The following is a 72,089-nucleotide window of genomic DNA, read 5'->3' on the forward strand; positions in this document are numbered from 1 at the left end:
ATTCCAGTTGTGAGTGTGCTCGGCGTAGGTATTCAGTCGGAAATAAATAATCCTTACGGGGTAGAAGTCCGTGTAATACAATACTCCACACGATAAATTATACAACAAATATACACACAACGCACACAGAAAGAAGGAGAACAGTAACGGAAAGATAGGCAAAGCGTAGCACGAACACTAGAGAACAGCACAGAAGATACAGCAAAAATTAACAACGTAGCGAGAACAAAGGAAATTTTAAGGCTCAAGCAGCGTGCGCTTCGCGTCGAGATAGGTATCTGACTGGCGCCACGCAGTCTGCGCTGGCGCCGCGAATCGACCGGCCTGACGTCACACAGCTACGCCCGAGGTGAGAACAAAGAAACTAGTTTCGCCTCGAAGTTTCCACTGATGTACGGCAACAGGTGCGGCCGGACGATCAGCTGATGTTAGGATGAATATCGTATGTAAACGCTATTCTACTTGTATTACGATACTATATTATAAATATATTATACATTATATTATCCATACTAATATTATAAATGCGAAAGTAACTCTGTCTGTCTGTCTGTCTGTCTGTTACTCTTTCACGCCTAAACGGCTCAACGGATTTTGATGAAATTTGGTATGGTGATAGATGATAACCTAGAAATGGTCATAGGCTATAAATAATCACGCCATCGTTCTTAGGGGGTAGGCAGTTGGCAGATAACTAAATTGATTTAGTGATTTGTAGTCGTTTTTGTTGGGACTTTTGCTCTTTCACGTCTAAACGGCTGAACGGATTTTAATGAAATTTAGTAAGGTAATAGTTGGTTATCTACAAACGGTTGTACGATCAAATTGATCACGTCATCGTACTTAGGGGGTAGGAAGTAGGCAGAAAACTGAATTGAGTTAGTGATTTTTTTATGGTTTTTGCTGGGAGTTTTGTCTATCATGCCTAAACGGCTCAACGGATTTTGATGAAATTTAGTTAGCTGATAGATAGTCGCTGGTAGTAGTGGCCATTAGCCGTAAAAACACCTCCACCAACCCGCAGTGGAGCAGCGTGGTGGAGTATGCTCCATACCCCCTCCGGTTGATTGAGGGGAGGCCTGTGCCCAGCAGTGGGACGTATATAGGCTGTTTATGTTATGTATGTTATGATAGATAGTAATCTAGAAAAGGATATGGCCTATTAATATTTATGCTATCGTACTTAAGGCGTAGGCAGTAGACAGAAAACTAGGTTAGTGATTTTTAATTGTTTGTTTTAAAAGTTTGCCTCATTCACGCCTTAACGTCTGAACGGAATTTTATAAGACTTGGTTAATTTAAAGATAGGATCTTAGGCACGGACACAGGCTACTTTTTATGGCGGGAAAATACCTCATTCCCGCGGAAATCTAGATTTCGTGATCGTGTCAAGAAGCGCATGACGCCATAGCTACTGGAATGATTTCGATGTTTTTTTTTAAACTGAGTGACTTCAAGTTAGTATTTGATCACTTTTCTAACTTAGAGGGTAGGTAGGCGCCATAATTTAGGGAATTTATGATAAAATTTTGATGCAACTGTCTTTATTAAACAGTTATATCTCATTCCTACAGGAACCTACACATAGCTATAGCTAGCTATCTATTAACATTAAAACTCTTTCTAGAATCACGTTACGCCAATTAATTGATCTGATTTGTATAAGTTTTTTTTATTCAACTGACTGTTACATTACATACAGATAAAATCTAATTACTTACACCACATAATTAATATAGTACTACATGACTAGCTACGCTTTAAACTTGAGGAGGTAATTCGATAGACATTTATACGAACTTTAAGCCCAGTAATCAATCATAGTAATAAGGTAATACTCATTTTAGACAAAGAAACGGATAGGTAATCAGTTCGTCAACGAAATTATAACACCTACACTTAGTTTGTTTACTATTCAACTGTTGTAAAATATTATAAATGCGAAAGTAACTCTGTCTGTCTGTCTGTCTGTTACGCTTTCCCGCTTAAACCTCTCAACCGATTTTGATTAAATTTGGCACAGACAATCTTTAGACCCTGAGAAAGAAAATAGGATACCTTTTATTGCGAAAAGAAGGGACGAAGAGATTGAAATAGGGGTTGAAAGTTTATATGGGATATTTTAATTTTAAAATATAAATCCATGAAACTTTATATTTAAGCACTTGATAAAAAATAATTAAACATTTGTTCTAGCGTTGCTGAAATTTCGACCAGTGAGGGGGTGAAATGAGGGTTGAAAGTTTGTATGGGAGTTCGTCATTTTTGGGGATAAAACCACGAAACTTTATATTTAGGAACTTGATAAGAAATAAAAAAACAATTTGTTAAAGCGTTTTTGAAAATTCGATCTTTGAGGGGATGAAATAGGTGTTGAAATTTTTTATGAGGTTCGTCATTTTTCAAGATAAAAATATTAAATTTTGTGTTTAGGCACTAAATAACAAACAAAAAATCGTTTGTTCAAGCATTTTGAAATTTTTACCAGTATGGGGGTGAAATACGGGTTGAATGTTTGTAAGGGTATTCGTCATTTTTGAAGATAAAACCATGAAACTTGGTACGTAGGTCTCTTAGGATGTGCAGAGTTTTTCAACAAACGGATTTTCCGAAATTCGAACGGAATGGAACGGATTCGGAACGGGAACTACAAAGCCAAACTTTTTGTATACAAAATATTAACCACTGAACCTAGGAACATGATATTTAGTAGTTTTGGGTGTATCAAGTTAAAAAAATTTGGCTTTTGTAGATAAAGTTCCTTTTAACGAATACTCTGCATCGCCGCCACTGCCGTCGGTCGTCGTTCGTCGTCGCACACATTCGCCGAAGTGTGGCGGCAGTCAACGGCGCTGTCTTGTGGTGGGGGAGCGCACGTGGTGTATACGTGGCCTGCTCGCGAGTGTCGAGTCCAAACAATTTCTACATTTTAACAAATAATAACAAAATAGCAAACGTTGTGTACAAAAAAGTTTTAAATTAGGTCATTTTAAAATATTTTTGTACACAACGTGACGCTGACCCCTGTAAGTGTCTTGGACATAAGGGACCGATAAATATTCCTAGGTAATTTCTGTCACTCAATGGAATACATAGGTACTTTATAACGACTGTAAACAGATATTTTTTATTTTTTTTAAATATACCTACTTACTCTCTTTTAATCACATGCTATACCGTTCCTTTTATATAATCCTTAATATTCAAATTAAAAGTACGCAGACGAAGTCGCGGGTACCAGCTAGTCGTATATATTTGTGTTGTTGTAACTGTTTATTGTATTGTGTATTTTATGTATATTTATATATAAATAATAATATTATTATAAGTAAGATAATGTTTTATAAAATAGGTAATATATTATAATTATTATAGAATTTATGTATTGTACATAAAATGTAAATATATTATTATGAAGTAGGTGAGTAGCCTACACCACCCCCTTCCAGAGACCGTCAAGGGCGGTAAAAATCTGGGAATCTAACATGACGTCCAGAACGAGTGGTACGCTCTGTGATCGGATTCGGTGGCGGTGGTTCTTCACGATAAGTGTCATCGTCGGTGGAAGTCGACAGTATGTAAGCCGGCTTAAGGCGGTCTAACGATACTGTGACTTCTTTACCCTTGATGAGAAGTTTATAAATTTTGTCACCCCTACTCAGCACCTTATGTGGGCCAGTGTACGCTGGTTGTAGCGAACCACGTACTGCGTCTTCACGCAGGAAGACGTGTTCACTAGTCGGCAGTTCTTTGAAGATAAACACCTTGTCTCTTCTATGGCGTGAAGCAGGTGCTGGTCGCAGTGCCTCAGCGAATGAGCGGAGACGGGCGGAAAATTCCGATATGTCGGTGGTTCCACCGACACCGCTCTCAAAAAATTCACCAGGGAGGCGTAAAGGTTCGCCATACACCAGTTCTGCAGAGGAACATTGCAGGTCATCCTTAAAGGAACTGCGGACTCCGAGCAAAACCCAAGGCAGGGACTCGGTCCACCGGTCATTTGCATGGCACATAATGGATGCCTTTAATTGCCTGTGGAAGTGTTCCACCAGGCCATTGCACGCTGGATGGTAAGCGGTCGTCCTTTTGTGCTCAAATCCAGCTAGCTTAGACAAGCACTGGAATAGGGCAGACTCGAACTGTCGACCGCGGTCTGTGGCAATGTCCGTGGGACAACCAAATCGGGCTATCCACGTGGAGAGCAAAGCCTTTGCCACTGTTTCAGCCGTGATGTCCTCTATCGGCACGACTTCCGGCCACCGAGTAAACCGATCAACGGCTGTTAAACAGTACCTAAAACCTTGCGATAGTGGCAGTGGACCCACGAGGTCTATGTAGACTTGCTTGAAGCGAGCACGGGGCAAGTTGAACGTGCCGAGTGGAGCAGTCACATGACGGCTAACCTTGGCGCGTTGGCAAGGCAAACAAGTTTGTGCCCAGGTCCTGCAGTCTTTCCTTACTCCTGGCCATATAAATCGCTCTGTAACTAATTTGGCTGATGCGTTAGGGCCAGGGTGGCTGAGGGAATGTAGGCTGTCAAAAACTAGCTTGCGGTAAAATTTCGGTACATAAGGCCTGGAAGTCGGTGTACTGACGTCGCAGTACATTGGTACGTGGCTTCCAGGTACGATACGTTTTTCTAACAGCAACGATGAACCGCCCTCCAGCAGTTTCGCTAGTTCCGGATCGGAAGACTGGCTGTTCGCTAGTGTCGCTAGGCTAACAGGCACTTCCAGTTCCTCAATACGGGACAAGGCATCGGCCACGACATTGTCTTTGCCGGAAATGTGCCTGATGTCCGTAGTGAACTGAGAGATAAAATCTAAATGTCGGTACTGCCTAGGCGAACAGTTGGTCTTCCTTTCGTGGAATGCGAAACTGATCGGCTTGTGGTCAGTGTAGACAATAAAGTGCCTCGCTTCGAGCATGTGCCTAAAGTATTTAATAGCCTCGTAGATGGCTAGTAATTCCCGATCGTAAGGAGAGTATTTTTCTTGCGATGGGCTCAGTTTACGGGAAAAGAACGCCAGTGGCTGCCATGTGTCATCCTTCAGCTGCTGTAAGACTGCGCCTATCGCCTTGTCTGAGGCATCCGTCACTAAAGCTAATTTTGCCCCACAGTCCGGGTGTGACAACATTGCAGCGTCAGAGAGGCAGTCCTTAGTGGCGTTGAAGGCTACCATGGCTTCACCTATCAAGTTGATTGGCTGAGATCCCTTGACTGCCCCTGCCAACAGGGAGTTTAGTGGACCTTGGATTTCGGCTGCTCGTGGGAGGAACCTACGGTAAAAATTTACCATCCCCAAGAATCGCCTGAGCTGCCGAACGTTGGTGGGAGGGGGAAAATCACGGATGGCTTGAATTTTGGAGTCCAGTGGTCTGGTGCCGCTTGCTGAGATACGGTATCCCAAAAAGGTTACCTCAGGGACACCGAAGACGCACTTGGAAGTGTTTATAAGCATGCCGTAATCCCTCAACCTACTAAAAATTATCCGAAGATGTTCCTCGTGTTGCGCGTCGTCCTTGGAAAATATAAGGAAATCGTCCAGATAACAGTAGACGAAATCCAGCCCTCTGGTCATTTCATCCACGAACCTCTGAAAGGTTTGTCCCGCATTCCTTAGCCCGTACGTCATAAACGGGAACTCAAACAACCCGAATGGAGTCGTTATGGCCGTTTTGGGAATGTCTTCTGGGCTGACAGGTATCTGATTGTACGCCTTCACTAAGTCCAATGTACTGAATATCTTGCAATCCGTTATACTGTGAGCAAAATGGTGGATGTGCTTAATCGGATACATGTCAGGCACAGTGCGGGCATTCAACATACGGTAATCACCGCAGGGACGCCATCCGTTGTCCTTTTTCGGGGCTAAGTGCAAGGGCGATGACCAAGGGCTTTCAGAAGGTCTAGCTGTACCACTAGACAGCATTGACCGAAATTCCTCTTGGGCGATTTTCAATTTATCCGGCGCTAAACGTCGAGGAGAGCATGCAACTGGGGGACCTGGTGTCGTGCGGATGTGATGTACCGTGTTGTGACGTGTAGTGCGGTGTATACCAGCTGGTCGAGTGATTTCAGGATAGACGTCGAGGATCCGATGAAACCTCGTGTCGCCAGTCAGCACCTTAACCGAAGATATTTTATTTATTTATTTATTTGTTGTTACTTGCATACTTTACAGCTAACATAATTTATATCATTACAATAGCTTAAATTCTTGTTGGCCAATTAAAAAGTATGACAAATCAAATTTTACATTATAATAAGAGCGAATACATAAGACTTACACTTAATTAAAAACAGCTGATAAGATGAGATGAAATGGAATAAAAAAAATTAAAAATTAAAAAGAAAAAAAAAATACAGGAATACACAACACATGTTGCACAAAGAGATCGGTGTGTGAGATTGTTAGGGTGTGTATGCGTGTGAAGTAGGTGAAGAAAGGTGTATTGTAGGTATGTATGTATAATTTATGTCTGCATGTTGTTACAAATTTTAAAGAAAATAAATTACGTCAGCTATGATGTGTGATCCGGTTCGTTATCAAATATAGGAAACTGTCTGACGATGAATTCTATAAATTCATTTCGTTTTAAAAAGAAGATATCTGCGGAACCAAAACTCTCCTCGTAGGTTGAAACTATTCTGTGTATGACAGAGTATTTGGCATAATTAGTCCGAGACATACCAGAGCACAAGGAACGTTTACGTCTGGTACGAGCAGTCCAGGTACAGAGGCCAACCCGCTCCGTCAGCGCGGGGCAATCCAGCAGGGCGTTAACAACGTCGTATAGAAACTTCATGTCCGCAATTACTCTCCTATTTTCGAGGGACCACATACGAAAACGTATGAGCCTATCGTCGTAGTCCAATTTTCTCCTAATACGATAGCTTAATCTTTTTGTGAACCTTCGTTGGACAGATTCTAACTGAGCCTTATGTGTAACGTAAGACGGAGACCAGATCGGCGACGCATACTCCATGATGCTTCTGACATACGCGAAGTAAAGGGTCTGAAGTGATTTAATTTTCCGAAAAGGTTTAGAACATCGGTGAATGAAGCCCAGCATTCTATTAGCTTTTTGTGTGATGTAATCAAAATGTTCAGTGAAAAGAAGCTTCATATCCAACATGACACCAAGATCGCGAACAAGGTTGACCCTTGGAATAGCGACGCCACCCAGTACATAATTGTATGTAGTATAATTACGTTTTCTTGTGAACGTGATTGTCTGGCACTTTTTGACATTAAGATCAAGCCGATTCCTGCGGCAATATTCGAAAAGTCTATTTAGATCTTGCTGTAACATTTCACAATCTACCGTCGAATGAATTGGCATATATATTTTTTTATCGTCGGCGTACATCAAAACATTAGAGTATTTAAAACATGTTGTTATGTCATGCAAATAAATATTAAATAGAAGAGGTCCCAGATGGGACCCTTGCGGGACCCCCGATGAAGTGGGCGCAAAATCGGATTTATAGGCACCAATTTTAACTGCCTGCATCCGATTACGAAGGTAAGAGATTAGCCACCTCAAGAGATCACCGTGCACTCCGATGTTATGTAACTTAGAAATTAAAATATTATGGTTAATGCGATCAAAACATTTAGAATAATCGGTGTACACGACGTCGACCTGATAACCCATGTCCATATGTCGTGCAACATAGTCCGTGAACACTGCGAGATTAGTGACGGTCGATCTTCTGCGCATAAAACCATGTTGACTGTCAGGTATGTGTGCAGCAGCTACTGGGTATATTTGATCATGAACAATTGACTCGAAAACCTTACCATACACAGACAATATTGAAACCGGTCTATAATTATGAATATCTTGCCTTGAGCCATTCTTGAGAACAGGTGTAATATGGGCCTCCTTCCATTTTTCGGGAAAGACGCCCTCGGTAAGAGATCTTTGAAAGATTATTGACAATGGAAGGGCTAGTTCCTTAGAACACATATTTACAAATACCGAAGGAATGCCGTCACTGCCAGCCCCCTTGTTGCGATCCAGTTTCTGCAAATATTTTTGTATCAATGACCGTGAGATTTCAATAGAGTCAATTGAGTTTATAGAATTAGGCGAAGTAGTCTCTGCAATATTACAAGGAACAAGTGGCGCATCTGTATATACCGATAAAAAATATTCCAAAAATGCTTTACAAATGTTGGAGCCACCGCACGCTACACTATCCCCAGAAGTCATACGTACGGGCACTCCTCGGTCCTTACGCAAAGAATTAGTATACGACCAGAATTGTTTAGGACATTTTGTAATAGCATTTTCACAGCCCTCAATGTACCGATTCCAGCATTCCGATTGTACTTCTTTTTGTCTCTGTCTAAGCAAAGAAAAGCTATCATAATCTAATTGATTTTTAAATTGTTTCCACAATTTATGATATCTTGATTTTTCTTTTATTATTTTTATTAAAGGCTTTGAATACCATATTGGAAAGCCATTTCCATTGCTAAAAAAGCAAGGAACCTCCTCATCAATAATAACCTGCAACTCGTTATTAAAGCAAATAACCGCGTCATCAACACTCCCCTGGTTTAGTTTTGTGTCCCAGTCAATGCCGTCTATCTTCAATTTTATATCATTGTAATTACCTTTTTTAAAATTATATACTTTATTTTTAGGGTCTTTTAACATTTTACATAAACTTAAATTAGGAATCTCAGAGTCTAATGCAGGGTGATCAGGTAAATCTTCGCGTGTGAGAGGAAGTGAACTACGAGTAACGGTCACATCCATAGTGCAAAAAATAAGGTCCAGGTACCGATAATTGCCATTTATTACAGTATTATATTGCAAAAGTCCAAAACTAAAAACAGTTTCCAAAAAACCTTTCTGTGGTTCATTACTTACATTAAATGATAAATAATTTCTATGGTCTGGATTCAGTTCCCATTTAATATCTGGGAAATTAAAATCACCTATTAAAAGATAGTCATCACTCGGATGTATAGCCATAAAGTCGAAAAGGTAGGTCGTCAGATGCAACACCTGCGCATCGTGGGAATCACCTCCTGGTAAGTAAACACATATGATATTAAGGTTCCGCATAGCGCAGAGCGGCCGGGCCTGTATAGTGACATGAACGAGTTGGTAAGGTGCGTCCGCAGGCGCGAGCAGGCGGCGCGCCCCCAGCTATGCCGACGCGTCAGCAGCATCACGCCGCCGCCCACCGAGCGCGCGCCGCCGCCGCGCCGCCACACGCTCCCGCTCACCGGCCGATCGCGCCGGTGTACATCATAACGACCATCGCTAACCTCAGAGTCACTTATGCTATCTAACAACCAAGTCTCGCATATACCTATTACATCATAATCGTGCAACAGAAGTCCTTGCGTAAAATCTATTAATTTACCGCGAATGCTACGGGAATTTTGAAAGTAAAATTTAAAATTCATAAAGTAAACAATTAGCTAAAACGATAAAGAAACTTGATTTTCCCGTAACGGCGATAAATGTTACCTATTACTAACCAGAGGACAGCAGTCATAGCAGTCTGTACGTATATCAAATAAACATGCAACGCAGTGTATGACAATGTGTGAGTGTGGTGTGTGTGCAACAGCGATGTGATCAGAATATGCCTATAATCCATACTAATATTATAAATGCGAAAGTAACTCTGTCTGTCTGTCTGTCTGTCTGTCTGTCTGTCTGTTACTCTTTCACGCCTAAACGGCTCAACGGATTTTGATGAAATTTGGTATGGTGATAGATGATAACCTAGAAATGGTCATGGGCTATAAATAATCACGCCATCGTTCTTAGGGGGTAGGCAGTTGGCAGATAACTAAATTGATTTAGTGATTTGTAGTCGTTTTTGTTGGGACTTTTGCTCTTTCACGTCTAAACGGCTGAACGGATTTTAATGAAATTTATTAAGGTAATAGTTGGTTATCTACAAACGGTTGTACGATCAAATTGATCACGTCATCGTACTTAGGGGGTAGGAAGTAGGCAGAAAACTGAATTGAGTTAGTGATTTTTTTATGGTTTTTGCTGGGAGTTTTGTCTATCATGCCTAAACGGCTCAACGGATTTTGATGAAATTTAGTTAGCTGATAGATAGTAATCTAGAAAAGGATATGGCCTATTAATATTTATGCTATCGTACTTAAGGCGTAGGCAGTAGACAGAAAACTAGGTTAGTGATTTTTAATTGTTTGTTTTAAAAGTTTGCCTCATTCACGCCTTAACGTCTGAACGGAATTTTATAAGACTTGGTTAATTTAAAGATAGGATCTTAGACACGGACACAGGCTACTTTTTATGGCGGGAAAATACCTCATTCCCGCGGAAATCTAGATTTCGTGATCGTGTCAAGAAGCGCATGACGCCATAGCTACTGGAATGATTTCGATGTTTTTTTTTAAACTGAGTGACTTCAAGTTAGTATTTGATCACTTTTCTAACTTAGAGGGTAGGTAGGCGCCATAATTTAGGGAATTTATGATAAAATTTTGATGCAACTGTCTTTATTAAACAGTTATATCTCATTCCTACAGGAACCTACACATAGCTATAGCTAGCTATCTATTAACATTAAAACTCTTTCTAGAATCACATTACGCCAATTAATTGATCTGATTTGTATAAGTTTTTTTATTCAACTGACTGTTACATTACATACAGATAAAATCTAATTACTTACACCACATAATTAATATAGTACTACATGACTAGCTACGCTTTAAACTTGAGGAGGTAATTCGATAGACATTTATACGAACTTTAAGCCCAGTAATCAATCATAGTAATAAGGTAATACTCATTTTAGACAAAGAAACGGATAGGTAATCAGTTCGTCAACGAAATTATAACACCTACACTTAGTTTGTTTACTATTTAACGAGGGAAAATAATCCTTACTAATATTATAAATGCGAAAGTAACTCTGTCTGTCTGTCTGTCTGTTACGCTTTCCCGCTTAAACCTCTCAACCGATTTTGATTAAATTTGGCACAGACAATCTTTAGACCCTGAGAAAGAAAATAGGATACCTTTTATTGCGAAAAGAAGGGACGAAGAGATTGAAATAGGGGTTGAAAGTTTGTATGGGATATTTTAATTTTAAAATATAAATCCATGAAACTTTATATTTAAGCACTTGATAAAAAATAATTAAACATTTGTTCTAGCGTTGCTGAAATTTCGACCAGTGAGGGGGTGAAATGAGGGTTGAAAGTTTGTATGGGAGTTCGTCATTTTTGGGGATAAAACCACGAAACTTTATATTTAGGAACTTGATAAGAAATAAAAAAACAATTTGTTAAAGCGTTTTTGAAAATTCGATCTTTGAGGGGATGAAATAGGTGTTGAAATTTTTTATGAGGTTCGTCATTTTTCAAGATAAAAATATTAAATTTTGTGTTTAGGCACTAAATAACAAACAAAAAATCGTTTGTTCAAGCATTTTGAAATTTTTACCAGTATGGGGGTGAAATACGGGTTGAATGTTTGTATGGGTATTCGTCATTTTTGAAGATAAAACCATGAAACTTGGTACGTAGGTCTCTTAGGATGTGCAGAGTTTTTCAACAAACGGATTTTCCGAAATTCGAACGGAATGGAACGGATTCGGAACGGGAACTACAAAGCCAAACTTTTTGTATACAAAATATTAACCACTGAACCTAGGAACATGATATTTAGTAGTTTTGGGTGTATCAAGTTAAAAAAATTTGGCTTTTGTAGATAAAGTTCCTTTTAACGAATACTCTGCATCGCCGCCACTGCCGTCGGTCGTCGTTCGTCGTCGCGCACATTCGCCGAAGTGTGGCGGCAGTCAACGGCGCTGTCTTGTGGTGGGGGAGCGCACGTGGTGTATACGTGTCCTGCTCGCGAGTGTCGAGTCCAAACAATTTCTACATTTTAACAAATAATAACAAAATAGCAAACGTTGTGTACAAAAAAGTTTTAAATTAGGTCATTTTAAAATATTTTTGTACACAACGTGACGCTGACCCCTGTAAGTGTCTTGGACATAAGGGACCGATAAATATTCCTAGGTAATTTCTGCCACTCAATGGAATACATAGGTACTTTATAACGACTGTAAACAGATATTTTTTATTTTTTTAAATATACCTACTTACTCTCTTTTAATCACATGCTATACCGTTCCTTTTATATAATCCTTAATATTCAAATTAAAAGTACGCAGACGAAGTCGCGGGTACCAGCTAGTTATCTAATAATTTCACAATTTTCTGTTAAAACTAAAATGATTTTTGTTATAAAATAATTTATTTATTGAATATAAACAGGTCACAATCACAGGTTTTTGTTAAAATTATATTTTTCACAATGTTATGTAAATTTATGTTTTTGTTAAAACTACAAATAGTTTTTCATAACTATTTACAATTTTTCTGCAAAAATGTTATGTTTTTTTTTTTTTTAAATTTTAAATTATATTTTTCTAAATGATTTCACAATTTTTTTGTTTATACTAAAATTATATTTTGTTAAAAACTATATTTTTCAAAATGTTGTTAACATTATGATTTTCTTAAAATTTAAAAACATTGATATACATATATGTGGGATAATTAGTTAAATAAAATAATACAATAAAAAAAAATTAAAAAAAAATAAAATAATATTATTTGTTAAAATTCAAAATCACAACACACATTACAGGCTGATCACCTGATTGTCCAAAAAGTAAGATGATCCGTGCTTCGGAAGGCACGTTAAGCCGTTGGTCCCGGTTACTACTTAATGATTTAAGTAAGTAGTCGTTACATGAGCCATATCAGGGGTCTTTGGCGGCTCAATAATAACCCTGACACCAGGGTTGATGAGGTTGGTAATGTACCTCTCAATCCACACGATAGAAGAAGAAAATTCAAAATTATATTTTTCAAAATGTTATGTTCATTTCATGTTTATGTTAAAAATACATTAATTATTCAAAACGTTTTAACAAGTTTTTGTTATAATTTTACATATTATTTTTCTGAATGATTTCACATGTTTTCTGATAAAACTAAAATGCAACTGGTTATCATGATAATAATTATTTTGTTATTAACCAAGTAAAGTTTTGTTTAATTACAATTTGTTTATTACTTATCTACTAGACATAGTTGGCGAGGAATGGGGTTATACACCTTTGCCTACCCCTTCGGGGATACAGATGTGATGCTACGTTATGTTTTTAACTACTACGAGCCTACTCGAATGCAGGGACAAATGCATCTCTCCCTTTCGATATCGATAAAACATCATCCGAGAAATGATTTTTCTATTATTAGTACTTTCGGTAAAGCGAGCAAAAATTAACTGTAACTTCGATTAAACAATTTTCGGTAAAACGAACTATCAGGAAAATGAGCGTTGGAGAAAGAAACATTCGCTAATTTAATCTATCGGTGAACTGTCATCGAGGAAACGTCTTTCTATAAATAGGGTTTCGAAATGGAGTAGAAAACCCTACAATTTAACGTATTATTTTGCGGTAGATTATAATTTATCGAAGTGAAACCGTCAAATTGTGATACGAAACGCACCTCGCGTGCTATACCATAGAGTTACAAAACTATTAGAGTGAGCATAATGTTAATTTGGGATTCTCTTAAAATGCATAAATGTTTTTGTCATAATTTTAATTATCATAATCCCTTTTGCATAACGTTTTTTAGCATAATAGTTTTACTTTCCCATAATAACATCTGGGAATACTGGTTTGTTAGGTATAACTTATTTTTGGGATTAATAAATAGATATCCATAATTCTTTTTTAGAATAATAGTGTTTTGTCATAATTTTTACAAGGCATAACAGTAGGTTAGGGTGCGGCAGGGGTGGCCCTTGGGCCACCCCTATGCCGCCAGCATGTTTATCTTACACACGAAAAGTATACTGAATGATACGTTTCAGATTTTTTAATTTTGATACATTTTTTCTTACCATGTGATGTCAGAATTATTGATTACTTACTAAATCCATACTAATATTATAAATGCGAAAGTAACTCTGTCTGTCTGTCTGTCTGTCTGTTACTCTTTCACGCCTAAACGGCTCAACGGATTTTGATGAAATTTGGTATGGTGATAGATGATAACCTAGAAATGGTCATAGGCTATAAATAATCACGCCATCGTTCTTAGGGGGTAGGCAGTTGGCAGATAACTAAATTGATTTAGTGATTTGTAGTCGTTTTTGTTGGGACTTTTGCTCTTTCACGTCTAAACGGCTGAACGGATTTTAATGAAATTTATTAAGGTAATAGTTGGTTATCTACAAACGGTTGTACGATCAAATTGATCACGTCATCGTACTTAGGGGGTAGGAAGTAGGCAGAAAACTGAATTGAGTTAGTGATTTTTTTATGGTTTTTGCTGGGAGTTTTGTCTATCATGCCTAAACGGCTCAACGGATTTTGATGAAATTTAGTTAGCTGATAGATAGTAATCTAGAAAAGGATATGGCCTATTAATATTTATGCTATCGTACTTAAGGCGTAGGCAGTAGACAGAAAACTAGGTTAGTGATTTTTAATTGTTTGTTTTAAAAGTTTGCCTCATTCACGCCTTAACGTCTGAACGGAATTTTATAAGACTTGGTTAATTTAAAGATAGGATCTTAGACACGGACACAGGCTACTTTTTATGGCGGGAAAATACCTCATTCCCGCGGAAATCTAGATTTCGTGATCGTGTCAAGAAGCGCATGACGCCATAGCTACTGGAATGATTTCGATGTTTTTTTTTAAACTGAGTGACTTCAAGTTAGTATTTGATCACTTTTCTAACTTAGAGGGTAGGTAGGCGCCATAATTTAGGGAATTTATGATAAAATTTTGATGCAACTGTCTTTATTAAACAGTTATATCTCATTCCTACAGGAACCTACACATAGCTATAGCTAGCTATCTATTAACATTAAAACTCTTTCTAGAATCACATTACGCCAATTAATTGATCTGATTTGTATAAGTTTTTTTATTCAACTGACTGTTACATTACATACAGATAAAATCTAATTACTTACACCACATAATTAATATAGTACTACATGACTAGCTACGCTTTAAACTTGAGGAGGTAATTCGATAGACATTTATACGAACTTTAAGCCCAGTAATCAATCATAGTAATAAGGTAATACTCATTTTAGACAAAGAAACGGATAGGTAATCAGTTCGTCAACGAAATTATAACACCTACACTTAGTTTGTTTACTATTCAACTGTTGTAAAATATTATAAATGCGAAAGTAACTCTGTCTGTCTGTCTGTCTGTTACGCTTTCCCGCTTAAACCTCTCAACCGATTTTGATTAAATTTGGCACAGACAATCTTTAGACCCTGAGAAAGAAAATAGGATACCTTTTATTGCGAAAAGAAGGGACGAAGAGATTGAAATAGGGGTTGAAAGTTTGTATGGGATATTTTAATTTTAAAATATAAATCCATGAAACTTTATATTTAAGCACTTGATAAAAAAAAAATTAAACATTTGTTCTAGCGTTGCTGAAATTTCGACCAGTGAGGGGGTGAAATGAGGGTTGAAAGTTTGTATGGGAGTTCGTCATTTTTGGGGATAAAACCACGAAACTTTATATTTAGGAACTTGATAAGAAATAAAAAAACAATTTGTTAAAGCGTTTTTGAAAATTCGATCTTTGAGGGGATGAAATAGGTGTTGAAATTTTTTATGAGGTTCGTCATTTTTCAAGATAAAAATATTAAATTTTGTGTTTAGGCACTAAATAACAAACAAAAAATCGTTTGTTCAAGCATTTTGAAATTTTTACCAGTATGGGGGTGAAATACGGGTTGAATGTTTGTATGGGTATTCGTCATTTTTGAAGATAAAACCATGAAACTTGGTACGTAGGTCTCTTAGGATGTGCAGAGTTTTTCAACAAACGGATTTTCCGAAATTCGAACGGAATGGAACGGATTCGGAACGGGAACTACAAAGCCAAACTTTTTGTATACAAAATATTAACCACTGAACCTAGGAACATGATATTTAGTAGTTTTGGGTGTATCAAGTTAAAAAAATTTGGCTTTTGTAGATAAAGTTCCTTTTAACGAATACTCTGCATCGCCGCCACTGCCGTCGGTCGTCGTTCGTCGTCGCGCACATTCGCCGAAGTGTGGCGGCAGTCAACGGCGCTGTCTTGTGGTGGGGGAGCGCACGTGGTGTATACGTGGCCTGCTCGCGAGTGTCGAGTCCAAACAATTTCTACATTTTAACAAATAATAACAAAATAGCAAACGTTGTGTACAAAAAAGTTTTAAATTAGGTCATTTTAAAATATTTTTGTACACAACGTGACGCTGACCCCTGTAAGTGTCTTGGACATAAGGGACCGATAAATATTCCTAGGTAATTTCTGCCACTCAATGGAATACATAGGTACTTTATAACGACTGTAAACAGATATTTTTTATTTTTTTTAAATATACCTACTTACTCTCTTTTATTCACATGCTATACCGTTCCTTTTATATAATCCTTAATATTCAAATTAAAAGTACGCAGACGAAGTCGCGGGTACCAGCTAGTCTATACTTATAATAAATCTGTAGAGAGGTCAATTCTGTACATTAAATATTTTTTCAAAATAACTATCAGGGGGTGATAAGTGGTCGATACTGATGCCAAAAATGCAATCAGTAAAATTTTTGTCTGTCTGTCTGTCTGTCTGTCTGTCTGTCTGTCTGTCTGTCTGTCTGTATGTTCCTTATAGAAACAAAAACTACTGGACGGATTTTAATGAAACTTGGTACAATTATTCTTCACACTCCTGGACAGGTTATAGTATACTTTTCATCACGCTACAATCAATAGGAGCAGAGTAGTGAAGGGAAATTCTTTTGTATGAAAAATCTAAACCACTCAAGTTAGACGTTTGAAATTTGGCATGCAGGTACCTTAGATACCGTAGAGGTGCACTAAGAAAGGAATTCCCGAAAATCCTACGGGAACGGGAATTAGCGGGAAAATCCTTTTGTATGAAAAATCTAAACCACTCAAGTTAGACGTTTGAAATTTGGCAAGCAGGTACCTTAGATACCGTAGAGGTGTACTAAGAAAGGAATTTCCGAAATTCCTACGGGAACGGGAATTAGCGGGAAAATCCTTTTGTATGAAAAATCTAAACCACTCAAGTTAGACGTTTGAAATTTGGCATGCAGATACCTTAAGTACCGTAGAGGTGCACTAAGAAAGGAATTCCCGAAATTCCTACGAGAACGGGAATTAGCAAGAAAATCCTTTTGTATGAAAAATCTAAACCACTCAAGTTAGACGTTTGAAATTTGTCATGCAGGTACCTTAGGTACCGTAGAGGTGCATTAAGAAAGGAATTCCCGAAATTCCCACGAGAACGGGAATTAGCGGGAAAATCCTTTTGTATGAAAAATCTAAACCATTCAAGTTAGATGTTTGAAATTTGTCATGCAGGTACCTTAGATACCATAGAGGTGTACTAAGAAAGGAATTCCCGAAATTCCCACGGGAACGGGAATTAGCGGGAAAATCCTTTTGTATGAAAAATCTAAACCACTCAAGTTAGACGTTTGAAATTTGGCATGCAGGTACCTTAGATACCGTAGAGGTGTACTAAGAAAGGAATTTCCGAAATTCTTACGAGAACGGGAATTAGGCGGAAAATCCTTTTGTATGAAAAATCTAAACCACTCAAGTTAGACGTTTGAAATTTGGCATGCAGATACCTTAAGTACCGTAGAGGTGCACTAAGAAAGGAATTCCCGAAATTCCCACGAGAACGGGAATTAGCAAGAAAATCCTTTTGTATGAAAAATCTAAACCACTCAAGTTAGACGTTTGAAATTTGGCATGCAGATACCTTAAGTACCGTAGAGGTGCACTAAGAAAGGATTTCCCGAAATTCCCACGAGAACGGGAATTAGCAAGAAAATCCTTTTGTATGAAAAATCTAAACCACTCAAGTTAGACGTTTGAAATTTGGCATGCAGGTACCTTAGGTACCGTAGAGGTACACTAAGAAAGGAATTTCCGAAATTCCTACGGGAACGGGAATTAGCGGGAAAATCCTTTTGTATGAAAAATCTAAACCACTCAAGTTAGACGTTTGAAATTTGGCATGCAGATACCTTAAGTACCGTAGAGGTGCACTAAGAAAGGATTTCCCGAAATTCCCACGAGAACGGGAATTAGCAAGAAAATCCTTTTGTATGAAAAATCTAAACCACTCAAGTTAGACGTTTGAAATTTGTCATGCAGGTACCTTAGATACCGTAGAGGTGTACTAAGAAAGGAATTCCCGAAATTCCCACGGGAACGGGAATTAGCGGGAAAATCCTTTTGTATGAAAAATCTAAACCACTCAAGTTAGACGTTTGAAATTTGGCATGCAGATACCTTAAGTACCGTAGAGGTGCACTAAGAAAGGAATTTCCGAAATTCTCACGAGAACGGGAATTAGCAAGAAAATCCTTTTGTATGAAAAATCTAAACCACTCAAGTTAGACGTTTGAAATTTGTCACGCAGGTACCTTAGGTACCGTAGAGGTGCATTAAGAAAGGAATTCCCGAAATTCCCACGGGAACGGGAATTAGCGGGAAAATCCTTTTGTATGAAAAATCTAAACCATTCAAGTTAGATGTTTGAAATTTGTCATGCAGGTACCTTAGATACCGTAGAGGTGTACTAAGAAAGGAATTCCCAAAAATCCTACGGGAACGGGAATTAGCGGGAAAATCCTTTTGTATGAAAAATCTAAACCACTCAAGTTAGACGTTTGAAATTTAGCATGCAGGTACCTTAGATACCGTAGAGGTGTACTAAGAAAGGAATTTCCGAAATTCTTACGGGAACGGGAATTAGCGGGAAAATCCTTTTGGAAGAAAAATCTAAACCACTCAAGTTAGACGTTTGAAATTTGGCATGCAGATACCTTAAGTACCGTAGAGGTGCACTAAGAAAGGAATTCCCGAAATTCCCACGAGAACGGGAATTAGCAAGAAAATCCTTTTGTATGAAAAATCTAAACCACTCAAGTTAGACGTTTGAAATTTGTCATGCAGGTACCTTAGGTACCGTAGAGGTGCATTAAGAAAGGAATTCCCGAAATTCCCACGAGAACGGGAATTAGCGGGAAAATCCTTTTGTATGAAAAATCAAAACCACTCAAGTTAAACGTTTGAAATTTGGCATGCAGGTACCATAGGTACCGTAGAGGTGCACTAAGAAAGGAATTCCCAAAATTCTCACGGGAACGGGAATTAGCGGGGAAATCCTTTTGTATGAAAAATCTAAACCATTCAAGTTAGATGTTTGAAATTTGTCATGCAGGTACCATAGGTACCGTAGAGGTGTACTAAGAAAGGAATTCCCGAAATTCCCACGGGAACGGGAATTAGCGGGAAAATCCTTTTGTATGAAAAATCTAAACCACTCAAGTTAGACAATTGAAATTTGGCATGCAGGTACCTTAGATACCGTAGAGGTGCACTAAGAAAGGAATTCCCGAAAATCCTTTTGTATGAAAAATCTAAACCACTCAAGTTAGACGTTTGAAATTTGGCATGCAGGTACTTTAGTAAACTTAAAGCTTAGTTGCAACAGGATATTACAAAATTCCCACGGGAACGGTAGTTAGCGGAAAAAAACATTTGTATGAAAAAATCAAATCTTAATAAAAGGAGAAACTGACTGACTCAGTGACTGACATATCAACGCATAGCCTGAACGGCTAAACGTAGGCATTTGAAATTTGGAAGGGACATAGCTTAGGTACCGTAGAGGTGCACTAAGAAAGGAATTCCCGGAATTCCCACGGGAACGGAAATTACCAACAACCAACCAGAGACAACCATATCGACTGCCTTTCTCAAAGCTGTGGCAACCGCTATTCTGGCCCCACGGGGTACACGCTTCAACACAGGACAACTTCACTTTAAATCTCCCAACAACTTCCATAACGGCTCGGCTCGACCAGGGCTGGGAGCAATACTACCTTCGGCATGACTAGAAGAAACATGAGCAACAAAGCCAACTGGCTGAGATATAAATAAAGATGATTTGTGCATCCGCCCCTTATGTATTTTTAAACCCCTGATGCTATTGAAAAACCGTGGCTCATTGCATTGATTACATCTCGCACGACCGCCCAAAGACAGGGCACCAGAATTACTTCCTGAAGTGGATGGTACCGGGACTGGCTGGGAAGAAGACATTGTAAGCTGTCACATACAAATAAAATACACCAGTTGTAGTCGAAACTAAACCATACTCATTAACAAAAAACAATAATTATGAGTAGTACTATATTTTAAAAAACGAAACGATACAAGTCACTGTATTATAAATACAATATAATCATTCATATTTAAAATTTCACTAAATACTTAATCAAACTCAAAAATCAAAGATGTATATGGTCAATGTATTTTATTTAAAAAGTAGTCTGATTTAAAATAAAATAATATAATCCAAGAAATAAAAATATAAAACTAACAACTTTAGATACCAACATTACTACAAAAACAAACTCAAAACACTAACTATAAATCATTCCAACTAATGTACATAAGGAGAAAACTAGATAAGTACCATAAACAAAGTACATCAAGAAATAATAAATATAAGGTAACCACACAACAGTAAGCAACTATAATTATTCTTAAAAGTAATATTATAAAGCTGAAGAGTTTGTTTGTTTGTTTGTTTGTTTGAACGCGCTAATCTCCGAAACTACTGGTGCGATTTGAATAATTCTTTTTTTGTTGGATAGTCCATTTATCGAGGAAGGCTATAGGCTAAATAACATTACGCTATGACCAAAAGGAACAAAGACAGAGCGGTAAATGTGTAAAAAACGGGGAAAATTATTCATTTTTGAAGGCTTTCTTTGCGTGCGCTGCGAAAACGGTTCAAGATACACAAAAAATATGTATGAAAGAATTATTCCTCTATACATGATCTAAAAAAAAGTCCGCGACGGCATATGTCTATCTTTTAAGGTTTAGTCACAATGACCGTTTTTATGGTACCAAATTTGGTCGAAATAATTTGTATAAGTTGTATCAACATAATAATATTAATCTTTATTCAAATATAAATATAAATAATTATGTTGTTGGTTAAGAGTACTTCATCTATCTATACTAATCTATACTAATATTATAAAGCTGAAGAGTTTGTTTGTTTGTTTGTTTGTTTGAACGCGCTAATCTCCGAAACTACTGGTGCGATTTGAATAATTCTTTTTTTGTTGGATAGTCCATTTATCGACGAAGGCTATAGGCTAAATAACATTACGCTATGACCAATAGGAGCAAAGACAGAGCGGTAAATGTGTAAAAAACGGGGAAAATTATTCATTTTTGAAGGCTTTCTTTGCGTGCGCTGCGAAAACGGTTCAAGATACACAAAAAATATGTATGAAAGAATTATTCCTCTATACATGATCTAAAAAAAAGTCCGCGACGGCATATGTCTATCTTTTAAGGTTTAGTCACAATGACCGTTTTTATGGTACCAAATTTGGTCGAAATAATTTGTATAAGTTGTATCAACATAATAATATTAATCTTTATTCAAATATAAATATAAATAATTATGTTGTTGGTTAAGAGTACTTCATCTATACTTATAATAAATCTGTAGAGAGGTCAATTCTGTACATTAAATATTTTTTCAAAATAACTATCAGGGGGTGATAAGTGGTCGATACTGATGCCAAAAATGCAATCAGTAAAATTTTTGTCTGTCTGTCTGTCTGTCTGTATGTTCCTTATAGAAACAAAAACTACTGGACGGATTTTAATGAAACTTGGTACAATTATTCTTCACACTCCTGGACAGGTTATAGTATACTTTTCATCACGCTACAATCAATAGGAGCAGAGTAGTGAAGGGAAATCCTTTTGTATGAAAAATCTAAACCACTCAAGTTAGACGTTTGACATTTGGCATGCAGGTACCTTAGATACCGTAGAGGTGCACTAAGAAAGGAATTCCCGAAATTCCTACGAGAACGGGAATTAGCAAGAAAATCCTTTTGTATGAAAAATCTAAACCACTCAAGTTAGACGTTTGAAATTTGTCATGCAGGTACCTTAGGTACCGTAGAGGTGCATTAAGAAAGGAATTCCCGAAATTCCCACGAGAACGGGAATTAGCGGGAAAATCCTTTTGTATGAAAAATCTAAACCATTCAAGTTAGATGTTTGAAATTTGTCATGCAGGTACCTTAGATACCGTAGAGGTGTACTAAGAAAGGAATTCCCGAAATTCCCACGGGAACGGCAATTAGCGGGAAAATCCTTTTGTATGAAAAATCTAAACCACTCAAGTTAGACGTTTGAAATTTGGCATGCAGGTACCATAGGTACCGTAGAGGTGCACTAAGAAAGGAATTCCCAAAATTCTCACGGGAACGGGAATTAACGGGAAAATCCTTTTGTTTGAAAAATCTAAACCATTCAAGTTAGATGTTTGAAATTTGGCTCGCAGGTACCTTAGATACCGTAGAGGTGCACTAAGAAAGGAATTCCCAAAATTCTCACGGGAACGGGAATTAGCGGGAAAATCCTTTTGTATGAAAAATCTAAACCATTCAAGTTAGACGTTTGAAATTTGTCATGCAGGTACCTTAAATACCGTAGAGGTACACTAACAAAAGAAATTCCCGAAATTCCCACGGGAACGGGAATTAGCGGGAAAATCCTTTTGTATGAAAAATCTAAACCACTCAAGTTAGACGTTTGAAATTTGGCATGCAGGTACCTTAGATGCCGTAGAGGTGTACTAAGAAAGGAATTCCCGGAATTCCCACGGAAACGGGAATTAGCGGGAAAATCCTTTTGTATGAAAAATCTAAACCACTCAAGTTAGACGTTTGAAATTTGGCATGCAGGTACCATAGGTACCGTAGAGGTGCAATAAGAAAGGAATTCCCGAAATTCCCACGGGAACGGGAATTAGCGGGAAAATCCTTTTGTATGAAAAATCTAAACCACTCAAGTTAGACGTTTGAAATTTGGCATGCAGGTACTTTAGTAAACTTAAAGCTTAGTTGCAACAGGATATTACAAAATTCCCACGGGAACGGTAGTTTGCGGGAAAAACATTTGTATGAAAAAATCAAATCTAAATAAAAGGAGAAACTGACTGACTCAGTGACTGACATATCAACGCATAGCCTGAACGGCTAAACGTAGGCATTTGAAATTTGGAAGGGACATAGCTTAGGTACCGTAGAGGTGCACTAAGAAAGGAATTCCCGGAATTCCCACGGAAACGGAAATTTGCGGGAAAATCCTTTTGTATGAAAAATCTAAACCGCTTAAGTTAGACGCTTGAAATTTGGCATGCAGGTACCTTAGTTAACTTAGACCTTAGTTGCAACAGGATATTGCAAAATTCCCACGGAAACGGGAGTTAGCGGGAAAAAAACATTTGTATGAAAAAATCGAAACCGCGTAAGATAGATGTTTTCAATTCAATTCAATTAAATTATTTATTGCATTCCATGTAGTACAATGGGGTGTTACATAGGCATAGGAACTAAAACATGGACCCTGTAGGGCACAGCAACGTTGAAGGGAAGAGAGGAAGTGTGTATTAAAATTAAAACTCAATGAACAATCAATTAAAAAAAAAATCAATTCAATCAATTGATTCAATCTAGCATGCATGCATACCTTAGTAAATATAAAGTTTATTTTTGGCTGTATTTTGAAAAATGGGAGTTATTAGGAAAAAAAAATTATGAAAAAATCTAAACTGCATAAGTATGCACTCCCACACACACAAAGATCTCTCTCTTATATAACACGCCACGCGGACGAAGTCGCGGGCAAAAGCTAGTTATTCTTAAAAGTAATATTTTATACGCCTTGAGACAAGATTTAATCAATTTAGTAACATTAAACACCACAAATAAAAACAAAAATACACAAACATACTAAACAATAATAAAAATAAAAAAAAGGGATTAAAAAACAATAACAATAAAAAAGTCCTTCCACCAACGGCAACTGGCATCCGGTCATAAGCATAAGCGTCACTAAACTTCGCATAATTTGCCTCTAAGTCTGCCAAGCGCATCAAAACTTTAGGTACAGGTGTGTCTTTGGAACTACAAAGATCGTAGGTATCGAGAATCCAGTCTATAACGAGACGTATGATTCCCATATGTTGTTTATCTTCGGAATCGACATACCGATTTATTATCATCCTCATTTTCCTTCGACACTTTGTAAGCAAAATATTTGTTTACCTTTATAAAAATTCAACAAATGTCTACTTGATATAAACGTTAATAGGAAAATAAACGTTATGGGAATAAACGTTTGATAAATAAAATAGGTTGTAAGCTGTCGATGTAGGTAAGTAAATAAAAATGCATCGGCACGCCGACGGCGGCGGTGGCGAGCCGCGCTGGGCCGCGTGGAAGCGAACGAAAGCAATAGGCGCTGGGACAAAATGGCGTAAGCGTCGCTTATTGCGAACGCAAAAATTTGGTAAAATACAAATTAGAACTTGGAAATGGGGCAAAAATCGTAAATAATAAGTAATTAGGAAATGTTTAGGAAACAAATGAGGCCCTATAAAACTACGCTCTGCTACCAAAATGTATGAAATATAATGGAGGGGGGTTGCGACAGTGGAAGAATTAGGAAAAAACTTACAGTTTGTCTCGCCAATGTTAAATCCAATATTGTTTTCACTTCACAAACACTCACAATCGTCGGGAATGCATTCCATGTAGGTTTTATTTAGGTTTTTGAGGTTTTCTTTAATATTTGATGCGAGGTACTTGCGTCGTCCGTGCGGCAATCGGAAGAAGTGGTTTCTTTTTAAAATATTTTAAGCGGTCGTTCCATCTGTCCTTGTCAAATGGCAAAGGGAAAGGGCGGGAATTTCAAATGCGTGGGAAATGTTTAAATAACGAACATATTGGTAAGGCCGTTGAGTTCACTATTGACAAGTCACAAATAAACTACATCTCTCGAGTCCCAGCATTCATACATACATACATACATAAACTCACGCCCGTTATCCCTAATGGGGTGGGCAGAGCCACAAGTAATCAAAGACAACTTGCAGCCACTGTTGATACGATGTCGTAGGCTGGATATGATGAACCTATGGTGATAAGGGCATTCCCAGCATTCAAATCTAAGGAAAAGCTGATAATAGTGACTTTTGCCAACCGCTATGTGAAAGAGGACTTTGTCGCTTCTGCTCGTGCGAAAAAATCTATTTTGGCTAGTGAAGTGGGCTTTGTGGACTGTACGCATAAGGTATTTGTGACGTGGATTCGTGAATGGAATCTAAAACCGAGTTCCGACAAGACGCTGCTCCGACAAAACACTGCTCCGACACCCGAGTTCCGACAAGACACTGCTCCGACAAGGTTTATTCCCATTGGCCACCACCCTGTTTACCACCACTGGTGGCCCGTGACACACGACATTAAATATTTTCCCATCCGCCACCAGTAGTGGTCTACGGGAACAATCTTTTTAGGGTATACCCATTAGCTAGTTGTCACTAGCCACCAGTGGTGGCCAAGATTTTTTTACCTTTTGTTTATAGCAATATTTACAATACTATATTTAATTATAATTTGATTCAAACTGTGCTAATAATTAATAATATAAATGTTGATTTTAAAACAAGAATATTTGTTTTTTTTTAATATATTAGTAATACTAAATAATTAATAATATATCTCAGTTATCAAGGTGGCCAATGGGAATGTACTTTAATGTAGTGTCACTAGCCACCAGTGGTGGCCAAGAGTGGTGGCCAATGGGTATACCCTAAAAAGATTGTTCCCGTAGACCACCACTGGTGGCGGATGGGAAAATATTTAATGTCGTGTGTCACGGGCCACCAGTGGTGGTAAACAGGGTGGTGGCCAATGGGAATAAACCCTCAATCCGGGTGTATCGGCCCCTGTTATCTCCGCTACACAGCGTGCGTGGGATGATATTGGAGCAAAGCGGATCGAGCGTCAGCTCCTGGCACATGCTAGTGGGGCATCTTTGGCTAGACTCCGGGCGGTTTCACAACCTGAATCGGGGGCATGGTTGCACGCATTACCCTCCCCTCACTTAGGCACTTTATTGGACGATGATTCGTTGCGCGTGGCGGTAGCTTTCCGCCTGGGTTGCAAGGTGTGTGAACCCCACATATGCACCTGCGGTTCCATGGTGGAGGCTGATGGCCATCACGCACTGAGTTGTCGACGTTGCGCGGGGAAGTTTTCACGTCACCATGCACTCAATGATATTGTGCGGAGAGCCCTAGTATCAGCGAGTGTTCCCTGCGTGCTTGAGCCTTCGGGCCTATGTAGGTCCGATGGGAAAAGGCCGGATGGGCTGACTTTGGTGCCTTGGAAAAATGGCAAGTGTCTAGTTTGGGACGCTACTTGCGTCAGTACTGTCGCTGCCAGTCACCTTAGTCGCACCGTCCACTCTCCTTCAGCGGCAGCTGAGGACGCTGCTGAGAGGAAAAGGGAAAAATACGTAGCACTGGCGCCACTGTATGATTTTGTACCCGTTGCTGTGGAGACCTTTGGCTGCTGGGGGGCAGACACCAGAATCTTTATTTCAGATTTAGGTCGCAGGCTCAGGGAAAAAACGGGTGACTCTCGCTCCGGTTCGTTCTTGGAGCAAAGGGTGGCCATTGCTATTCAGCGCGGCAATGCGGCGAGCGTTATGGGCACCTTTGCACCGGGAACAGTCAGGGGCGGGTTGTTTATGGACTAAGTTTTCTTTAATAATTTTATTGTTAAATTGTATATGTGACAAATTGTATAATTGTATTCATTTTAGTAATAATATACGTAAAATTATTTCATCTCTCAAATCAAATGCACTTGGTAATGACAGTATATGTTTGGATATGATCACTATGACTCTACCTTATACATTAAACTCTATTCTTTCAATAATAAATAGATCTATTTCTACTTCTGTCTTTCCCAATACATGGAAGATTGCTAAAATTAACCCTGTCCCAAAAAATGATAGCCCACAAACCCATAAAGATCTTAGACCCATTAGTATTTTACCTTGTCTTTCGAAGATCCTCGAAAAAGTTGTTTATTTGCAACTAGTTGATTTCTTAGAGAACAATAATATTCTTCCCGACTTGCAATCTGGCTTCCGAAAGGAGCGCAGCACATCCACAGCTCTCTTAGACGTAACAGGTAATATCCTAGAAGCCCAAGACAAAGGTATGGGCACTATTCTTGTACTTTTAGACTTCTCCCGTGCATTTGACTGTCTAAATCTAACACTGCTTTTAGCTAAGATGGCTTATTATGGATTTAGTGTAGCCACAATAAAATGGTTTGAAAGTTATTTAATGGAACGGCGTCAATATGTAGAGGTCCACAGAGCAGATGGTTCAGTTTCATCTTCTTCTCCTGAAACTATTACAAGAGGTGTACCACAAGGTTCGATTCTAGGCCCCCTTCTTTACATTCTTTATAGTGCGGATATAACTAAAAACATCAAAAATTGCAACTTTCATATATACGCTGACGACTTACAATTATATTTCGTCACTGGAAAGGCAAAATTACGTAAGCGCCAAAAGGCCATTTCGAGAAAAAGCCGTTTAAAGTTTCATTTTTTCGTTTTTTTATCATAACTTTTTACCCAATTATCCAATTTAGATGATGTCAAAGTAAGGTTACATTGTTTTTTAATTTTCTATGTCCAGCAATACATATTATAACTGTTGGATTGCTATTTTAGGATATAGTGGCGCTTACGTAAAAATGACTTCAGTTTACAGTAAAGCAAATTTACTTAACCGCCATCTGGTTAAAATATTATTTGGAAGCAAAATTACTTACAGCTCTTACGACAATGCATACGAGAACGACAATATTTCTTTAAATATAATAATACTGTAATGTTAGCGGAGTAAAAGTTACTGTAACGACTTTTACACATCTGCTCTCATTATGTAAAAATTGCCTACAAAGTGATCGATTGATTATGTCAGTTCACCAAAAATTCTTTAAAGTAAGTTTTTGTAATATCTTACATGGGTAAAAAGACGTAAGAGACAAATAATTATTCTTAATACCTCTTTAAACTACTTATTACTTCAATTGATTTATAAAAATGGCTATTAAAATACTGAAGTGCCAGAAATAAAGTTTCATAAAATATAAATAATAGCGTACAACCCGTTATCTGTTTGTAAAAGTTTCTTTTTAACACTTTCAAAGACAGAACGTATACGGACGTTCCGATTCCAAAGTGCCATACTACCTATTATGAACCACCAATGACCCATGGTCTCTGTCCGTGAAAGGGTTAAACGGTTTTATTTAGCTAAACCCTTACGGTATATTTGTATCAAAATTAGATATTGCAATTTAAGTACCTTCCTGTTGTCAGATTGATCTGAAATTTGGTACGCACCTTTAATTCCGATGTCAATACAATATAATAAAATCAATAACATTATAAATCTAAGATGGCAGCCGGTACATAATGGGGGATTACATATTTTTCCACAACCCCCTCAATATGGGTATCAAAGATAGGACTACACTAGTAGAATACTGTCATTATGTCAAAATTTCAAATCCAAGATGGACGATATTACAAAATGACTGAAAGAAGGATGTTGCCCTTAATTTTGTCATTGTCATCCACCGTCCATAATATGCAGGGCAGCACAGTGGATCGCTGGGTGGAGTCGCTCCGCGAAGCCTGTGAAATCCCCAGGAGGCTTCTGAGCTTCTGGAAGGAGATAGGTTGGCTTACGTAGTCAACAATTACACGCATAATGGGCCACCTTAGAGTCTAAATGCGGAAAACAGAGCCCACTAACATAACATAACATATGCAGGGCAGCACAGTCGACCATGCAGTAGTATATTTGGGCTCAAAATTGTTTGAATTAGGACAAGCATACGTGGCTCTAAGTCGAGTCAAGTCTCTGGAAGGGTCAAGTCTTTTTAATTCCTCAATAATTCCCCTTATTGTTTTTAAGAGTATTTACTACGAAGTTTAATACACTTTTCCATTCGCTCGAACCAGGTATTATTTAACATTTATTCCACTCCAAAGTAGAAGTGTTCAAAATGGCTGACTTGAAAGCGTTGGCCGCTTCTTCATCGCACTGGAACCTTTGACCGCGAAGAGTTTCTTTTTTAATTTTAGGAAATGTAAAGAAATCATTGGAGCTTAGGTCAGGACTGTATGGAGGATGGTCAAGAATTTCTACGTTTTCCTGCTTCAAATAATCGTTTGACGAGCGGTGTGTGAGCTTGCGTTGTCATGGTGCAGCATCCTGCACTCCTGCGCATCATCATGCGTCGCTTTGGGTTAGATTTTCGAAGTTCGGCGATGACTTGTGGTAAACAAATTGTGGTATACCAATCTGCATTAACCGTCCTACGATCTTCAAGTGCAATTGTCGCAACATGACCGATTTTCTCCACGAAGGTAGCCACCATCTTCTTTGAAGTGCTTCGAGAGCGAACAACTTTAGTCGGCTTTGACTCGTTTTGGAAGACCCAAACTGTGGATTGTTGTTTGGAATCAGGATAATAGCATAAATCCAAGATTCGTCACCACTGATGATGTCATACACGTGATTTGACTCTCCTCGGTTGAACCTCTGAAGAGTTTTCTTACACCATCTGACGCGGGCTACCTTATGATCGTCAGAAAATGCGGGATGCAACGGCAAACTAGTTTTCTCACACCAAGTGCCTCATTCAATATCGTTTAAATGGTTGTCCCTGAAATGCCTAATAACGCCTCTATTCTCGGTATGTCACATGACGATTTTTGAGGATTAGTTGTCTCACAGCAACGATATTATCTTCAGTGAAGGCGGATATCCACGCTCGAATTCTAAATACCAGCGTTCGATGGCTCGCAGACATGGCACTTCATCGTGGAATAGAGATTTTAACTGTTTGAAACACTGAAGTCGCAGTAGGCCTCTTCGAAAGTTATAGAAAATTTTTCTTTGTAAGATTCATTTTCGGACATGATCTGACAGATTCAAACCAACGCTGTGACTAAACAATTGCATTAATCCTAATGCTTTCAATTGTTTTGATATTCGAAATTCCAACAAATTTGAATTTAGAGTTCTCAATTCAAAATTGGCGCTAAATATGCAAACGACAGAACTTAAAAAGTATAACAAAGTCGCTTTTTCTGTCCCTATATCCCTATGTACGCTTAAATCTTTAAAATTGCGCAACGGATTTTGATGCAATTTTCTTTAGTAGATAGAGTGATTCAAGAGGAAAGTTTATAGGTATGTATAATAACATCCAATAAATAGTGTAGAAATACTGTTATTTTTGAGGATTTTAATGTGATGTCGTAAATAATTTCATTTTTCCTCAGCATTGCATCCGAGCGAAGCCGGGTCGCTAATAAATTATAAAATCAATTCTAAAATAGTTTTACTTTTAGATATATTGTTAAAAAATAACTTCCTGGGAAACTTACTGCTAGCCCACAAACTTGCTTAATAACAGCATAAAAATGCGAAGGCAAATTTACGTACACGCCTTACTTATTCTAAACTAGCTGGTACCCGCGACTTCGTCTGCGTACTTTTAATTTGAATATTAAGGATTATATAAAAGGAACGGTATAGCATGTGATTAAAAGAGAGTAAGTAGGTATATTTAAAAAAAATAAAAAATATCTGTTTACAGTCGTTATAAAGTACCTATGTATTCCATTGAGTGGCAGAAATTACCTAGGAATATTTATCGGTCCCTTATGTCCAAGACACTTACAGGGGTCAGCGTCACGTTGTGTACAAAAATATTTTAAAATGACCTAATTTAAAACTTTTTTGTACACAACGTTTGCTATTTTGTTATTATTTGTTAAAATGTAGAAATTGTTTGGACTCGACACTCGCGAGCAGGCCACGTATACACCACGTGCGCTCCCCCACCACAAGACAGCGCCGTTGACTGCCGCCACACTTCGGCGAATGTGCGCGACGACGAACGACGACCGACGGCAGTGGCGGCGATGCAGAGTATTCGTTAAAAGGAACTTTATCTACAAAAGCCAAATTTTTTTAACTTGATACACCCAAAACTACTAAATATCATGTTCCTAGGTTCAGTGGTTAATATTTTGTACACAAAAAGTTTGGCTTTGTAGTTCCCGTTCCGAATCCGTTCCATTCCGTTCGAATTTCGGAAAATCCGTTTGTTGAAAAACTCTGCACATCCTAAGAGACCTACGTACCAAGTTTCATGGTTTTATCTTCAAAAATGACGAATACCCATACAAACATTCAACCCGTATTTCACCCCCATACTGGTAAAAATTTCAAAATGCTTGAACAAACGATTTTTTGTTTGTTATTTAGTGCCTAAACACAAAATTTAATATTTTTATCTTGAAAAATGACGAACCTCATAAAAAATTTCAACACCTATTTCATCCCCTCAAAGATCGAATTTTCAAAAACGCTTTAACAAATTGTTTTTTTATTTCTTATCAAGTTCCTAAATATAAAGTTTCGTGGTTTTATCCCCAAAAATGACGAACTCCCATACAAACTTTCAACCCTCATTTCATTTCGCGCCATCTGTGATTTCCTGCGGGTAAAATATAAAAACAACGTTATATCGCCAGAAACCACAAGATGTCGCCACAAGGCTCGTTGGTCCGAAATGCTTTGTTACAATACCCCCCTACCCACGAGAGGTTTCGAACTGGGTGAGAAACACGGCTGCCTTCAGCCATAGAGCCTGGAGCGCACAACCAGTCTAAATTTAAAAAAAAAAACTGTCTCTAAAGACGAGACGACAAAACAAATCATAAAAAAAACGTAACGAAGCACAACTCAAACATATAAACAGCACAACCCTAAGCACAACAATTACCCCGACCTGTTATTCTTCACCATTCATTTATCACCTTTCACTTCTTTCATAAAATAGCACCCAGTATCCATTTCACTGGGTGTTACCCACATTCATAACCCTGATGAGCTGACGACTCTCATAGTGTCACTCGATACCCCTATTCTAAAGACAAAGACAAAAAACAAAACAACAGTTGCTAGAGGCTTATTTAAGGAGTCACTACCCGCTCCGACGAAAAGGAAAAAAAACAATGAGTAACCTAATGAGGTTCCCTATCTAAAAATTAATTCCTAACAAATGGCTACTATAATGCCTAAAAAAAAAATGTTGACACGAGCAACGTAAATAAATTATATTTAATAGTTGGCTATAACCGCCTATACAAAAAATATGGAACGCTAAAGTGGGCGTTCATAAAAACGCTGCGTTGCAGACGCTAGTGTGTATGGGTCTTATCAGCGCACCATAAACACACTTAAAAAAACATATAACATAAAACATTTATTTGTAAAGCTAGTAATTTTAAAACAAAAGACTACATAAAAAAATCGTGATCGTTATAAATATAGGTTGTTACTAGGCCACTTACGACACAAGTAAACACACCAAAGTTTTAATTTTTTTTTTATAATATGTTATGAAAGCTAACCAATGAAAAAGAAAAATAATGTAACTTTCTTTATAAACGTAAATTTAGAAATTGAGCCAAATATACTGATCCAAGCCGGAAAATTTTGTTTTAAAAAAATATGACTAGGGGAACACGGGGCAATTTGAAAATTATATTTTTAAATCTTTTATATGCCAAGAACCTAAGTTCTTGCCACCAAATGAAACCAATTCGTATACTAAGGGTGACAATACCTTTTTAATCACGCACTGTTCGTATTTTGGGGCAAGTTTCGAGGCTTTAAAATTTGCGGCGTCACTCTGTACGTACGTTTTTCGCCACACTACTTGCCCTTCGCGCAAACTATTGACGTTACGGCGTCGCAGGTTGTAGTACTTCGCGTTCGTCGTGTGAGCCTTCTCGATATTATCCCGAACCTTTTGAAAAATATCCCGAAGGACCCCAAATTCAACCGCATACTCGTCCCTTGGCATTGAGACCTCATATTCCCTGTCATCATTATAAAAAGAACCGTTAATAATTGGTTCCCGGCCATGGACCAAAAAGAATGGACTAAACCCAGTGGTTTCGTTCATCGCACTATTTATTGCAAATTGAACCTTAAATAAATGGAGATCCCATGTCCTATGATCGTCAGCTACATAAGACGAAACAGCTGTCATGACTGTTTTGTTGTACTTTTCCACCATGTTAATCTGTGGCGTATACCTAGGCCCGTAGTGAACTCGTGGAATATTGTACTTCTTGAGAAGGCCACTGAATTCTGATCCCGTGAATTGAACCCCATTGTCGGTAATTACGGTTTCAGGAATCCCGTGAGCTAGAAGCACATAATTCTCAAAGTTTTTAGCTACTGCAGCACTAGTCGCTCGACGAAGTGGAAATAACATGGTGTACTTTGAAAAACAGCATGTTACTACTAAAAGGTGCAATAACCCGAACGTGATCGTGGAAGAGGTCCTACCAAATCTACGGATACAGCTTGAAATGGCCTATAGCACTGCTTAGGCTGACCCATGATCCCAGGAGTGAGTTTGGTCCTGTGCTTATAAGCGGAACAAATACGGCATTTGTTGACAAAATCAAGCACGTCGCGGTACATTCCTGGCCAGAAATACCTCAAACACAACCTACGGTGCGTTTTAAACACTCCGAGGTGTGCCGAGGTCGGTGGTTCGTGGTTTTCGGACATGACCTGCAGACGGTTTGACTTTGGCACAACAATCTTCCAATCAAACTCCTGAGTCAAGGCATACTTACCCTTGCTGTATCGTAGAAGAGTACCATTTTCGACGCGATAATTGGGATAATTTTTGGGATAAGCCGTACAACCAGAGAAAACCTTATCATACCACTCATCACCGGTTCCTGCATTTGGAGCATCGATGGCATCCACATGCAGCAATCGTGAGAGGGCATCAGGGACGACATTATCCTTCCCTTTCCTATGCTCGATTTTAAAATTAAATTGGGATAACCTACAACCCCAACGAGCTAAGCGTCCCGTAGGATTCTCCAAATTCATGAACCACCTAAGTGATGCGTGATCGGTTACGACGGTGAATGGTCTACTACCTAAATATGGTTCAAATTTTTCAACCGCGTACACAACTGCTAACGCCTCCCTTTCGGTAGCACTATAGTTACGTTCGTTTTTGTTAAGGGATCTGCTGATATAAGCGATAGGGCGGTCATGGCCATCAATATTCTGCGCTAACACACCTCCTACGCCAAAATTAGATGCATCGCAGTGAACTGAAAATGGTTTGCTAAAATCAGGGCAGGCTAAAATTGGAGCTGAAACTAAACTGTTTTTTAAAGTGACAAAAGCGTTTTCTGCATCCTGGTTCCAGATAAATTTAGTTTTTGAGCTGGTAAGAGCGTGTAAGGGTGCCGCAATGGTGGAGAAATCTATACTTATAATAAATCTGTAGAGAGGTCAATTCTGTACATTAAATATTTTTTCAAAATAACTATCAGGGGGTGATAAGTGATCGATACTGATGCCAAAAATGCAATCAGTAAAATTTTTGTCTGTCTGTCTGTCTGTCTGTATGTTCCTTATAGAAACAAAAACTACTGGACGGATTTTAATGAAACTTGGTACAATTATTCTTCACACTCCTGGACAGGTCATAGTATACTTTTCATCACGCTTCAATCAATAGGAGCAGAGTAGTGAAGGGAAATTCTTTTGTATGAAAAATCTAAACCACTCAAGTTAGACGTTTGAAATTTGGCATGCAGGTACCTTAGATACCGTAGAGGTGCACTAAGAAAGGAATTCCCGAAATTCCTACGGGAACGGGAATTAGCGGGAAAATCCTTTTGTATGAAAAATCTAAACCACTCAAGTTAGACTTTTGAAATTTGGCATGCAGGTACCTTAGATAACGTAGAGGTGCACTAAGAAAGGAATTCCCGAAATTCCCACGGGAACGGCAATTAGCGGAAAAATATTTTTGTATGAAAAATCTAAACCATTCAAGTTAGATGTTTGAAATTTGTCATGCAGGTACCTTAGATACCGTAGAGGTGTACTAAGAAAGGAATTCCCGAAATTCCTACGGGAACGGGAATTAGCGGGAAAATCCTTTTGTATGAAAAATCTAAACCACTCAAGTTAGACGTTTGAAATTTGGCATGCAGGTACCATAGGTACCGTAGAGGTGCACTAAGAAAGGAATTCCCAAAATTCTCACGGGAACGGGAATTAGCGGGAAATACCTTTTGTATGAAAAATCTAAACCACTCAAGTTAGACATTTGAAATTTAGCATGCAGATACCTTAGGTACCGTGGAGGTGCACTAAGAAAGGAATTCCCGAAATTCTCACGAGAACGGGAATTAGCGGGAAAATCCTTTTGTATGAAAAATCTAAACCATTCAAGTTAGACGTTTGAAATTTGTCATGCAGGTACCTTAGGTACCGTGGAGGTGCACTAAGAAAGGAATTCCCGAAATTCCCACGGGAACGGGAATTAACGGGAAAATCCTTTTGTATGAAAAATCTAAACCATTCAAGTAAGATGTTTAAAATTTGGCACGCAGGTACCTTAGACACCGTAGAGGTGTACTAAGAAAGGAATTCCCGAAATTCCCACGGGAACGGGAATTAGCGGGAAAATCCTTTTGTATGAAAAATCTAAACCACTCAAGTTAGACGTTTGAAATTTGGCATGCAGGTACTTTAGTAAACTTAAAGCTTAGTTGCAACAGGATATTACAAAATTCCCACGGGAACGGTAGTTAGCGGGAAAAAACATTTGTATGAAAAAATCAAATCTAAATAAAAGGAGAAACTGACTGACTCAGTGACTGACATATCAACGCATAGCCTGAACGGCTAAATGTAGGCATTTGAAATTTGGAAGGGACATAGCTTAGGTACCGTAGAGGTGCACTAAGAAAGGAATTCCCGGAATTCCCACGGGAACGGAAATTAGCGGGAAAATCCTTTTGTATGAAAAATCTAAACCGCTTAAGTTAGACGCTTGAAATTTGGCATGCAGGTACCTTAGTTAACTTAAACCTTAGTTGCAACAGGATATTGCAAAATTCCCACGGAAACGGGAGTTAGCGGGAAAAAAACATTTGTATGAAAAAATCGAAACCGCGTAAGATAGATGTTTTCAATTCAATTCAATTAAATTATTTATTGCATTCCATGTAGTACAATGGGGTGTTACATAGGCATAGGAACTAAAACATGGACCCTGTAGGGCACAGCAACGTTGAAGGGAAGAGAGGAAGTGTGTATTAAAATTAAAACTCAATGAACAATCAATTAAAAAAAAATCAATTCAATCAATTGATTCAATCTAGCATGCATGCATACCTTAGTAAATATAAAGTTTATTTTTGGCTGTATTTTGAAAAATGGGAGTTATTGGGAAAAAAATTGTATGAAAAAATCTAAACTGCATAAGTTAGATGCTTGAAATTTGATATGCACTCCCACACACACAAAGATCTCTCTCTTATATAACACGCCACGCGGACGAAGTCGCGGGCAAAAGCTAGTTCCTAATAAATCTACGGTACCAAGAACAAACACCTAGAAAGGTTTTTAGTTCTTTCGGATTTTTGGGTACCGGGAACTCCAGGACAGCACGAACCTTATCGGGATCGGTCCTAAGCCCAAACTCATCCACTACATATCCCAGATATTAAAGTAAAGTAAAGTAAATATAGTGTATGTAGTATATTTTAAGGAGCTTCGGAAGAATTTGCTCTTTTCAAAGTTAATCGTTAAATTGGCGCTCTGTATTCTTTCGTGAAGCCTTTTTAAAAGAAGTATGTGCGTTTCTAGATCTTCAGCAACTACTATAATGTCGTCGATGTACACGAAAATCATGCCTTTAGTTACGTCACTGCAGAAAGGGTGTCCAAACAACATGTCCATGAGCCGTTGTTGGCGGGCAGGAGCTCCGCATAGGCCGAATGGCATAACTTTAAATTTAAACAACCCCCTACCAGGCACTGTGAAACTAGTCTTCTCCTGTGAGCTAGGGTCGAGTGGAATTGGCCAAAAGCTCGATTTAAAATCCACAGAACTGATGTACTTGGCATTCTTGAGGCTATCCAATATCTGGGGTATGTAGGGAATGGCATAAGCATCGCCTTTCGTCACAGAGTTGAGCCTCCGGCAGTCCAGACAAAATCGCCATGTACCGTCAGCTTTAGGAACCATAAGGACCGGGTTGTTCCAAGGGCTCTCGCTCGGAGCGACGACGTCCAGCTCCAGCATCCTGTCCAATTCCTTATGTAGTTCCTTCTGCTTTTCCGGTGACATGGGATAAGGTCTACACTTGACCGGTGGTGCAACCCCAGTGTCGATGACATGCTGAGTAAGATGCGTCCTACCTAAACCCTTGCGCTCAAAAGAAATGTCATGAAATTTCGATATCATTAGCTCCGCTAACTCTTTGTGTTCACTGGGAAGACTGTCATAAGCTTGTATAGAGTTGACTGGCATTTCTAAAAACATTTGTGGACCTTTCATGTAGGAAACACTTTCGAAAATTTCTGGCATTAAATTGTATGCCCGCCAAAAGTCCACGCCTAAAATAACATTTAATTTAATACTGGGTATTATAAAAAAATTCAAAATTTTGGTTACACCATTAAATGTAATGGGCAACATTAAAAATCCTATTGAGGTACACTGGGAACCATCCGCAACAGTCACATTAGTGTTTTTACCAGACTGTACTGTAAAACCTAATGACTCAAAATATTTTTGTGCTCCATTACCTAAAATTGTAACTGCTGCACCTGAGTCCAGCAATCCATATATTGACAAATCCAGGACATTAAGTTTCAAATATGGTCGAACGTCATCTTCATTGGGCTCGAACAAAACGGAAGCTACATTGTTAAGCTTAAAATAATTAGTTACTACCTGTAACCATTGTTTCCAATCCCCATCTTCGACCTTGGATGGAGGATCGGCGTTATTGTCCGAGCAACCTAGTTTTTTGGGTTGTTACATTTTGGGCACGACCTTACCGTAAACCCTAAATGACCGCATTTAAAACATTTAACTGTCTTGTCCCTACACCTTGCGGTTGAGTGAGTAGACACCTTACATCTTTTGCAAAATACAGAGTTGTTAGCCGCACATTTTGACTTATAACCAGGCTTTTCACTAGTTGGCGGGTGTCGCTGCCTAAAAGTTTGAGCCTGAATTGGTGGCTGAACTACCGAAACCTGTTCGGTTTCCCTAACATCAGGGGATTCGCTGACTGGCATAATAGGTTTTGTTTTGCCTTTATAAACGAAATCATTGTTTAAAATAGACTGCTTAGGTGGTTCGACAAACAGTTGTGTCATTTGTCGCGCAGATTCTATTTTTCGGCATTTTTCTTTTAATTCAGCTATCGTAGCTATGTCATGCAATGCTAACTGCTCTCTAAAAACGGGTCTAATGTTGTGCGTTAAAATTTCTAATTTGTCACTATCTGAAAAAGGTCGTTTCAATTGTGAAAACATACAGTTCATAACTGCAAAATAGATGTGTGTTGGTTCATCCTGTCCTTGGGTGCGAGCTCTAATCTCCCCCAGCAAACGATAATCGAAATCAACGGGTGCGAATTCTTGGACTAAAACTCACTCAATTCCTGCCAAGACGAAACCTGCTCCTTAACACCTCTGTACCATAGAAGACCTTGGTCCGAAAAGAAACAAAAGGCGGACCTGAAAAGTACATTGTCACTAACTCCGAACGCTGAGGCGCGTTCACTTATCGACTGCAAGAACGTATGTGGACTCGTACGGCCGTCGAATTTAATGTTCCACTTCATTAAATTAATTGCTGAACCATCTGTCCCCTTTACCCGGTTTTCCTCTTCTGGGTCGATGACGTTTTTTGTTGTCAACAATTTCTCCAATGAGTGACCGCAAGCTATAAGATTTTTATTCAGCTTCAATTTTATGTCCCTATCGACAGACTCCGTGCATACTACACGCTCAAGACGGTGATGAAGATGATTATACAAAGCCTTAGCACGCATAAGGTGATGACGGTCTCTAGACTTCACTGCTAAATCAAGTTTTGCCTGCAGCTCCTTCAGCTTTTCGGTGATGATTGGGAATTCAGCCTGTGGTTTTCGTTCATCGTCCATTATTTCATCCGGAGAGAAACCAGTGATCAACTCCCTAAGCTGTTTCTTCAAATTGAGAACAGTATCAGCCGGTGCTTCTGCACGAATACTCACTTCATATATTAATTCATCACGGAGCAGTGAATGTAAATAAACAGTTTGGATATCCATGGTTGTGTTTCAGAGTTATAATTTCAAGATTGAAAAGTGGTTTGAAGTAAACTGAAGTAAATTTATGTTTCAAAATGTACCCGTCTGCCTCCAAAACTTATTTTCTAAAATATGTACTAAATTTTCATTAAATATAAACCAAATAAGTGTAATTATCACACAACATCAATTCTCAGTCTATTCCTGTAAATAATTTTCAAAATAATAGAAGAAACAACAGTGTTTTATTAATTTTGTTTAAGGTTATGTTTATATTAAGTAAATGTTTATTAAATAAACTTAAATAAAATTTTTCAAGTTGTAATATGTTATCAATCAATATGTAAAGATGGTAAAGGAAATTTACTACTGAATACTCAATAAAGTTGATGATGAAAGACAGTTCTATAATTATTTTTATAAAACAAATAAGAAAAATGTTTGCCAAGCAGCGGCACAACTCTCAATATAATGATGATGAAACAAAGTTACTTAATATCAATTTTTAACCAATGTCCTGTTACAAATGTGATAATAAAAACTACCTTTATATGTTTTAAGAAAGTATTATTAATTGATTTAAAAAATTAAAGTTGATACCTTTATATTTACATATTTTAATTATTGGAAAATATGAAAAAGCAGTGCCTACTATGGATATTATTTGTCCAAATTTTAACAAAAAAACTCAATATTGTGATAAAAAATATAGCAAGTATCAAAAAAATGTTAGCAATTGTTTTAAACCCTAGTTTACCTATATAAAAAGGTTAATAAAGAAAACACACAAATGCAGTAAGATTATTATCAATAAGCCCTAGACCAGTTTGGTCATAAAATTGGGTTTAAACTTATTGTACAAAATAAGTATTTAAGTTAGGTCTCTGTAGGAGGCCTAGAACCTTACTTATGCTAAGACAAACACAACTTAACCTAAGATGCAAACAAAACACAAACAATTCACACAAAATCCCATCACTTTTAATAATAAAATAAAAAAAAATACACTGTTTTCACAAAATTTATTCTTAAAGTTTATGCCAACACCACTTATATTCTAAAATGGTTGTACAGAGCGACAATTTCACCAAGAAGGGCGCCACTGAAACAAATCATTGTAATTCCAATAGAATAGAATTCAATTAATGAGAAGTGGGCCGTTAGGTAAAGTATCACTCTGTAACATGACCATAAGATTGCACTATATTTAAAAACACTGTCCGTACACCTGTAGGCACCTCACTTACTCGAGGACCTCCGACTATCAGGCCTACCTGAGGCGTTCCGGAATAACGTACAGGTGATGAGTTGAGGCCGGCTCAGGCCAGGGCGTGCTGGACGATGGCGGCGCAGCGGGTCAACTGTTACGCAGCTGGCGGGCTGCACGTCCACCGGTCAACCTCGCAGACCTTCACCGGTCCTTATCCGGTGTGTTGACAAAAGGAGAGGCGCGGCACATCCACATGCGCGCCGCACAGAGGAAAGCTTCGACGTGCAAACAACCAAGGCAAGCTCCGCCGAAATGAAGCTTGAAATAACTTGCAAACGCAGAAGAAAACAGTAGCAATCTTCATTCACAAAATTTGTTGAAATAGTCTGATCCAATCATAAACTTCTTAGATTAAAACTTGCAAAACGTTAGAAAATTAAAACGTTGAAACTTTAAAGACGTTAAAACAATTAAAAACTCAAAACTTTAAAACTCAAAAACTTTAAAAACTTAAAGAAAACCCCATCTGCAACAAGGAATGGCAATGATTAGCATGTGGTTCAGCTGACAGCGTGGCAAGGCAACTCACGAGTGTAAAACAAAGAAAATAACTTACAGGTTCATCCGGGATAGTTGGGCATCGCTCGGATGAAACCTAATCCCACCCACTGGACCTTAGGCGATGGGATTTCAGTGATGTTGCTGAAAAACAAAGGACCTCGAGGTTATCACCAAGTTGGTGCAAAAATATGCACGAAGAATTGCAAGGACTTACCATCTCGGTTAAGTTGTTTATTTAAATTGAGACATCGGCTCTTGATGTCGCCGATAAATCGTGGCTTTTAATTTGCCCACATTATAGTTACGGCAGTGGAGTCTCCGGCGCTCTCGCGACGTCCCCACTTTCCAAAACCTGTCTCTCAGCTCAGCCAGCTGTCAGTCTGACACAAGAACTAACAATGTTGCCAACCAAAATAAAATCTACCAAACCATAAATTCGCCGAATCAACGACAACAATCGATCGACTTGTTTGATCCCAAAATTTAAACAATATAATTATAATATATCAAAAATAAATGTTGCAGATAATTTTAATATACCAAATTTTGAAGAAAATAAAATAATTAAAAATATTCGGGCCCATCGATAACCCTGCAGCGCCATCTGTGATTTCCTGCGGGTAAAATATAAAAACAACGTTATATCGCCAGAAACCACAAGATGTCGCCACAAGGCTCGTTGGTCCGAAATGCTTCGTTACAGTATCATCACATGTGCTGTTCATATAGGATCTATTATTGTTACTAAAGAACACCCAAAACCTGCTAAGGGATGGATAATAAGGCTATGATAACATTTTATTCACAAAAACGTAAAAGTTAAAAATATTTGTGTAAAAATCTCGTAAACTATGCATGTGACCTTACAAACGACATTTTCAGTAATCCCTTATAACCCTCAATACCAGCAAGTTCTACTTTATGACAATAAATTACATTTGAGTAGTTCTACTTTATGATAATAATTACAATGACTCTTAATGATATTAGGCCAAACAAAATAATTACATTTTATAATTTAGTATCGAAATAAAGATTCAATTACTGAAACTAGATTTACCGGACCATATTACATATGTACATACATACATATACTCACGCCTGTAATCTCTAATGAGGTGGGCAGAGCCACAAGTAATCAAAGACAGCTTGCAGCCACTGTTGATACGAAATCTTAAGATACCATACATACCAAACCACCATATTATGTGGCCCATAAGAAAAAAAATTAAAAACAACACATAAATATGTTTATAATATGTTTATATGTTTGTTCTCATTTACTCAGATTTGTTTTTTTTTTCTGTATTTTGTAATTAATGTTTGTTACTTTTATTTTACTTTCCTTTTGTTTCTTTGTTGTTAAATGTTGTATTCTATGTAACTTGGCTGTTGGCAGGTAGGAACCTGATACTTAATTTATATAGTTGCCTAAGTTTTAGGTTACTATTTGTTTATTTATTTAACATATTATAATATTTATATTTTAATTCATTTATCTATTTTATTATTATTATTTATTTTTTTTATTCACACACAGTCATGTCTCGCTCTGGTAGTTGCTCTGAGGATAGTGGCGCTAATTATCTCTCTTGTCCTGATTCGTCAGATGATAGTTTCCATAGCACAGTAATTCCTCTTTCTGAATCTTTAAATTCTAGTTTCCAGGCTTTTCCAAAAAATTTCAATGTGGTACATATTAACGCGCAAAGTGTACCTAGTCATTATCCCGACATGCTAGCCTCTTTTAATGTAAAAAACTTGCATGCCATCCTCATTTCCGAATCGTTTCTGAAGCCCGGTCTCTCTTCATCACTATATCCTATCCCTGGGTTCCAGCTAATTCGGAATGACCGTATTGGATGTCGCTGTGGCGGGGTGGCTATTTATTTGCGCGGCCAAATCCCGTATAAAATTATTAGTCAGTCTCCGCCTGAATATTCGGGCTCGGCTGAACATCTCTTCCTGGAGGTGTCCTTATCGCACGTAAGGGTTCTCTTGGGGGTCTTCTATTCTCCTGACAGAGGCGTTAACTATTTTCCTGGTTTTGACGGTCTCCTTCAAGAGTTTGTCCCATTATATCAACATACATTGATATTAGGGGACTTTAACACGTGCCTTTTGAAGAACGATTCCCGTTCCCAACAACTTCGCTCTATAGTTGAAGGTGCTAATCTGCATATCCTGCCGTCTAATTCTACTCATCATGTTCCGAACTGTGTCCCGTCCTTACTTGACCTTTCAATAATAATAATAATAATAAGCCCCCCAAAACCCTACCTTACGTCCGGGCCGAACACCAGGCCCACGTGGGGGGCGGACACGCGTACTGTTGAAACTTACGCGGCCAACAAGGCAAAGGTAACCCATTAAATATGGAGCTAAGGTCGAAGAAAGTAATAAGTAAAGGGCCGCTTCCCGGGGGCGAGCGCCGGGGCGCACCTGGAGCCGATGCTGGGTGTGACAGCATGCGAACCATTGGCGGTGGGGGACTGAGCAGGCGGGTTCCCCCCGAACAATTGACTACAGCCGAAAGCAAAAGCATATTCAATAACACAGAACAAGACAATAGATCAGGAAGAGCATCAGTAGCATCATCAATAATAGAACCTTATAGCCCATCCACCCTATCATATGCACCAACACCAACGCTTTCCGATGAAGATTCCCGTGACTCAGTAAACCTTACCTTGGATGTTGCGCGGGAGGCTAGTGCCTTTTTACCCACGTCCACTAAGGCAGGGAAACCCAGAGTACGCATGAGTTGGTCCAAAGATGTAAACGAATTCATCATGCGTACTTACTATCATATAACAAAATTAGAAACCGACATGACTTGTTACAGAAAAACACTTCACGAGCTTTTCACTAGACGGTATCCCGGTGTTAATGTGTCAGAACAAAGAGTCTCAGATCAGAGAAGGGTCATAATAAGGAATAAGTGTCTTAGTGAGGAAGAATTACATAAAATAAAGGAAGAAGTCAAGATACTATTAGAAGACAGTTACGACATCAATACAACACAATCTCAAACTGACTATCCACGCCTTACAGACATTCCGGTCACTGCAGGCACACAATCACCTATACATTCTCACACTGATATACCTGCATTCACTTCTTCAGATTATCATACTCTCTCTCATGCCTCCACACAAACTGAATCGGTCACAATATTAATGGAAAATGAAATTCATACTTTAGATAATAATTTGCAACTTGATGTAACGGCACAGCAAATACACGACAAACTGCAAAAAACATTAATTGAATATTCCGGAATGGACCCAACTATGCGACCTAAACTACCAAAACTTAGATATAGCCAATATCTTTTCAAGTTAATTGACTTATTCAACAACTATATTCTGAACCGATTTTACAGCAAAGAATCACAACTTGTTGACATTCATACATTAATATATTGTAGTGCAGTAGTAATCTCCCAGGAACTTGGTTACAAAGTAGGTGAAAATAATGAGCGTAGGCGACACAAACCAAACAACAAACCACCTTGGCAAATCAGGCTAGAAAAAGATATAGAAAAACTCAGAGCAGACATAGGTAGACTAACACAATATATTAACAACAATAGATCACCGAGACTGGTAGAGAGAGTAAACTTAATTTTCAAAAATTTTAAAGTACACACACAGCATGAACAGAGCAATAAAGTACCAGCAGAATTTCTAGACACCCTTAAACAAAAATTAGCTTTAAAATCCCACAGACTTCAGAGATACAATAAAGCACTTAAACGAAAGAAAGACAATGCTTTATTCTCCAATAATGAAAAGATATTTTACAGAAATCTAACCAATAACAAACAGAGTGACAGTGACAGACATACAGAAACACCTACAGCAGAAGATTTAGAAGGATTTTGGTCAAATATTTGGGAAACAGAAGCAGAACACAACGAGATGGCATCATGGATAACTGAAGAAGAGAAAAGATGGGATACAATAGAAGAAATGGATTTTGTTGAGGTTACCGAAAGTGATATTACCAACGCTACTAGCAAACTCCACAACTGGAAATCACCAGGGATAGATAAAATTCACAATTTCTGGTATAAAAAATTGTGCGGAGCTGGAGTATATTTAAATGAAATTGCACATAAAAGTTAAAAGTGGACTGTATTTAATAGGATTATATTATAAAGTTACATTTTGAATGATTACGCAAAGAGTTGAAGGGAAAGAGTGTTACAATCGCCATCTTGTGGTCGAATTAAAAAACTTAAATCTAGTGTTGCCACATTATTTTATGTGAGGATTCGAACATAATTGCCCCACCAGCAAAAAGAGAAACATTCACAAAATATCCTTAAACAGTTTGATTATAAGCGAAATGAACAAAGAGTGGCAGGATAATTAAAAGTTAAATATCAATAATGACTGATTAAACAACATTTTTGCTAATGTAGCTTAACATTTATTAATTTAAGAACTTAAAAGTTACAATAAATAGTTTCTGTGAAAATTTTAATACACTTAAAAAGTAACCTTGACTTTATGTGAACAAAACAAAATAAAAGATTTATGCAACTAGTAAAAAGTTAATTTTTTTGAAAGCTCGTCCTAGTTGTCTTATTGAAACCCTATCCTAGTTATTCTTATTGAAACCTTATGCTAGTTGACTTACAAATTATAATAAATTTGAAAAAGATACCATTTTGGTAAGTATAATGCACATCAGTCACATTATTGTGTGTAGATAATACACAAGGCTGCCAGGCAGCAGTAAAAGAAAAAGGACTAAGTTATCTAAATGTTACATAATATTATACCTATTTTAAGAATTATAATATAAAGTTTATCACAAATATTTTTAACAGAACAAAACTATTACTTTATCCATAGAACAAAACCCTACCTATTCAAAACATATCAATAAATTGGCAATGGACATACCTTTGTGATACTGGTTCGTACAATATTACCATTAGGCATTTTTACATCAAATGCACGCACCTTGTTGTCGTTACCTGGGTAAAGTTTTACAACCCTTGCCATAGGCCATTGAAAAGGCATAATATTATTATCTCTAAGGATTATTAAAGTACCAACATCAATATTAGGAGTACTAGTTTTCCATTTTGGCCTGTTTTGCAACATAGATAGGTACTGTTTTTGCCATTGCTTAAAAAAGTTCTGTTTAATTTTAGTACATTGCTCCCAAAAGTGAAGCTTATTAGTAGGAATGTCAGTGAGATACTGTTCTGGGAAAGCAGTAATTGGAGCTCCAGTAAGAAAGTGACTTGGCGTTAAATATGAGAGATCTGAGGGATCGGAGGACATAGGCGTAAGCGGCCTCGCATTCAATATGCCTTCAATCTGTATGATAACAGTGTTTAGCTCCTCATACGTAAGTACTGTCTGCCCAATTACTCTTTTCATATGATACTTTAAACTCTTAACCCCAGCCTCCCATAACCCACCAAATACCGGACTATACGCGGGAATGAAATTAAAGGTGATACCTTGATCAGCTGTAAACTTCACGACTGAATTTTGGTGTGTTGGGTGAGACTGTAGTTTGTACAACTCCTGTAATTGTGAGTTTGCACCTTTAAAAGTAGCTGCATTGTCACAAAAGATTTGCGAAGGTTTATTACGCCGTGCAATAAATCTTTTTAAGCAATTTAAAAAACAAGCTGTGGTTAAATCGGAAGCGAGCTCCACATGTATCGCTTTTGTGACAAAACATACAAATATTAATACACTAGCTTTTGCCCGCGACTTCGTCCGCGTGGCGTGTTATATAAGAGAGAGATCTTTGTGTGTGTGGGAGTGCATACTTATGCAGTTTAGATTTTTTCATAATTTTTTTTTCCCAATAACTCCCATTTTTCAAAATACAGCCAAAAATAAACTTTATATTTACTAAGGTATGCATGCATGCTAGATTGAATCAATTGATTGAATTGATTTTTTTTTTAATTGATTGTTCATTGAGTTTTAATTTTAATACACACTTCCTCTCTTCCCTTCAACGTTGCTGTGCCCTACAGGGTCCATGTTTTAGTTCCTATGCCTATGTAACACCCCATTGTACTACATGGAATGCAATAAATAATTTAATTGAATTGAATTGAAAACATCTATCTTACGCGGTTTCGATTTTTTCATACAAATGTTTTTTTCCCGCTTAGTCCCGTTTCCGTGGGAATTTTGCAATATCCTGTTGCAACTAAGCTTTAAGTTAACTAAGGTACCTGCATGCCAAATTTCAAGCGTCTAACTTAAGCGGTTTAGATTTTTCATACAAAAGGATTTTCCCGCAAATTTTCGTTTCCGTGGGAATTCCGGGAATTCCTTTCTTAGTGCACCTCTACGGTACCTAAGCTATGTCCCTTCCAAATTTCAAATGCCTACGTTTAGCCGTTCAGGCTATGCGTTGATATGTCAGTCACTGAGTCAGTCAGTTTCTCCTTTTATTTAGATTTGATTTTTTCATACAAATGTTTTTCCCGCTAACTACCGTTCCCGTGGGAATTTTGTAATATCCTGTTGCAACTAAGCTTTAAGTTTACTAAAGTACCTGCATGCCAAATTTCAAACGTCTAACTTGAGTGGTTAAGATTTTTCATACAAAAGGATTTTCCCGCTAATTCCCGTTCCCGTGGGAATTTCGGGAATTCCTTTCTTAGTGCACCTCTACGGTACCTATGGTACCTGCATGCCAAATTTCAAACGTCTAACTTGAGTGGTTTAGATTTTTCATACAAAAGGATTTTCCCGCTAATTCCCGTTTCCGTGGGAATTTCGGGAATTCCTTTCTTAGTACACCTCTAAGGCATCTAAGGTACCTGCATGACAAATTTCAAACGTCTAACTTGAGTGGTTTAGATTTTTCATACAAAAGGATTTTCCCGCTAATTCCCGTTCTGGTGGGAATTTCGGGAATTCCTTTCTTAGTGCACCTCTACGGTACCTATGGTACCTGCATGCCAAATTTCAAACGTCTAACTTGAGTGGTTTAGATTTTTCATACAAAAGGATTTTCCCGCTAATTCCCGTTCCCGTGGGAATTTCGGGAATTCCTTTCTTAGTGTACCTCTACGGTATTTAAGGTACCTGCATGACAAATTTCAAACGTCTAACTTGAATGGTTTAGATTTTTCATACAAAAGTATTTTCCCGCTAATTCCCGTTCCCGTGGGAATTTCGGGAATTCCTTTCTTAGTGCACCTCTACGGTATCTAAGGTACCTGCGAGCCAAATTTCAAACTTCTAACTTGAATGGTTTAGATTTTTCATACAAAAGGATTTTCCCGTTAATTCCCGTTCCCGTGAGAATTTTGGGAATTCCTTTCTTAATGCACCTCTACGGTACCTATGGTACCTGCATGCCAAATTTCAAACGTCTAACTTGAGTGGTTTAGATTTTTCATACAAAAGGATTTTCCCGCTAATTGCCGTTCCCGTGGGAATTTCGGGAATTCCTTTCTTAATGCACCTCTACGGTATCTAAGGTACCTGCATGACAAATTTCAAACGTCTAACTTGAGTGGTTTAGATTTTTCATACAAAAGGATTTTCCCGCTAATTCCCGTTCTCGTGGGAATTTCGGGAATTCCTTTCTTAGTGCACCTCTACGGTATCTAAGGTATCTGCATGCCAAATTTCAAACGTCTAACTTGAATGGTTTAGATTTTTCATACAAAAGGATTTTCCCGCTAATTCCCGTTCCCGTGGGAATTTCGGGAATTCCTTTCTTAGTGTATCTCTACGGTATCTAAGGTACCTGCATGCCAAATTTCAAACGTCTAACTTGAGTGGTTTAGATTTTTCATACAAAAGGATTTTCCCGCTAATTCCCGTTCCCGTATGATTTTCGGGAATTCCTTTCTTAGTGCACCTCTACGGTATCTAAGGTACCTGCATGCCAAATTTCAAACGTCTAACTTGAGCGGTTTAGATTTTTCATACAAAAGGATTTCCCTTCACTACTCTGCTCCTATTGATTGTAGCGTGATGAAAAGTATACTATAACCTGTCCAGGAGTGTGAAGAATAATTGTACCAAGTTTCATTAAAATCCGTCCAGTAGTTTTTGTTTCTATAAGGAACATACAGACAGACAGACAGACAGACAGACAGACAGACAGACAGACAGACAGACAAAAATTTTACTGATTGCATTTTTGGCATCAGTATCGACCACTTATCACCCCCTGATAGTTATTTTGAAAAAATATTTAATGTACAGAATTGACCTCTCTACAGATTTATTATAAGTATAGATATGCTTTTAAAATAAGTGGTTTCCTAACACGGTGTAATTTTATATTAAAAGGACCTGCATAGTCGATGCCGACCTTCTCGAAAGGCCTGGCTACAGTGACCCTTTCGGCTGGCAGAGACCCCATCAGCTGTGATGCAGCCTTTGCCTTTAGCTTAAAACATTTTATACATTTATGAATTACATGTTTTATTTCCCTCACAGCATTGATAAGCCAAAACTTATTATTAAGTGAAGCAAGCAATAACTTAGGTCCCGCGTGTAATAAAGTTTCATGTTCTTTCCATATAAGAAGCTTAGTGATGTGAGAACCTTTAACAAGTATCAATGGGTGCTTTTGAGTGAATGGAAGCTGTGAATTTTCCAATCTCCCACCAACTCTTAATAAGCCATTCTTATCAAGAAAAGGACTCAATGCTGATAGAGAATGTGATACAGGTTTGTTAGCCTTTAAGCAGGCAATTTCTTTTTGATAATGCCTCTGTTGGTCCATCTTAATAATTGTTAATAAAGCGTTTTCAAGCTCACACGGCTGAAGCGCGCCCGTACGCCTCTCTGTTATATTTTTTATCTTACAATTATCCGAAAATCGTAGCATATAGGCTACAACTCGTTTTAGTTTTGTAATATCAGAAAAGCGAGCAAGTAGGTCCATATTAAAGGCATTATCATTGTTAGTTACAACATGACAAGCATCATTACAGTTTACAATAATGCAACATTTTTTGTTAATTTCAGGCAGTTCGTGCGGTGATAAAGGCTCATGCTTTGCATTTCCATGAGAAAATGAGTTGTTATTTAGAAATTGAGGCCCGTGCCACCAAAGCTCATTGTTCTGCAATGCATGAGGCTCCACTCCTCGAGAGAGACAATCCGCGGGGTTGTCAGTGGTCTTCACATAGAACCAAGGCCATCCTGAAGTCAGCTCTTTGATTTTAATGACTCTGTTTGCGACATATGACAGCAGTTTGACTGGTTCCATGCTCAGCCACGCCAGCACGATCTGTGAATCGAGATACAAATAAACTTTTAAATTATCACATTGTGTTTTCAATGTTTCATATGCCCTTTTAGTTAACATAGATAATAAGAGAGCACTATTCAATTCTTTTCGTGGTGTAGAAAGGTCGTTATTGGTTGAATTTGCTCGCGACTTTGAACATAATAAATGTATATTTACAGTACCATCAGCCTTGATACTTCTGATGTACAAACAGCAACCGTAAGCCTTATTAGAGGCGTCAGCGAATCCAACCAATTCAACCCGTTTCGCATTTTCTACATCAATGTGTCTCTTTGTCTGTATGTCTGACATTTCAATTAAATCTTTAGCAAACATTAACCATTTTGCATTTATATCCTCGGGGAGGATGTCATCCCATGACACCTTCAGCGCATAAATATCTTGCATTAAAAGTTTTGCAGACACTATAATAGGTCCCACTAACCCCAGAGGATCGAAAATTTTACTAATAAATGACAAAACTTGCCTTTTAGTATATTCCTTTTGAATATTACTTTCAGAACAATGAATGTAAAAATTATCTGATTTGGCATTGTAACGCAAACCTAACGTTTTAAGAAAAGAATTATCTTTACTCATGTCAATGTCCGTGATTGGGTCTTGCTTGGTTGTGAGGTGGTTCAACAAATAGGTATGATTAGAGCCCCATTTGTGCAGCTCGAACCCCCCCAGCCTTAACAACTCCACTAGCTGTTCTTTTATGATTTTAAGTACACTTAAATCATTGTGCCCAGTGAGAATATCGTCGACATAAGTTTGCGTTTTCAAAACAGTGGCGGCTAAATTGTGTGTGTCTTTATAACGTTCGGCTAACTGGAGCAAACACCTGGTTGCTAAGTACGAAGAACTTTTAAGTCCGTATGTCACGGTTTTTAATTGTAAACAAGACACAGGTTCTTCTATAGATTGACGCCACAAAATGTTTTGTAAAGCCCTATATGGAGGACTCACAAGAATTTGTCTAAACATTTGTTTTATATCACAAAGTAAAATATACTTTGGCAATCTGAATAAGATTAGTATATCAAAAAGTTCATTCTGAACTATTGGTCCATTTAAAAGGACATCATTGAATGAAATCATGCTTTTAGTCTTGAGACTGCCATCAAATACAGTTCTCATTTTTGTTGTTGGACTATTAGCATTGAATACTGGATGATGTGGCAAAAAGTAACAAGCATCCTTTTCTAAATTATAATTTGAGACATCATAGTGCTCAGCATGACCTAACGCTAGGTATTCATTAATAAAATCTTTATACATCTGATAAAGCTTATCATTTTTTAATAATCTGCGCTCAAGATTATAGAATCTTTGTAGAGCAATTGAAAAGGAATCTCCAAGATATACTTTAGTTATAGGCTGCTTTAAAGGAAGTGCTACTGTGAATCTATTGTTTTGTAAAGTGACAGTTTGTTGGAAAATACTTTCTGCTAGTTCCTGCTCTGACGATTGCTCAGAGTAGACCTCAGGAACTTTTTCAGCTTGCCAAAATGTATTAATGTTATTATGTAATTCCTCAAAAGATGACTCTTGGCTTGAAATAGGTACAACAGTATTTTCCTGTGAGTCCTCCACATCAGGTGTTGACAAATGAATATTCTCACTTACTTGGTTTTGAACAGATATGGAGTGGTCAATGCTGGGTAGGGATACATACATTGGAGGCAACGAACCGGCTATCACATCACCAAACTTTGTCTTGAGTAGGTAAGGTCCATTTTCCTTAAGCGGGGATGCCTGGTGCTCCAATGCCTGTAAAACCACATCACAACCCAATAAAATATCTATAGGAGCTGACTGATCAAAGTTCTCGTCTGCAAGTAAATTGTTTTGCCCTATATCCAACCTGTTTTTAAGAATTTTAAATTGTGGAAGATCACAAGTTATCCTGTCAACAATACAACAGTTTATGTTCATTTTAAAATCAGAAACACGGGAATGTATATCAAATTTAGCCCTTTTGTTATAATTTTTCACTTCCTGGCATACACCGAGGATAGTGTTCTTTTGATCATATATCTTGGAATTTATTTTGTCCAATAAACTGGAGCAAACTAGAGAGACTTGACTCCCTGAATCTAACAGGGCTCGCGCCGCGCACCTAGTGCCATCTCGGCGTTCCACTAAGACCTGTGCTGTAGGTAATAATACCTTGGGTTCATCACCATTCTTACAAAATAAATTGACTTTAGATTCACCTGTACCAGGATTTGTTGGTGACACTGGCAATGAATTTGTACCTTCAGCATGAAGCAATGAGTTGTGGTCACCTTGGCAAAAACTGCATTTAAAATTAAACTTACAATTTCCATTGTGTTTATTAAGGCATACTTGACACAGACCATGTTTGTTGACAAATGTGCTTCGACTACCATAATTTGCCATTTTGAATTTGGCACAAGTGTACAGCTTGTGAAAATTATTATTGCAGAACTTACATTTTGCTGAAGGTGACTGCTTCTTTACTGTAGACACTGCCTGAGCGCACACAGCCATTGAGTTCTTACGTGGCTCCTCTTTGGGGCCCGTAGCAGTCTCAAGTGCTACAGCTCTATTTTCTATAAATGATAAGAAGGAATCTAATGAAGGCATGTTCTTTTTGTTCTCTCGTTCTAGAAAGAATGCTCTGACGGTATAAAAGTCCAACTTGCGTTGTAATATGCAAATAAGAATGGCATCCCAACTTTCAGTAGGTAGCCCTAAATTTTTTAATGCACTTAAGTGCTGTTTCACATGATTACCAATACTTATTACCTTAATTACCAATATACGAAACCCTGAAGCACTAGGCTTCTTTATAGAATCAATATCCAACAAGGCATTGACATGATGAGAAATCAGTTTGACTTGATTGTCATAACGATCCCTTAATAAATTTAAAGCAACAGAATAATTCTCTGAGGTTAGTGGGAGGTGTTTTATAACGTCTAAAGCCCCCCCTGATAAGAAAGTTGTAAGATAGTACAACTTGTCACACTCACTTAGTGCACTATTTTCGTTTACGATCGACATAAACATATTTATGAATGGTGTGTACTCACCGATATTATTTCCGTCAAATTGACGAATATTTATGCGCGGAAGGCGTTGGAATTTTCCACCTCCTTCTCCCGAAATCAAGCGTTGATCTGGTCGTGAGCCTGAGGGTTGCAATTTGCTTATTAACTTATTGAGCTCGGCTAAAACGGTACAATATTTTTCTTCAATTAAATCGAAATTTTCCGTGTCTGATTCCACCAAAGATATAATATCAATGTTTAGGCTTTCATACTTTGAAAATGCCTGTATAACGCGTTCACGTTTCACTTCTAATTCTTCCAAGGTTATGGAATCCTTTTTGTTGGGATCAAACAAGGAATTGTAGATGGATGTTAACGTACCTTTTGCCTGCCCTCTGGCCGCGACCAATCTTTTTATATCCGTCATGGTTCCTGATTGTTACGCACTTTATTTTTATAATATTAAACAATAATTGTAAAACAAATTCACAAAACAGTGTAAAAATGAAATGACGACGCAAAATGTCCAATAAAATGGCGGTGTGATCGATTGAGTGAATAAATCCAGAGACCGATTCGATCCGATCGCGTACGCAGCGCTCCCTATCGGGAACTTTTTGCACTAATCACAATATGAAGCAACTTGACTCGCGCGCGTAATTCGATATTTTCTTATACGATGATATTTTCGGATTCACTCACGCACTTTTGGGTAAATCGGCAAAGTTTATTAAAAACCAAAGTTAAAAGTCAGGTTTACGAAAAATTATCGATGACGAAGTTTATTCAGGACGAAAATTCAGGAACTTCACGCTACTCAATCTCGCTCGCTGAGTGGTCGAGTGAGTGAAATGGGATGGCGCGCAAAACGGCAGCGCTCACGCACACAAACACAAATGTATGTATCGATACTATGGCTATCGATGTATGCTACGTGTTCACCTGGACGCGTAGATCATATTATTATTATGTAAATTATTATGAAAACAGCTCCTTGATGTCTTCTTATAAGCAAATAGGTATGCTTTTAAAATGCTTTTCTTGTGGATCCTCAGTCCAACGAAGAGAAAATAGCCACCAACAATAGCTTGGGGCGTAATGGCGTCTGTCGACGAATTTTATAGAACTCACCAACTATAGCTTGGCGATTTTTACAGTACCTTCCTCGCTGACTGTGACAATAGCTCACGAAGCCGGAGAACTCGCAGGTACTTACGATGATGCCCAATATTCCCAACAATAGCTTGGGTAGGCTTGCGTCGTTGCGTGGACGGCGAAATTAAGTCACATTATAGAACACAACGCGCACTTTTCACTCTTTCTATTTTTTAAATCCTGCTCGTTAGGACCATTTTATGTGCGGAGCTGGAGTATATTTAAATGAAATTGCACATAAAAGTTAAAAGTGGACTGTATTTAATAGGATTATATTATAAAGTTACATTTTGAATGATTACGCAAAGAGTTGAAGGGAAAGAGTGTTACAATCGCCATCTTGTGGTCGAATTAAAAAACTTAAATCTAGTGTTGCCACATTATTTTATGTGAGGATTCGAACAAAAATTATATACACTACACAAACAAATGGCAAAGAACTTAACAGATATCATACTTAAGAGACAGAATCCGCCAGATTTTATTGCAAAAGGAATAACATACATGCTGCCTAAAGGAAAATACACCACAGAACCTTCACAGTATAGACTAATCACTTGCTTACCAACTATATATAAAATATTAACATCTGTCATAACGTCAAAAATAAATATTCATGTAGAAAATAACAGTATTCTTGCTGAAGAACAAAAAGGTTGCAGGCGAGGCCATATGGGATGCAAGGAGCAACTAATAATTGATTCTACTATACACAAGCATGCAATAGCAAAAAAACGTAACCTACACTGTACATATATAGATTATAAAAAGGCTTTTGACAGCATCCCTCACTCGTGGCTAATACATATTCTAAAAGTGTATAAAATAAATAGTAATTTAATCAGTTTCCTTAAACACATCATGCAACTCTGGAAGACAACTTTATACCTAAATAGTTACAACAAATCAATAACCACTAGAGAAATATCTATTAATAAAGGTATATATCAAGGAGACTCCTTGAGTCCACTATGGTTCTGCCTCGCCCTAAATCCCATATCCCACCTGCTATGTAGTTCCCAGACTGGTTATCGCCTTAAGCACGAAAACACAGAAACTATAGTATCCCACCTTATTTATATGGATGATATAAAATTATATGCAAAATCTGAAAGGAAATGAAGCTACTAATAGATATCACAACTCAATTTAGCAAAGACATTAATATGCAATTTGGACTGGACAAGTGCAAAACTTTACATATAACGAAAGGAAAAGTAAGGCCAGGAGACTACCAAATAAATGAAACAGAAACTATACCAGCAATGGAACCGGATGAGATGTATAAATACCTAGGATACCAACAATCAAAAGGATTAGATCACACTGCAATAAAAAATAAACTAACTCAAGAGTACAAGAAAAGAACCACTGCCATTTGCAAAAGCCAACTTACAGGAAAGAATTTGATTAAAGCTATAAACACCTACGCCATACCCATACTCACATATTCATTCGGAATTATAAAATGGACCAAAACAGATATAAATAGTTTAGAAATAAATACAAGGACTATCCTCACTAAGCATAACCACCATCATCCCAAATCTGCTATAGAGAGACTGTGTATTAAAAGACAAAATGGAGGTAGAGGTCTCATTAATATCCACGCTCTATGGGAAAAACAAATACACAGTCTCAAAAACTTCTTCTATGTAAAAGGTCGTACCAGTAATATCCACAAAGCTGTAATTCACAATGACTTAAGCTATACACCCCTAAATTTAATAGTTAATGACAATACAACAAATACAATAGATCAACAACCAGAAAAGAGGAAAATAGAAGAATGGAAGAAAAAAGTACTACATGGCAGACATCCTCACGATTTAGACCAAACACACATTGATGCAGAAGCCTCCAACAAATGGTTAAAAATAGGCACATTATTCCCAGAAACCGAAGGTTTTATCATCGCCATCCAAGATCAAATAATCAACACCAAGAACTATAGAAAACACATCATTAAAGACCCAACTGTTACAGACGATAAATGCCGAAAATGCCACAGACACCCGGAGAACATACAGCATATAACAGGAGCATGTCCAAACCTCGCACAAACAGACTACACTCACAGACACAACCAGCTAGCCAACATCATCCATCAACAACTAGCTCTTAAACACAAACTCATTCCGAACACTCCCACACATTATTACAAGTACACACCCAACCCTATCCTAGAAAATAACACACATAAACTATACTACGATCGCGCTATACTTACTGATAAAACAATTCACTACAATAGGCCCGACATTATATTACAAGATAAAATCACTAAAACGACTTTTCTGGTTGACATAGCAGTACCCAACACCCACAACATCTTAAAAACAATATCTGAGAAAATACATAAATATACAGATTTAAAAGAAGAAGTAACAAGAATATGGAAACAAGATAAAGTATATATACTTCCAATAGTTGTCTCCACCACAGGTATTATCCCCAAACATTTGCATCATAGCTTGAAATTATTAGATCTGAATAGAAATACATATATAAACTTACAGAAAGCCTCAATCCTAAACACCTGCCGGATAGTTAGAAAGTTCCTCCAAACAGATGAATGCGACACATCGACAACAGTTGCAAATCCTTAATACTTACCTATGTTATTTACTTGGCGCCAGCCCGTAAATATCATACATATACCAGCATTAAGCTGAGATAAGATTAACGTTACAAGAAAATAATAATAATAAAAGTTCTTTATTTACAGGCATGTAAACCCATTATTACAAAAATATTAGTAGAAAAAGGGTAAAGATAACAATATTAATATTAATAAGTTTGGGACTCCATAGGCCCGAGATACTTAAAACAACATACATTAATAATAACAAATTCAATGGACGTCCATACAAAAATAAAATAAAATAAAATTGCAATTACATCCAAGTCTTAAAAATAACAGAAATAGCTTGAAAACAAGCTATTTCTTATTCCAGTCACGGTGCACGGAAATCCAATGGTTTAAGATGGGACTGTCCAGGCACTCACACAGGGTACAAAGAATCCCGTTACTGGACGCACGAAGACGACTCCAAAAGGCTGCAATGCGCGATCGTCTAATAGCAAAGAAGTCAGGAACCCCGGCCTCAGCAAACATGCTCGATGCGCTGCAGTATCTCGGCAACTTCATTAGAATACGGTATGCATCATTATACTGTACTCTAATAGTGCTCATCGCGCGCTTTGTGAAATTGGTCCAGAGCTGACATGTGTATAGGCATAGACAGTATGCCCTGAACAATGTCACCTTTACATCATCACTACAGCGCGCGAACCTGCGAGCTAGCATATTACACCGCACGGCCAGAGCCCTGCGTTCCCGTTCTATATCCGCGTCGTCTCGTAGATTCTCCGTTAGGATATGTCCAAGGTACCTGAACAATTTCACCATCCCCACTTGTACCCCCTCCAAAAACACGGGCGGGACGTTGGCCGGACCCTTGCCAGCCCTGAAAACCATTAATTTGGTTTTTTGAGAGTTGTATTTTAAACCATGGCTGCTAGCATATTGCTCGCACACAGCCAGTAGTTTTCTCAATCCTTTTATCGAGGGGCTGAGAAGCACCATGTCATCGGCATAGCTGAGGTTATTTATACATGTCGAACCAATATGACAGCCTACACAGGTGCCTCTCAGCTCCACGATAAGGTCGTTCATATAAAGGCTGAAAAGATCCGGCGACGTTAGCCCTCCTTGGCGTACCCCACACTCTAGCCTATAAACGTTAGAGGTTGTGTCGCCCCATCTTACACAGTTCAATTGGTTCCCGTACCAGTACCTCAACAGATCGACAACTTTCCCTGATACGTTCGATTTCGTAAGTTTCTTCCATAGCAACTCCAAGTTAACTAGGTCGAAAGCTTTGCTCAGGTCTAAAAAGCATGCGTATACCGAAGTATTCCTGGCTGTGTAGTAATTCACCGTACTTTTAAGGCTGAATATCGCCGAGTCCGTTGAGAGACCAGGACGGAAACCAAACTGTGCATCGTCCACGCGAATATTGCACTTAAGTTCCGGATGTATTAACCTTTCCAGTATTTTCCCCATGACGGTTCCTAAAGAAATCGGTCGGTAGTTTTTGACACTGGAAAGGTCACCAGTTTTGTTTTTCGGCACTGGAACCACCACTGTTTTCATGAGATTCTCTGGTAAGTAACTAAAATTTAGACAGAGATTATAAAGATCTGCCAACACACGATATATTTCGTCGCCCGCGTATAGTATATGTTCCACACTCAGACCGTCAATACCCGGCGATTTACCATGTTTCATACGCCTAATAGTTTGAGCTACTTCGTCCGGTGTGAAGCAGATATAGTTGACATCTTCCGAGTGTGGCTTTGTAGACGCGGCAGGTGGAATGTCGGCGGCGGCGCGGGCCGGCAGGGGTTTGACATTAACTCAACTCAATAGTGTCCTCTCTTGATCATGTCGATTCCCGTGGGCAATTCGCTGCGGATGCCTTTTCTTATCACGATTTGCTTTTCCTCTCCTATCGAATTCGTCCCCCTAAAGCCAAAGCTAAAATTCTTTTCCAGCGTAATTTTAAAGACATGAACTGTGTGATCAATTGGGGCATGATGCGTGCGGTGTTGACTGGGACCTTGTGTATGGCGCTGATTCAGTTGATGATAAGGTCAACGTGTTCAACTCACTCCTGACCAATCTTTATGATAAGCATGCGCCTGTACGAGCTGTTCGCCTAAAGCATTTCCCAGCACCTTGGTTAACTGATGAGCTGCGGGTGCTTATGGCTAAGAAAGCTAATGCGAAAACTCGCTACAAGCTCAACTCATCTGAGCGCAATAGGGATAGGAGTGCTAGGAATCGGAGCAATACTGCGTGTAGGGATGCTCAGCGCCGTCACATCTATGCTCCAGTTGCTAATGGTGATCCCCCTCAGGTGTGGAAGTTTCTCAATACTCTTGGTATTGGGAAATCGAAGCCCAACCCCCCTTCTGACGTAGATGTTGATGCTCTCAACAAGCATTTTACTTCTGGTGCAGCTAGTTTCGATTCTGCAACTAAGTCTGTCACTTTACAACGCCTAAATAATTCCCCTATCTCTCCTAACTCTTTAGATTTCACTCCAGTTTCGGAAAATGATGTTAGAAAACAAATCCTGTCCATTTCCTCTAACGCTGTTGGCGGTGATGATATCAGCCGCAATATGCTTATCCCTATCCTTGATATTATCCTTCCTGTGATTACTCATATCCTTAATTCCTCGCTGTTTTCATCTACCTTTCCCAACATTTGGAAGCAAGCTATTGTAGTCCCTATTCCCAAAATATCTAGCCCATCCTCCTTATCCCATTACCGTCCCATCTCCATACTTCCTTTCCTATCGAAGGTGCTTGAACGTGTGGTTCATCACCAGTTGTTTTCCTTCCTCTCCAAAGGTCATCTAATGAACGCATTGCAGTCTGGCTTTCGTCCGGGGCATAGCACAGTTACTTCTCTGGTCAAGGTATCCGATGATATCCGCATGGGTATGGAGCGTCAGGAAGTGACACTGCTTACACAGGAGTGTAAGTCAAGGATGACTTTAGCAATGCGTTCAATAGTGTTGATTTTGACGTCCAACTGTCCTTTTTAAAATTGTTAAACGTCTCCTCATCCGTCACAGACTGGTTCCGTAGCTACCTTGAGGGTCGTCGGCAGCGCGTCAAGGTTGACGGCATGTTGTCCGACTGGTGCAGCATCACGGCTGGAGTCCCACAAGATGGCGTCCTTTCTCCACTCCTATTTTCCATCTTTATTAACTCCATTTCCCAGAGTCTTACCTGTTCCTACCACTTGTATGCGGATGATTTGCAGATTTACACCCATGTACCTGTTGAAAGTATTCAGCAGGCTGTTTGTGTCATGAATTGTGATTTAGTGGCTATTGCGACTTGGGCGTCTGAACATGGTATTTCAGTCAATCCCGGTAAGTCGCAATCCATAATCATTGGTGGTCGCAGGCAGCTTGCTCAAATTGATTTTCCTTGTCTCTCCCCTGTTTCCTTCATGGGTACTGTTATACCTTATTGTGAGACCGTCAAAAACTTGGGCGTCTTTTTTGACAGGACGTTATCCTGGACACGCCAAGTTAACGAGGTCAGTAGGAAGATTTTTGCCTCCTTGAGATCCCTTGGGCGCTTGTGTAGCTTCCTGCCCGTTAAGACGAAAATTGCTCTTTCCCAGTCCCTTCTTCTTCCTATCCTTGACTACGCCGATGTTTGTTATTTGGATCTCACTGAAGAGCTGCTCAACAAACTTGAGAGGTTGCAGAACGCAGCCATCCGCTTCGCGTTTGGCTTGCGTAAGTTCGACCATGTGTCGGTTGAAACGGAAATCTTTTGCTACCATTAGGAAAGGTAGGTAAATGGAAAAGGTATTATGAAAATACTGAATATGTTTCAGAAATTTATAAAGTGGTGTTTACCTGAAGGGCACAGCTAGATGTTATAGACCGGTGAGCATGAGACAAAGAAAACTCCCTTTGAATTCGTACCATGTATAATTTAAAATATACAGATTTTATTATCCATAGGTAGGTAAAAACCCTATGGAGGGAGACAGGTCGCGCTTTGGTCCGTCAGGTTAATTGTCACTCCGTAACAACCATGGGATATCACTATGTTTAAAAACACTGTCCGTACACCTGTAGGCACCTCACTTACTTGAGGACCTCCGACTATCAGGCCTACCTGAGGCGTTCCGGTATACCGTACAGGTGATGCGTTGAGGCCGGCTCAGGCCAGGGCGTGCTGGACGATGGCGGCGCAGCGGGCCAACTGTTACGCAGCTGGCGGGCTGCACGTCCACCGGTCAACCTCGCAGTCCTTCACCGGGCCTTATCCGGAGTGTTGACAAAAGGAGAGGCGCGGCACATCGACATACGCGCCGCACAAAGGAAAACTTCGACGTGCAAACAACCAAGGCAAGCTCCGCCGTAAAAAAGCTTGAAATAACTTGCAAACGCAGAAGAAAACAGTAGCAATCTTCATTCACAAAATTTGTTGAAATAGTCGGATCCAATCATAAACTTCTTCTTAGACAATAGCATGTCACGACCATTGAAACTTCTTCATTCAAATTGAAAATTAAACAAAAACTCAAAACTCAAAAACTTTAAAACCCCATCTGCAACAAGGAATGGCAATGATTAGCGTGTGGTTCAGCTGACAGCGTGGCAAGGCAACTCACGAGTGTAAAACAAAGAAAATAACTTACAGGTTCATCCGGGATAGTTGGGCATCGCTCGGATGAAACCTAACCCCACCCACTGGACCTTAGGCGATGGGATTTCAGTGATGTTGCTGAAAACAAGGACCTCGAGGTTATCACAAAGTTGGTGCAAAAATATGCACGAAGAATTTCGAGGACTCACCATCTCGGTTAAGTTGTTTATTTAAATTGAGACATCGGCTCTTGATGTCGCCGATAAATCGTGGCTTTTAATTTGCCCACATTATAGTTACGGCAGTGGAGTCTCCGGCGCTCTCGCGACGTCCCCACTTTCCAAAAACCTGTCTCTCAGCTCCCAGCTGTCAGTCTGACACACCAACCAACAATGTTGCCAACCAAAATAAAAATCTACTAAACCATAGATTCGCTGAATCAACGACAACAAACGATCGACTTGTTTGATCAAAACTAATCCAAAACTAAATCTTTAAATAAATGTTGCAGATAATTTAATATACCAAATTTTGAAGAAAATAAAAATAATTAAAAATATTCGGGCCCATCGATAACCCTGCTGCGCCATCTGTGATATCATAAAATTACGTTGTAAACGTCCCAAACCACAAGATGTCGCTACAAGGCTCGTTGGTCCAAAATGCTTCGTTACAATACCCCCCTACCCACGAGAGGTTTCGAACTGGGTGAGAAACACGGCTGCCCTCAGCCCTAGAGCCTGGAGCGCACAACCAGTCTAAATATTATCAAATTTAAAAAAAAATCTATCACAGAAGACGAGACAACTAAACAATTTATAAAAAAAAACGTAACGAAGCACAACTCAAACATCTAAACAGCACAACCCTAAGCACAACAATTACCCCGACCTGTTATTCATCACCATTCATTGATCACCTTTCACTTCTTTCATAAAGTAGCACCCAGTATCCATTTCACTGGGTGTTACCCACAATCATACCCCTGTTGAGATGACGACTCTCATAGTGTCACTCGATTGTAAAGACAAAGCCAAAAAACAAAACAACAGTTGCTAGAGGCTTATTTAAGGAGTCACTACCCGCTCCGTCGAAAAACAAAAAAAAAATAGCCAACCTAATGAGGTTTCCTATTTAAAATAGATTTATAATAAATGGCTACTATTAGGCCTAAAAAAATGTTGTCACGAGCAACATGAAACTATATTAAATAGTTGGCTATAACCGCCTAAACAAAAAACATAAAAATATGAAACGCTAAGTTGAGCGTTCATAAAAACGCTGCGTTGCAGACGCTAGTGTGTATGGGCCTTATTAGCGCACCATAAACACACTAAAAAAAAACATTAAACATAAAACATCTATTGGTAATTGTAGTTATTTTAAAATCAAAAGACTCAATTAATAGTCTTTAACCACATAAATAATTCGTGTTTGTTATAAATAGGTTGTTACTAGGTCCTAATGACACAAGTAACCCCAACAATTTTTTTTTCTAAATGTTATTGAATGCTAACCATGAAAAGGAAAAATTCTCCAATGAGTGACCGCAAGCTTTAAGATTCCCAATCTGCTTCGATTGGATGTCCCTATCGACAGACTCCGTGCATACTACACGCTCAAGACGGTGATGAAGATGATTATACAAAGCCCTAGCCCGCATAAGGTGATGACGGTCCCTAGACTTCACTGCTAAATCAAGTTTTGCCTGCAGCTCCTTCAGCTTCTCGGTGATGATTGGGAATTCTGCCTGTGGTTTTCGTTCATCGTCCATTATTTCATCCGGAGAGAAACCAGTAATCAACTCCCTAAGCTGTTTCTTCAAATTGAGAACAGTATCAGCCGGTGCTTCTGCACGAATACTCACTCCATAAACTAACTCATCATGGAGCAGTGATTGTAAATAAACAGTTTGGACATCCATGGTTGTGTTTTAGTTATAATTTCAAGTTTGAAAAGAGTTCTGAAGTCAACTAAGTAAATTTATATCTCAAAATGTACCCGTCTGCCTCCAAAACTTATTTTCTAGAATATGTACAATATTTTCATTAAATATAGACCAAACAACTGTAATTATCACACAACATAAATTTTTAGTTTATTCCTGTAATTAACTTTCTATATAATAAAAGAAATACAGTGTTTTTAATTAAGTTTTGCTTGTTGAAGGTTATGTTTACTTTTAATTGTTATTGTCAAGCTGTAATATGTTGTGAATATATAAAGATTGTAAAGCAAGTTGACTACTAAATATTACTCAATAAAGATGTTATTGGAAAACAGTTCTATAAATATTTCAAAAAACACATAAGCAAAATGTTTGCCAAGCAGCGGCACAACTGTCAGTGAGTATGATGATGAAACTAAGTCACAAAATTCCAATTACAAACCAATGTCCTGTTATAAATGTAATTAAAAACTAGAAAGTAATTTATAATTGTTTTTTAATAGTAAAATTGTTTGTTTTTTAATTCAATATGTTTTCAAAATTCAATTGTTGGAAAATCTCAAAATGCAGTACTGATATTATTTGTCCAAATTGTAACAAAAAAACTCAATACTGATAAAAATTATTTGTTAGCTAGCATCAAATTATGTTAATAATTGTTTTTAAGGCAAGGTTCATCATCTTTGGAATTCGTATCAACAGTGGCTGCAAGTTGTCTTTGATTACTTGTGGCTCTGCCCACCCCATTAGGGATTACGGGCGTGAGTTTATGTATGTATGTATGTAATTAATACTAAATGGTTAAATAAAATGAAAAGAAAACACAAATGTAGTTTTAAAAATTGACAATAAGCCCTAGAATTGGGTTAAACTTATTGCAATAAAATAAGTATTTAGGTTAGGTCTCTGTAGGAGGCCTAGAACCTTACTTATACTAAGACAGACACAACTTAACCTAAGATGCAACATAAACACAAACAATTCACACAAAATCCCATCACTTTTAATAATAAAAAAAAATACACTGTTTTCACTAAATTTAATCTTAAAGTTTATGCCAACACCACTTATATACTAAAATGGTTGTACAGAGCGACAATTTCACCAAGAAGGGCGCCACTGAAACACTATCTTTTTACTTAGAGAATGGAATTCAATGAAAACTAGTGGGCCGTTAGGTAAAGTATCACTCTGTGACATGACCATAAGATAGCACTAGGTTTTAAATATCTGTCCGTCCATCTTGTAGGCACCTCACTTACTTGAGGACCTCCGACTATCAGGCCTACCTGAGGCGTTCCGGTATACCGTACAGGTGATGCGTTGAGGCCGGCTCAGGCCAGGGCGTGCTGGACGATGGCGGCGCAGCGGGCCAACTGTTACGCAGCTGGCGGGCTGCACGTCCACCGGTCAACCTCGCAGTCCTTCACCGGGCCTTATCCGGAGTGTTGACAAAAGGAGAGGCGCGGCACATCCACATGCGCGCCGCACAAAGGAAAGCTTCGACGTGCAAACAACCAAGGCAAGCTCCGCCGTAAAGAAGCTTGAAATAACTTGCAAACGCAGAAGAAAACAGTAGCAATCTTCATTCACAAAATTTGTTGAAATAGTCGGATCCAATCATAAACTTCTTCTTAGACAATAGCATGTCACGACCATTGAAACTTCTTCATTCAAATTGAAAATTAAACAAAAACTCAAAACTCAAAAACTTTAAAACCCCATCTGCAACAAGGAATGGCAATGATTAGCGTGTGGTTCAGCTGACAGCGTGGCAAGGCAACTCACGAGTGTAAAACAAAGAAAATAACTTACAGGTTCATCCGGGATAGTTGGGCATCGCTCGGATGAAACCTAACCCCACCCACTGGACCTTAGGCGATGGGATTTCAGTGATGTTGCTGAAAACAAGGACCTCGAGGTTATCACAAAGTTGGTGCAAAAATATGCACGAAGAATTTCGAGGACTCACCATCTCGGTTAAGTTGTTTATTTAAATTGAGACATCGGCTCTTGATGTCGCCGATAAATCGTGGCTTTTAATTTGCCCACATTATAGTTACGGCAGTGGAGTCTCCGGCGCTCTCGCGACGTCCCCACTTTCCAAAAACCTGTCTCTCAGCTCCCAGCTGTCAGTCTGACACACCAACCAACAATGTTGCCAACCAAAATAAAAATCTACTAAACCATAGATTCGCTGAATCAACGACAACAAACGATCGACTTGTTTGATCAAAACTAATCCAAAACTAAATCTTTAAATAAATGTTGCAGATAATTTAATATACCAAATTTTGAAGAAAATAAAAATAATTAAAAATATTCGGGCCCATCGATAACCCTGCAGCGCCATCTGTGATATCATAAAATTACGTTGTAAACGTCCCAAACCACAAGATGTCGCTAGAAGGCTCGTTGGTCCGAAATGCTTCGTTACACGGTGTACCGTGCGCAGCTCAAGTGGCTCCCTATACGACTTCGGCGAAATTCCCATATCCTCTCACTCCTTTTCAATATCCTTCATAATCCCAATACTCCCCCTTACCTCAAAGAGCGTTTTAGTTTGAGGACGGAAGTTCACGAACGGCTGCCTCGATCGTGCACTAGGATGCTATTGGTAGCTCCCACCCATCGAACTGACTACTACGGCCAGTCTTTTACTGTGCAAGCTGTGCGTTTATGGAACTCCTTACCTGCTTCCATCAGAGTCGCTAACTCTCTTCAGAGCTTCAAAAACCAGTTGCGAGTTCATTTTGAATCCTTATGCGGATATTCTTAGGATATTACTATTATATATGATGTATTTTATTTATTTCAATACTTGTTTTGTATGTGTGTGTATAGTCTTTTATTTATTATTATAGTTTTCTCTGATTATGGTTAGGTATATTTTTAGTATATATGGTTTATATTATATTGAGTATTTATTAATATATGTACGTATAGTATAGAGTATTTATTATATTAACTTTAGTTTACTTTTAGGTATTTATTTTTTATTGCACCATCCCGCATCCAAGTTGTTTGCAAATGTTTGTTTCCTTTTGGTGGTTGCCTGGAAGAAATTGCTCTAGAGCAATAAGGCCGCCCAAATTGTACTGTTTTCATGTGTTATGTCTGATTGTTGAAATTTTAGTTCTGTGCAATAAAGTATATTTGATTTGATTTGATTTGATAAATTATCTTGTAAACTACTTATATGTCTGGTCGCAATCATCATCATCGCCAGCCCTTTAACGTCCCCACTGCTGGGGCACGGGCCTTCCCTGTGGATGGATAGGGAGATCGGGCCTTAAACCACCACGCGGGCCCAGCGCGGATTGATGGATATTAACGACTGCTAATGCAGCCGGGACCAACGGCTTAACGTGCCTTCCGAAGCACGGAGGAGCTCGAGATGAAATCTTTATTTTTGTGGTCACCCATCCTATGACCGGCCTTTGCGAAAGTTACTTAACTTTAACAATCGCAGACCGAGCGCGTTTACCCCTGCGCCACCGAGCTCCTCTGGTCGCAATAACAACGAAATTTTTGTTACCGCTGTATTAATTAGTATTAATCTTTACCAAACATAATAACCCTTTACAACAAAACTTCACTATTATTTCCTTTAATATTTAGGCATGTACGTAGCATTGGATTAATTAGGTCATTCATTGAAGTTGAACATATCAAGAGTAATACATTCATTTTTGTTTATTTTCTGTAATCCGTACGTAATGTTTAGAATGTGGGTAACTCTTCGAAATAAAGACAGGTTAAATAACTATAGGTACCTACTATTTGAAATAAAAGTTGACTATGCGTAATTGAAACAATTAGAGTCTCACTAATAATTAAAGAATAATTATAATTCAAACAACACTTTTCCACAGTTAAACTTACAAACTATCCAGCTTAAAAAGTGGTCACGCGTGGCAACAAAACATTCCAAAAACGTAGGTACTTACCACTTCTGATATGTAGTAAAAATACGGAAGAACAGTAATCACACTTATTTATTCTGGTATCAAGAAAATAACACTTAACTTGGTAAACACGTCCGATGTCGACAAGGTCCCCAACGCAAGAGAGCGTGTATCAATCCATCCGATTTGACAACCCCATTCTTGTGTTGCCATTTTACAGTATAAGCAACACTACGTTATGGAAGCGATACAAAGGCACAGAAACTAATGAACGCGATGGGAGATCGAAAGCGAGTGTCTTCCGCGAGGGCGTGCAGACGGTTTTGTTTCCTCCGAAGTGCGCAGGCGACTCCGGAGGGCGCGCGGGGCGCGCAGGCCGTGGCGCGCTGAGGTACGTCGTGTAGACTCGTTCGCCGGGCGGCCGCGGTAGGTGCGCGGGCGCGCGCGGCGCATGATCGTGCGCCGGCGCCGGCCCGGCTAGTCACGCCACTCGTGACATCAACCGCATCGTATGATCTGTGGAAATCAGAAATCAGAAATCAGAAATCAGAATCATTTATTCAACGTAATTATCATGGATAAACTTGTTGAAGGTCAATGTAACATTTTTGAATTTACGTCATTTCGCAAGGTGTTATGGCTGAGGAGAAGAAATGACAAGAAACTGCAACAGCAACACATCTTTTAAAAACCAATGAGGATATACATTACAAGTTATTTAATAACTAGAGGAACACATTCAATACCAGACATTTTTATCATTTAGGTAGTCATTAATCTTATAATAAGCTTTTTTACATAAAGTAAGCTTCACGTGAGCTTTAAATTTATTTTCTGACAAATTTAAAATATTATCTGGTATTTTATTGTAAAAACGTATACATAACCCCAAAAAAGATGAATTTAATTTACTTAATCTAGAATTTTGAATAGCAATTTTATGTTTATTTCTTGTATTGTAAGTATGCCTTTCACAGTTTCTCGGAAGGAGAGATAAGTTTTTACGTACATACATAATGTTTTCATATATATATTGACTTGCGACCGTCAGTATATTTATTTCTTTAAACAGCTCCCTCAAAGAGTCCCGACAACGCAGCTTATAAATAGCGCGAACTGCTCTTTTTTGAATGATGAAAATAGTTTCTACATCAGCGGCTCGACCCCACAGCAAAATACCGTAAGACATTATGCTGTGGAAGTAGCTGAAGTAGACAAGTCTAGCAGTGGGTACATCTGTGAGTTGTCGGATCCTTCTGACGGCATATGCTGCTGAACTTAGCTTGCCCGCTAGTGATACAATATGTGGGCCCCATTGAAGTTTTGAATCTACAGTAATTCCTAAGAAAACTGTGTGTTCAACAAAATCTAGTTTCTCGTCGTTAATTTTAATGTTATTATTTACTTTCTTTACGTTTGGTAGAACAAATTTAATACACTTCGTTTTCTTAGCATTTAGAACTAGGTTATTTACTGTAAACCAACTTAGAACCTGCGACACAGCGCTGTTTGCTTCGTCAAATTCCTCTAACTTTCTGTCGATTTTAAATATAAGAGAAGTGTCATCCGCGAACAGCACAATGTCAGCTTGGTTCTGTACTACATAAGGTAAATCATTTATGTACACTAAAAAAAGAAAAGGACCCAAAATGGATCCTTGAGGAACTCCCATTTGAACATGAGAGCCCGAAGAAGTTGTACTATTGATTTGTACCTTTTGTATCCTACCACCTAGATATGAATTTAACAAACTGAGAGCTCCATTATTTAGTCCATAGTGCCTCAATTTCAAAAGCAAGGTCTCGTGATCCACGCAGTCGAACGCCTTAGATAAGTCACAGAATACTCCTACGGCATTCTGCGACTTCTCCCAAGCATCGAAAATGTGTCGAACAAATGTCACACTCGCGTCTGTTGTAGACCGACCCTTAGTAAAACCAAACTGCTGGCTGTGGAGTAAGTTATTTAAATTAAAATGACATAGCAGTTGGTCGAGAATAATTTTCTCGAAAATTTTACTAAGTACTGGTAGAATAGAAACCGGTCTATAATTCGTGGGGTCTGATTTTGTGCCCGATTTAAAAAGAGGTATAACTTTACTGATTTTCATTAAATTTGGAAAAGTGCCATTTTCAACACTCATATTAAAGATGTAAGCTAGATATGGTGCTAAGATATCAATAACAGAGCTCATCAATTTGACAGACAATCCCCATAAATCTTTCGAGGTTTTAAGTTTCAGCTGTTTGAATACTTTAACAATACTACTCGGATCAACGCGTTTAAAATCAAATAATTCAGTGCAAGCAGTAACATTACTTTTTAATAATATATCAGCTTGAACAGGAGAGGACCTGAGAGATTCTGTAGTTTTTACAGGGATGTTCGTGAAGAATTTATCAAAAACTTCAGCTACATCTTTATCTTGTTTTACTAACCCAGTGCCCGATTCTATATTGTATTCTAATTCACGCGGTTTAGAAGCCTTTGTTTCACTATTTATTACTTGCCAAACTGCCTTTATTTTATTATCCGCGGTCTTTATTTTACTACTAATATGCATCTGTTTGGCTGTATAACACACTCTTCGAAATATTTTAGAATAATTTTTGACGTAGCTTTTGAAACTATCAGCGTGTGTATACGTTTTTTCCTCATATAAAGAATAAAGAGTATTTCTACTTTTGCGAATGCCTACGGTAGCCCAGTCACTGAACTTGAATGATTGACTGTTGGTAACTACCTTTTGAGGAAAATTATTTTCAAATTCTTTATGGATAATAGTGAAGAAATCCCTGTAAAAATCGTCAGGATTGTCTGTATCAAAGTTTGGACAAGGTAAGTTACTAATAAGACTATTTCGATATTTCTCTATCCGATTATCAGTGATGGGTCGAGTACTAAATTTAATTTTTTGCACATTTTTAAGTACTGGAAAAGTGGTTGCCCAAGATCATAGGCGGCAGCGGAAGAGGGCGCGTGTGTTTGGTCACCACAATACTCCCCCGCCGAGACTGTGGCTACGGTCGATAGTAGTCAGGGAACCTGACCGTCCGCCCACTCCTTGTCTTCCTCTCCTGGTGCTGGACCTGGACATCTGGGATGGCTTCGCTGGATGTTGTGGTATCTCTGGTCATGAAGGCTGGCTTCAGGCGATCTATCGTCACTGTGAGCCGCTTGTCCTGGACCTGCAAATCATAGGTTTTAGACCCACGTCTTAACACCTTATAGGGGCCTATGTATGGTGGTTGTAGCGGCCTCCGGACTGGTCCTTGACGTAAAAAAACGTGGGTTGCTGTGGCGAGCTCCTTGGGGATGTAGAAAGCCCGATTGGTGTGCCAAGCCGCGGGCTGTGGTGCGAGCTTGGACATGTGGTGACGAAGTCGACTGGCGAAGCTGCTGTCATCTACTACTGCATCTGGTGACAGACAAGAAAACATTTGTCCGGGTAGACGTAGTGGTTCGCCATATACGAGCTCCGCGGCGGAAGCTTCGACGTCTTCTTTCCATGCACTGCGTATACCTAACAGTACTAATGGTAAGACCTCTGTCCACCGTGAGTTAGCGTGGCAGGTTATGGCGGCCTTGAGCTGCCTGTGTAGCCTCTCCACGAGACCGTTTGCTGCCGGGTGATATGCTGTCGTCGTGTGATGTTCTGCGCCCACCTGAGCCGCGATGGCTCTGAACAGCTGTGATTCAAACTACCGGCCTCTGTCGGTTGTGATGCGTTCAGGACACCCAAAACGTGAGACCCACCCTGTCACGAAGGCTTCTGCGCAGGTCTCGGCCGTGATGTCCTGGAGTGGGTACGCCTCAGGCCAACGAGTGAAGCGGTCGACTATAGTGAGGCAGTACTTATAACTGTGGGACAATGGTAAGGGACCGACAATGTCCATGTGCACATGTCGGAACCTGGCTGTAGGTGGACGAAATTGGACTAGCGGTGCTGTCGTGTGCCGGTTCACCTTACTCCGCTGGCATTGTTGACATTCCTTCACCCATTGTCGACAGTCTCTGCGCACGCCTGGCCAGACAAAGCGTTCTGTCACCAACCGTGTCGTTGCCTTAGTCCCTGGGTGGCTAAGGTGATGCAGACTGTCAAAGACTGGTCGTCGGGATACTGGTGTGACGAAGGGCCTAGGTGTAGACGTTGATATGTCACAGTATACTTGCCACGTGACGTCTGGTATGCTGACCTTCCTTAGTTTCAGGCTGGAACCGTCTCGTAGTAAGGCAGCAAGCTCCTCGTCTGTGTCTTGGGCGCGGGCAAGCGACTGGTAATCCAGAGGTGAAGTGGCTAGCTCCTCGACGCGAGACAGCGCATCCGCCACTTCGTTCTCCTTCCCTGCTACGAAACGAATGTCAGTGCTGAATTGTGCGATGTAGTCAAGGTACCTGTATTGACGTGGTGAGCAGTTGTCCCGACGCGAGTTGAAGGCGAACGTCAGCGGCTTATGGTCGGTGTAAATGGCGAATGCTTGTGCTTCAACCATGTACCTGAAGTACTTTATTGCTTCGTAAACTGCTAACAATTCACGATCGTAGGGACTGTACTTCCTTTGCGAGG

General features: G+C 38.7%; 1 protein-coding gene across 1 annotated transcript; it reads right to left on the reverse strand.

The window, feature by feature from the left end:
* Window positions 1-43,022: 43,022 nt before the first annotated feature.
* LOC126381172 (uncharacterized) lies at window positions 43,023-53,872 on the reverse strand. Its single transcript, XM_050030692.1, has 6 exons — window positions 53,702-53,872; window positions 53,363-53,461; window positions 52,760-52,879; window positions 51,930-52,073; window positions 49,302-50,297; window positions 43,023-43,103 (listed from the first exon to the last, which is right to left on the reverse strand). The coding sequence occupies exons 4-6, from the start codon at window positions 51,978-51,980 to the stop codon at window positions 43,023-43,025; spliced, it is 1,128 nt and encodes a 375-aa protein (XP_049886649.1). The 5' UTR covers window positions 51,981-52,073; window positions 52,760-52,879; window positions 53,363-53,461; window positions 53,702-53,872.
* Window positions 53,873-72,089: the final 18,217 nt, after the last annotated feature.

Source organism: Pectinophora gossypiella, unplaced genomic scaffold (genome assembly GCF_024362695.1).
Source record: "Pectinophora gossypiella unplaced genomic scaffold, ilPecGoss1.1 Pgos_38, whole genome shotgun sequence".
Classification (NCBI taxonomy): domain Eukaryota; kingdom Metazoa; phylum Arthropoda; class Insecta; order Lepidoptera; family Gelechiidae; genus Pectinophora; species Pectinophora gossypiella.

What these genes read in the sequence shown, in the direction of transcription:
- LOC126381172 (XM_050030692.1), bottom strand. Translation starts at nt 51,980, where the DNA reads ATGTATGTATCCCTACCCAGCATTGACCACTCCATATCTGTTCAAAAC. An exon ending in CCATATCTGTTCAAAACCAA is followed by an intron (nt 50,298 to 51,929) that starts GTAAGTGAGAAT and finishes CTCGATTCACAG; the next exon opens with ATCGTGCTGGCGTGGCTGAG. An exon ending in GGAAACCACTTATTTTAAAA is followed by an intron (nt 43,104 to 49,301) that starts GCATATCTATAC and finishes AAACTCTTGAAG; the next exon opens with GAGACCGTCAAAACCAGGAA.